Below are 70,235 nucleotides of genomic sequence, written 5' to 3'. Positions count from 1 at the left end.
TAATACTTTAACATATAAAAGAGCAAACTCCCCAATACATCAGCACATCCTTAAAATTTGTACTTTAAAAGCAGTCTGATTTTGCCCTGGGTCTCTTACAATGGTCTCCATGTTAAAGGTCAGAGACGGTGCCGGGTGAGAGGTGTTCTTCAATGCTCCAGTTAAATATGAGGGGCACATTCTATTCATGTTCCCTGCTCTCCCACCCGTTTCATAAATAAGAAAACTAAGGCTCAGAGAGGGACTTGCTCAAGGTCACTGAGCTGCTGAGTCTGTCTTGCTCCAAGGCCCCACACGCATCGCTGGCACGTTGGCAAGTGCATGTGGAGCCCTGAGTGTAAACCTTCTTCTGAATTTTTGTATCATTTTAATATCAGCCAGGCTTCTTGAGATGACACCCACGCCCTTTACACACCTTCTTGTCTCTCAGGTCTCAGAGCCTCAGGGCCACCTGGGCTCCCCCGCCAGAGCGCTCCCTCCTGGACCCCCCTTCTCTGGTCTGCCTTCCCTAAGCTGCCCCACCTGTGCTCCCGCCACCTGTCCTTACGTCCTGGCCCCGGACGCCACCCCCCAGCACAGACCTGCCAGCGTTTTTAAGACAAGGAAGATGGATCTCACCTGAGGTTAATTAGCCATTAAGTATTCAGGTGGGAAACATGCCTAGAAAACTAACAAGGTGAAGGTAGGTTGGCTTTTCTTTTTACACTGAGCTGCCTGAGGTTGCCCTGAGGAGTGAGAGGGTGATGGTGCTGGAGGGGGACACCCACACCTCCCCTGCTCCCACGAAATCCGGGCCACTGAAAAGCGAAGGTGCTCCATGGTGTCCCCTCCACTCCCCGGGGGGTGTCCTACCCCGTCTGCTGGGGGCCCCCTTCTCTGGGATCCCACAGCCCTGTGAGAGCTCTTCTCGAGGACTGAGTGTGAACTGCTGTCTCAGCCACAGCGGCTTCGCGGTCGCAGGCCTGGTGCCTCAGTGTGCATGGGCCTTTCCGGTCAGTGCGTGAACCAGTGAGGCTCATGACCAGCTCTCTGCACGCCTGCCCCTCCCAATCCTGCTCAAGGCCCTGCTCTCAGCGTCGACCTCTCATCACTCTTTCAGTTCTTTCCCCCTTGGCTTTGCATGTGTGCGAATGCATGTATGTACATACAGGTATATGCATGTGTGTACATGTATGTACATGTGTATGTGTGTGTAAGTGTATGTGTTTGGGAGGAAGATGAGTGGTAGGATCATCTCAAGGCAGCTTAGGGAAATAAAAATAGGAAGAATAGCTGCTTTTCTGAAAAGACTGAGCCCTCCGTTTTGGGGAATACATATCCCCCGTGATAGAGCCAACCAAGCAAAGAGTGAATGTCTCAGGTCTGCAGTGACTGCATGGCTTTCCAAGTGACAACCACTTTGGAGGAGTATGTGATCAGGAATCTGCTTTTAATTCTCATTTATCCTACACCCTGTATTTTTGCCAAGGAAGGCAGAGGACTATTGAGCTTGTAGATGAGAAAGGCAGAGTGTTAATTGCCCCAGAACCACAGAAAGTCCACATGTATATGTCGATGGCAGAGATGCTTATGCACCAGTGCCAGAATGGAAACAGAAAGTTAATCAGGTAAAAGGGTGATTCTCAGAAGGTAAAAGAAACATGATGTTTTCCGCTCCTAATCCCATGAGGAAAAACCTGCTTGTAGTCCTGAATAGAGCTTGATGATGATGTAGAGACTAAAACTGTAGAGAAGCTAAGAAATTCATCAGGAGGGAAGTTTGCTTTAGTTAGACATACAAGTAAGAGATTTGGTTGTTACAGTTTAATTAGAAAATAATGTACTCCCACAGGAAGATGAAAGAACATAATTTAAAAGATGAGCTATTAGGAATTCTGAATAGAATCTTTTCTCAAGATTTTTCCCTAAGTGTTCTATTTATGATCCCAAAGCACTTAAGAACCTGAGAAATTAGTAGAAAATGTACTTACTTTCAGCTCTGAAGCAGGAACTTTCTGGCCGAGATGACTGAGAACGAATGAGGTTTGAAAGTAAAGCAAGAGAAGGGCCTTGGGCTGGGACGCACGGAACAAATTCATCACTGGAGAGACAGTTGTTTGTTGCCATAACCTTGGATAAATGTCATTCGAAACGCACTGCATACTTCTGGTAATGCGGAAGTCAGAGAAATGAAAAGAAGGGGTTGGATTAAGACACAATTTCCATGGGCTCAGCTGGGCAAGGCTGCTTCCAATGTTCATGACAATGTTTATGGCAGACGGCAGACCCTGTGACCTTGCTCCTTTTTAACATCATTTTAGAGTTAGTTTTCAACCAAGGAATTCAATAAAATTGGATTTTGAGGAAATGGTTTTGGAAGAATTTGTTTTAAAATTTTCAGCAAACTACTCAAGGCATCTTGCAAACATTTAGCTCATTATTCTCTTTAAGAAGAGGGGAATAAGCCCATCATCCGTGTTTCACAAGACCAAACAGTGAGACAGGGGCTGTGTGCCCAAGGCCCCGCGGAGCATGGGCTGCCACAAGAAGAAAACCTCGTGTGCTGCCGATTCTCCTCTGTCATTAAGCTTCACAATATCCACCATCCAGAGCTCCATCATTCAAAGCAAAATTGTTCAGTTTAAGGGTACAACATTGTTGGCTTTCTGTTTGCCAGTGCCTGCAGGGGAGGACTCCTGTTGGTATCAGGCACATTGATGTGAGTATTTAAATGTGGCCTGGGGCCAAGTCACAGTGGACCTGGGGCTTTGGGGCTGAGTCCAAACCAGTGGCCATTTCTGAAAGTAGCAGCTCCAGACCTGAGCTGAATGACGTCCCCACGTGAGTGGTCTGGAAAGGACTGAGGACAGAGGTCTGAGTCTGATTTCCCAGGTGGGGAAACACATTTTTATAAACTGTCTTTCCTCTGGCCTGTCCCTGAGGTGAAGCATGTTCTCCTGGGTGCTGCCGGCACCAGGGTCATTCTAGGCCTCGGAGCGTTTGTGAACAGTCCTGAGCCCCACAACGGCCCTGGGGCCCACACGAGGCTGTTCTGCGGGCCTCTCTCCCACCAGAGCCACGCAGTTGAACAGTATGTAAAAGCTGGGCAGTGCCCCCAGAAAGCCACCTAGGAAAGAAGAGACACCTGTCCTCAACCCTCAGAACTGCTGCTTCCAGAACCTTTGCCAAAGATCTGATTAGCTAGTTGGGAAAGCTGGTGGCAGGTCAGGGAGCAGGCCCCAGGCAGGTTGGCAGAGGGAGCGGTGTTGGAGAAGGCAAGTCTTGGGGGATCCCCTCCGTGTAGAGGCTTGGGCGGCTCCATGTAGGAGTGAAGAGAGATTTCAGGGAGGGTTTGCTAAGCCCTAGGAAAGAAAGGAGGTTTTGTCATTTTAGTTCTTTCATTTTTTTCTTTTTTGGCTCATCTCCCTCTAATTATGCAGGAAAATATTTGGAGCATGAAAAACCTTGTATGCCATATAAAGGAATTTGATTTTTTATTTAGGGGAGCATATTAAAAGTAGGTAAGAATTTTGACAACATGAGTAGCAAGAATAAAAAGTGCCTTGCATAGCAAATCCTTCATGAATGGCCTTTGTCGTTTCCTGTTCTTTGACTGGTGTGTATGGGTGGGGAGGGGTACCAGTCACACCTGAAGCTGAAGAGTGTTAGAAGGATCACGTTGATTGATTTGGGGAGGGAGATGTAGGGTGGTGGCTACTTTTGCAATTTGTTCCTGAGCCCCTCCAGGTGCAGGGCACTGCCCTCAGGGTGGGGGACTTCACAGAATAGAGTGAAGTGTGAGTAGGTCATAGCTGCAGCGGCATGGGCACTGGGGAATCCAGTTAGAGCCCTCCTTGTTTCCTAGAGGATGAAACTGACCCCAGAGAGGCTGACTTGCCCAAGGCCAAGTGGATGTCAATCTGCATCTCATCTTGCCCCCTGGCTCAGTCTTCAAGGGGCCCAGGCCTGATGATTGTCTCCCCACCTTCTTTTCTGCAAGGAGCCCTCCACTGTCCCACCTCTCACTTCATCCCAGTAACCACTTATTCTCTCCTCTTCTTGAACTTTTCTGGTATTCCCACATCCCTCCCAGATTACGGAGCTTCCGTTAGACAGGGAAACTGTTGTGGTCCTGGAATGGAGGCTCCATCAAATGGGCTATTTGAGAAGAGATGAATGAAAGGACTGTTTACAGAGCATGTAGGGAACCGCGGGGAAGCAAAGGCCCTGGGGACACTCATGCCTGCTTGTGCGTTTGCAGCCCTGGGGACACTCATGCCTGCTTGTGCGTTTGCAGCCCTGGGTCTGAGGGGAGAGAGGAGGATGTGGTGAGTGCCCCCGAGAGTCGAGTCGCCACCCCACGGGAGGAGCTGGGAGGGGGCCCATCCCCCTCCCTCCTCCCTGATCTACTACTGGGTCTCAGGGCCCAGGGATGGGAGGGTGGTGGGGAGGGGTCACACGGAAGCTTTCCTTCACAGACACACAGGTTCAAAAGAAGCCGGCTCGGGAGGAGTCTGCAGAGCGGTCAGGTGCGTGACCCCGGCCATACCGGCCCAGCCTCCCAGCACTGCACCTGCATCTCAGCCCGTGTCCAGGGCTCACTTGTCTTTTCTCGGTGCCCCTTTTCACTCAGCGAAGCTCAGTGTGTCTGTGTCTCGCTTTCATCACACAGCAGCAGGCGGTTCTGTAACAAGAACGCTCTTTGATCCTTTAGCTCAACATCACGGATGGCGCCTGAGTGGTCTGCAGCTGGGACAAGGGCAGTTTCCGCTCTTAGAGGATGTTTGGAGAGTGTTCATGCTTAAATTACACAGCATCCCAGGGTGCTCCTTTTGCCCGTAGCCAAATTGTCTAAAATGTTTCTCTTAGCACTACCTGTCTTCACCAGGGAGAGATTATTCCTATCAGAAAGCACAACCTACCTGTGTTACTTTATATGGAAGAACAATATGGTTCCCCAATTAGTAAGTGCCTGGTTCTGGCTTGGGCATGCTGTCAATCACTTTTGGTTTTGGATCTTCCCCTGAAAAGGAAAAAGTAGGCATTTGGCTTTGCGTCAGAGCAAGTCCACATGCCCAGGGCCAATCACTGTTGCTTTTAATGAAAAACCTCTCACACATCCCAGGCCTCATTGCTGGAAGGGGACCCAGAGGTCCTTTGGTTTAGAAAGTTTGATTTGCAGTTAAGGAAACCAAGGCCCAGGGAGGTGAAATATTCTTCCAGTGTCATTCTGTTAGGCCATGACCTATCTTTCATACCTAAAACGTGTTTGATTGGAGGTCCAAATATAAAATATTAAATAATACTAAAGATACAAATACATTACTTCAGCTACCATTCTGCGGTACTGTCAGAAGTCTGGCTCCTTCCCCAGTTCCTGCTGGGATTCCGTAACCAGTGTTCCCAAGGTTGCTGCCAGCCTCCACTTGATCTGAGCTGCTGCCTCCAGCATCTCACCTTTGCCTCGGCCCGTCTCGAGCCGAACTCTCCGGCACTGCTGGGAGCAGAGGGCAGGCAGCGAGTCCTCACCCCCCAGTGTAAGGCTCCTGTGTGGGACGCAAGGCTTGGGAAGAGCAGAATGGAAGCAGGAAAGCTCAGCTCATCAGCCAGGCTGCACTATTTATTCACTCATTTGTTGAGAGCTTCCTGTGTAACCAGCAACGTTGTGGGTGCCGAGAGTTTGCAATTAACAAACATAGCGGCCACCTTTGTGGAGTTTCTGTTCTAGGGCTGGTCTCCTTTACTCTACTGGAATGTAACATGCACCATGAAATAGATATGGGTAAATCAGACCAGACAGGGCTGTGGGATCCAGGAAATCTTCCTGGAAGTGATGTGGCGCAGGATCTGGAATGAGGAGTAGGAAACTTCCAAGCAGAAAGAAGAGTGCATTGAATAAATGGGGTGGGGGGTGTTGCAGAGGATGGGAAGGGGCACCAGGAAGGGTAAGGAGCATGGACAAGCATGGGGCCTGGATCACAAAGAGAGCCCAGTGGTTCTGAGCTGTACACCTGTGGCTGAAGGTCAAGGCTGGACAGAGCTCGGAAGGCGAGGGTGGTCACTGAAAGACTTTTGGTGAGAAAGTGTTGTGATGCAACCTGCATTTAAGAGTAACGAAAATATAACTAGCACCATTCCTTTCTTGTCACCTCACTTCACTGTAATTTCCTTTGGTAAGATTGCTGTATAATATAAAAACGGGACCACAAAAGCATAAGTTGACCTAAGATCATCATATGAAATTGTTGTCTTGCTTAGTTTATGGCAGTGACAAAATTTCAAGAAGGACAACTTTCTACACACATTTCAGCACATCCAAGAGAGTTTGTGTTTCTCATCTGCTGGTCAAGATGGCTTTTTTCCCCAAGGATCACCTCATTTCAGAAGTGAAAAAACAGAAACAAACTGGTTACTACTGCGAACACTTTTGATATGCAGAAGAGTCCAGAGAACATTTTGAAACTTTGACATAGATCCAGGTCTCTTTGGTTTTAAAAGTGAAGTGTGGTGGTTTTGTAACTGGGCTAAATTGGAACTGTGTTTTTCAGAACCCCCTTTACTGTGTGACTCCAGGTCAGAGTTGGCTAAAGGAGAAAGTTGCATGGGATTGAGAAGTAGGCAGGGGCTGTTCTGAAGGTCGTCCTGGCCTTATCTCTCCCTTGGTGTCAGGCCTTCATCCTGACTGCTGGTCTGGCTCTCCCCCAGTGATCCAGGCACATGGTCAGGCCAGATACAGAGGCCAAGCTTACCATTTACTAGACTCGTTGCCTGTTCCCTTTGGTGACCCACCCGGGCAGCCTTCAGGAGGGCTGCTTGTGACTTCACTCTGGTCTCCGACTCCCCTTCAGATTCCTGCTTCTCCAGCTTTTTCTGCAATTTTGTAGGCTCTTTTACTACAACACATCATAATACTCCTTAATACTCATAACGGCTTTCCAACTCCGATTGAAGACTTTAATAGCTAAACACGGGGTGCTCAAGTAACAGAAACCTAAAAAAGGCGGCTTTCGGTCTGAGTGGTGGGCAGAGGGCTGAAAGTCTCCAAAGAGACTATTAGTGAAGGCTTGAAGGACAGGGAGAAAATTTTTATAAGAAGAATGGGAAAAGGAGACCCACGCGATATGGTGGTGGAACATTTGCTGAAATTGTGGGCCTCAGCAACAAGGAAGTTAGAATAGATACTGAATGAGCTCATGGATCTGACTAAGGAGGAATTTGAAAATGCTGACTGGCTCCTTTCAGCTGTTTGTAATAAAGTACAGGGATAGCTAGATGGGCAGAGGCAACTGTTTACCTTTCAAGCAGAGTTTAGAAGAAATATAAATGAGCCAGGATTTACCATGTTGGAAATAAAACAATTTCTCACGCTCAGCCTCTCCAGATAGCAAGATATTCTGAAAGTAATAAATGGCCTTAAGGAAGAGATAAAATCCAGAGCACCTCCAGCATAACATACCTTCAGAGTAAAGTAGCCTTAGATCAGACACAAGAGACTTAAAGTGGTGCCTTTACACTACACAAAAGTTCTAAGAATATCAAGGGCATGCCTGTACAGCTGTCAGCTAGACAAATGGGCTTCTAAGAATCTCAAGGTCTTTCTTCCATATCAGTCTTACATGGAGCTCAAGGTAGAAAAAGCACCTTTCTCAGAAAAAAAATGTGGCATGGCCTCTGTCTAATGGAGTGTGGTTGTGACTTTTGTCTAATTTTATACATAAGAAATGAACAAATGTTTTGAAGAAATTGTATCATCTTGGACTGAAAGGGAAAATTTATACAGTTTATAATAAAAAGGGGACTCTGGACTCTCAAGCTCGTATCAGCAGGAAGCAGGCTGAGAAATTTCTCAGCTACAGCATGGGCCATTTCTTATGGGAAAGGAAGGATGATACAGAGAATAGAGCCAAGAATGACAGAGAACCACACCTGGGCGGCAGCACTGGGTCCTAATCAAGGAACTGGTGCCGTGAGTCCAGATGGATTTCAGGGTGGCTCTGGACTATGTGCTTCCTCCCTCCCCCTGCCCCCTTTGGAATGGGACACCCTCTGCCTTTCTCACATTGGGAAATTGATAGTTTGTCTCCTTAGCTCTCAGGTCTTCAAATTAAGATAAACTACCCAAGAAGTTGCATCCAAGGAACCACAAAGGAAGAGATTTATCTTGAGATTTGGATCACAAGATCCTGGAATTAGAGTTCACGCCTCATGAGGGCAAGACTTCTGGGATTTGGGAGGGGTTAGTGCATTTTTTGTTTGGAAGGACTTGGATTGTTGTGGCTAGAGGGAGCTAGTGTCCAAAAATAACCTTAAAAAGTCCTTTCTTCCCCATGGGCACACAGTACTTCTCTCATGGGGAGCTTATGTCTCTGTCCTGGATTCTGGGGTGGGTCTGTGACTGCTTTGACCAATAAAAATGTGGAAGAAGGGAGTTTCGGAACTTTGGAGTTAATATTTAAAGAATACCTGCAGCTTCAGCTTCTTGCCTTTTGAGAAAGCCGTTATGCTGGGGGGAGGGAGACTCTGGCGGTTACGTGAAGAGGCCAATGTGAAGGAAAAGTGAGGCCCCTCGCCATGGCTCCGCTGACTCCCCCACAGCCGGCGCTGACCCGCCAGCCACGGGAGTGAGCTGTTTCTGGAGCGGCCGCTACAGGCCCAGTCAAGAGACTCTGACGCCAGCAGAGCAAAGGTGAGTCCCCACCATGCCTGCTCATGTTGCAAGACTATGAGCAAATAAAGGACTCCTTTTGTTTTAACCCCCTAAATTTGGGGATGGTTTGTTACACAGCAATAGATAACCTACACTAGAAGTAAATTTCTCTCTGAGAATTTCACTTATTACTAGAAATTCTCAACAATGATTTAAAAATGGAAAGCACTGATGACTAAGAGATGATTGCAAAGAGAATTAGATTTAAAAACAACTAGGGAATGGAAGCTGGTAGAGGCATATCTGAGTATGATTCTAGAGCAGAATATGTTTTGGAGCTCTTAAATATTGAATATAAAATCGTAAAATCTGAATTTGATAGGTTGAGACTTGTGATTCATTTTAAAGGAAAAATCTTTGAAAAGTATGGGAAATATTATCATTTGAAAGAAAACACATGCAAAATATAAGGTCTTTACTGAGTATAAATCACAAACCCAGAGAATGGAAGAGACTGATAGCGTTGGATCCAGAACTGAGAGTACTTTTCTTATTTCAATGCATATGGTTCTGTATTAGTTCAAACTGTAATCTTAGCAAAGCAAAATCTGTTCATTTTGGTTATGTTCATAGTTGATTCTGAAACTAGGCTGAATCAACCAAGTGTTGAGTTACGGGAAGGACAGGGATCTGTTTTCATTTTATACATTTGGATAAAGTGGAAAGTGAACAATCAACATCCCCACTGCATAGAAACTAAGGTTTATGGGGATGCATTTCAGCACTTCTACACCCAGGCCAGGGCCAAAAGAAGGTGAACATTTTGGCAGAAAACTAACATATTCGTATAATTTAGGATGAGGGTGTTTTAACTCAGTGCCTGGTGCCGCCCACCTCTCCAAGTGCCTTCACAACTTCATTGAGAAACACTTATTCTTGCTTTGTATGAGTGAAGTTCTCCAGATGAAACTCTTGGAATAATGGCAAAATAACTTTTGGAATAACCAATTTCCGTCTTGTCTTATTCTCTCCAAACCCTCTAACTCCCTTCAGACAATGGAAAATAATTTGGCTTCATAATTAGCCCAATTTGGTGTAATTTAGAATCACTGAGAACCATCGTCTTGTGTGGACCTGATCTTTGTCCTTGATTTCACAAACAGATGTCCTGCCAAGTTTGAGAGGGGAGTGTCTGGGGCTGCCCAGCAGCCAGTGTGTGGGAGGACGTGCACTTTCATACAGTAGCAAACTGTCCACCCTCACTCACAGGGGACACCTGCCTTGAGGGTTCTGACTAAAACTTGTCTTCCCTCCTGGACTCTGTACTGAGGATTTAGAATATTCACTTTGGCAGGAACTATACCTATTTATATATTGTGTACCCCAAAGGCTTATAGTTATAAAATTTCCAATGATTTTTTTAATAGTGAAAGAAGGAATGAGGAGTGAATATGGGAATTCAATAAATCTTAATTATCAATGGCAACCAAATGCAGGGACCATCAACCAAAAGTGTGGGGGATGGCTTCCCTGGTGGTGCAGTGGTTAAGAATCTGCCTGCCAATGCAGGGGACATGGGTTTGAGCCCTGGTCCAGGAAGATCCTACATGCCTCAGAGCAACTAAGCCTGTGCGCCACAACTACTGAGCCTGCGCTCTAGAGCCCGCAAGCCACAACTACTGAGCCCGCGTGCCTAGAACCTGTGTTCCACAACAAGAGAAGCCACCGCAATGAGAAGCCCTCGCACCGCAACGAAGAGTAGCCCCTGCTCGCAGCAACTAGAGAAAGGCAGCGTGCAGCAACGGAAGACCCAACGCAGCCAATAAATAAATAAATAAAATCCATTAAAAAAAAAAAAAACTACAAAAGTGTGGGGGAACTCTGGCCTTGGCAGCAGGGTGGTGGCAGTGACAACGGTCAACATTTGGTAAATTCTTTTCGTAAGTGGAAAAGTTCCCAGGCTAGCTGCGGGTCTAGAGGGCCTGAAGATTGGGAATAAGAAGAGTGTTGCCGAAGCTGTAGTTATGCACAGTCTCCCTATTGTCAGGTGAAGAACGTTGTTAAAGAATTATTTATCAAACCAGTGCTCACTGGGATCTATGTACCAGATACTGTGCCTGGTGCCAGGGTGCAATTTTTCTCTGTCCCCAAACGTTCATTGTCAGATGAGTTATAAGTATATCATTTTTTCTAATGTGCTTAAGAATGATGTTTAAATGTATATAAATATTTGATAAAGCAAAGGTCATGAACAAAAAATATGGATCGTTACCTGGGTATTGTTTTTAGAGCTTGAGGACTGGTTATCCCATTGCTCATTAATCATCTTTTCTTACTATATCTCCTTCCAGCCATATAAGAAACAGACTTTCTACTGAAATTTTCCATTTTCCTTGTTTCCTCTACTTACGTTATAAAATAATAGACAAATAATTGCCCAAGGTACAGCCTGCATGTTTATGGGGTGGCTTGAATGGGGGCAGTATGGAGAGAGAGGTGGCACAACGCAGTGGTGAATTTTGGGGTCTAGAGTCATGCTAATTGGTTTAAAAATATATTTGTGCAACTTAGTGGTCTTGAGAACTTGGACAAATTACTTTGTTCTCTAAGCCTCAGTTTCCTCACCTATAACATGGAAACAGTAATGATAGTATTGATCTCCTAGGGTTGTTGTGAGGACGAAAGAAAATAGGTCTTGTGAAGGGTTTGCAATGGTGTCTGTTGTAAGCAACCCATAGATATTCACCCTTTTATTTGTGCAAGAAAAATATAGGAGGCAACAAAGAGAACTTTTGTGAAATTGGGAAGTTTGGTGGAAAATTTAAATACTTTAAAAATACAATTTAGAATAAAGACTTAGAAACTATAGCACATTAAAATAGAAAAAGTCCCTAGAAAAGTTCAACCATTTCATTTTTAAGCTTCAAAGAACTTAGAGTGAAGTGCCCTTGGTCACAGAGCTGGTGGGGGCCGAGCTAGAACTACAGCTCAGCTCAGGTTCTGGATGATTGTCTTTATCTACCACCAAGTCTGTACTGTCCACTTCTAAAGGGATGCAACACAGGACCGTGATATCAGATGTTCCACGGCTGTATATGCGCCTCCATTTTCTGGGGCTGGGTGCTGTGTCTTGTTAGTCTCTGCTTTACTGTGGCTACTTTCTGATGGTGGACCTGGAGGAGGAGAAAGCTCTGGAATGTGAGCTCCATGACTGTAACATGTTACTTAGAAGGCAACTAAAATTTTGACTGACTTTCAGGAAGCATTGTCAGAGTAAGTTGTATCCATTGATGATTCTGTCTTCTGGAGACCCTCTATCCTAGCAATAGGTAAATACTGTGCTTATGTGAGCAGCCCGAACAATCATGTCTCACAGACCTAGAGGTTGGGGAATGTGAAACATTATAACTATAATTATGTATATACACTGGCTAACAGAAAGGCACCATATATTATAACCCTGCGGCAATATTAGGGAATTAGAATTCAACAAAAGATAGACTGTGTATCAGTTAGCTACTGATGCATAACAACCCTCACACACACCCAAACTCAGTGTCTTAAAACAATAAGTATGTGTTGTAGAGGAGTCCTCCTGCTCCACCGTGAGTTTGCAGTCAGTTATGGGTCAGAGATGGACCTCAGGTCTTGCCTGGGCTCTCGGATGTTGTGGTTGGCTGGCTGTAGGCTGGTCTAAGGTGGCTTCAGCTGGCCTCAGCGTGGCCCTCCTCCACACTGTCTCTCATCTTCCAGAGGCTACTTGGGCTTGTTCACAAGGCAATGACACTGTTCTGAGATGGAGCAAAAGTACACAAGGTTTTTTGGCCCTAAGTTGGAAACTGGCACATCATCACTTCTCCCACATTCTATTGACCACAGTAAATCTTAATGACTCAGATTCAAGGGATGGGGGAATAGTCTCTACCTCCTGAAAAGAAGAGCTTCAAAGTCACGTTGCAAAGGGCATAGAAGAATTGCCACTGTTTTTACAATTAATCTAGCCTAGTTTGTATAATGAAGACAACATAGATTTTGGAATCAGATCAATATTTGTTCACTAATTCTCTGCTTTACTAATTTTATCATCTTGGATCAGTTGGCCATAATTAAACCTGTCTTATAAATGGCACATCATAGATATGAATTTCCTTCCCATGTATGCTTTGTATAGAATAGATTATGACTTTCCTTGTATTACGTGTTATGGACTGAGTCATGTCCCCCCAAATTCATATGTTGAAGTGCTAATCCCCAATGTCACTGTATTTGGAGATAGGGTCTTTAGGGAGATAATTAAGGTTAATAAGGTCATAAGAGCCGGACCCTACTCCAATAGGACTCGTGTTCTTATAAGAAGAGTAAGAGACACCAAAGATCTTTCTCCCCATCCACACAGAGGACAGGCCACGTGAGGACACAGCAAGAAGGTAGCCATCTACAAGCCAGGAAAGAGGTCTCACCAGAAACCACACTGATGGCACCTTGATCTTGAACTTGCAGCCTCCGGAACTGAGAGAAAGTAAATTTGTTGTTTGAGCCAGTCTGTGATATTTTGTTATAGTGGCCTGAGCAGACTAATATGTAATGCATATAATGCATTAAAATATAAGGTGTTATGTCTGCCTTTGATAGTCTTAAGATACCATTAATATTTACATCTTATTGTGCCTTAATATCATTGTTATGAGCATTGTTTTTCCTGTGTTGTAAGCATGTGGGTTAGTTAATGAAGAATTTTATTTCACAGAATAACTCACAAAAATGTGTAAATGCATTTGATAATGACAAATGACCAATGTACATATTTAACAGTACATATATGTATATTTACTCTTACATGTGACACACATATATTTAATAACAGTGCCTAAACTCAATGTACTACACACAGTAGCTACTCAAAACATTTGTTGAATGAAAAATGAGTAAATCTTATATACTGAGATGGAAGGGAAGGCAGTTTTCCCGTTCCAAGGGCTGTCAAGGTTGTCCCTCCCAGAGGGGTAGGTGCTGAGGTCTCTGTCCAGCATCTAACAAGCTTCCAGGTCTGCTCTTTCGGTTTTCACAGGTTTCTCCCTCTGTGCTATTTCCTGTGTTCTCTTTGTGGCACCTTGGATGTGCTTAGCTGGAATATCTTGCCTGTCTCCCAGCCTGACCTAATTTTCTACTTCTTCCTTGTGTCTTCCTCTGGAAGAACCACATGGTGAAAATTGGGACTTGCCCTTGTAGCTGCTCTTAGTCTGAGCAGGATGGGGTGGCTCTCTTGGCTAGTGACCAGACAGCAGGACAGCTACAGCCTCATTGGTCTTCTTCAGGACCGGGTCCCAGGGTTCAGGGCCTCCTCTGACAAGCTCTATTGGCAGCAATGGCCTTTAAAACCAACCACAGCATGTGGCGGCATGCTTCTCTCTTACCTGGAAATGTAAGTGCTTTAGGGTTTCAGCGTGTTGTGCCTGAGCCTTGGAGGCAATGCAGGTGAGCCAGTGTCAACCGGGGCGGAAGACATGGCTTACCACGCCGAGCTGGGGGCAGGGAGGGCTCCCCCAACTTCAGTAGGGCTCACATGAGTCCTGATCGGAAGGAAGGGGTTTGCTGATAAGGGCGAGCTTGGGCTGGCTTCCAGGCAGCTGGTGGAGCAGGACTGGTTGCCATAGCCACCTGCAGGGCTGCAGGCAAGGTGGACTGAGTCTGGGTTGATGAACAGAAGTCAGGGTCTGGAAAGGGCAAAGCAGGGTCTGAGACCAACTTGCAATGTGCCTCGATGCTCCATAGAATCTCGCAGCCAACAGGGTGTTTCATTTGCTGCATCTGAACGTCTTCCTGGGGGTGCGAATCTGTGCGAGTCAGTCCTCCTTGGCCTCATGGGGCCAGGCATCCAGGGACATTTTGGCAGCTCACACACCAGGCCGTCTTCTCCATGTCAGGCTGGTCCTCCCATGGGGACAGCTCTGGTTGGCCTTCCCTGCCGGATGGTGGAAGCCGAGCACCCTGGTCATGGGCATCGGTGCCGTCTTCCCACCCCTCCTGCCCTGTCCCCGTCCCTCACTCTGGGGCCTGCAGGCGTCACAGCTCCGGGCCTCGGGAGGGTATGTTTCAGACCTCAGAAGGCAGGAAGGACAGGCTGTGGTTGGCAGGTTAGCAGTGAGGAGAGGAAGGAACATGGTGACAGAGCTGGTTGTCTTGGAGGCAAATGTGGCAGGAGGGGGTCTTCTCCGTTCACGGCTGGGAGCATCCTCAGTGCCTCCTCCATCATGGCCCCTCCTGGCGCCCATCTTCCCACGGTCACAGAACCCGTCGACTCCGACATCGCAAGCGGGAGGATTCAAAGTGGTTAGGGTTAGGGTCAGAAGTTAGAAGTTGTAGAAATGAGACTCAAATCCAGACCTGCCTCATCCTAGAAGCCCTAATCTCAATCTGTGCCTTCATGGGACCCTGGCAGACAGCTCAGCCTCATGATGAAGCTCGGTCAGCTTCCCGGGGGGGCGGCAGCTCTTATTTTCACCTTGAGTTTACCCTAGCCTCGGGCACTTAGGAGATTGGGGCTCTTGTCCCCAAACCGAGTGAAGCAGAGTGATCCCACGCTTCTCCAAAGTTCTTTCCTTGTTGTCAGGGGAACGCTCCTGCCTCCCTCCTGCTTTGCATCCGGGAGCTAGTAAACCTTCCTTCCTGCTGGCTCCATGTGCCCTAGGTGAGTACTTTCTTTTTTGTCAGATACGACCCCTTGGCTTTAATTCCGTTTGCACATCGAGGAAGGGATTACCTAGACGCTGTGATGTGCTTCCTGGTGTTTGACATTTTGTATTGTTTTTACTTAGTAGCATTTTAGAAACTGAAAGGGCCGCTGCTATCCACTTTCAATCCAGTTTGGGCTTCAGAGATATGTTATGGGACTAGGAGCAAATATCTGTGTGCCTCAGTTTGTATATCAGTGTGAAGAAAGGAAAAACACAAGAAAAATAGTCTGTGTTTTGGTTAAAGGCAATGCTTACCTCTGATATGTTAAAGGAGATGTGATTCCCTACCCAGTTGTTTTAACTTTCCTCCCAAAGGCTATTTTTGTGCTGAGTCCCAATAACATTTTCCCAGAGTAATCAAAGCTCAGGACCACATTCTGTGGTGCATGAGAAATGCCAGTTAAGGGATATTCAAAGACTAGCCTCTGTGAGGTATACCTGGGGGGTTAAGCCAAACAATATTGACAGATTACAAAACTGAGAACGTATTGTGTGCAAAGTTTATCCTCTGGAGACAACATTAAGTCCTGGACAAGAAAAGCAGGGGGTCTATGATAATCCTAGAACCACATGGCTTGTGCAGATGAAGGATTCTGCGGAGGGGCAGATCAGCTCAGGGTGGGGTTGTTAGAAGGTTTAGGGAAGGTGGGAAGAGGCATGGGCTTTAAAGGGTGGAAAGGAGGCCCTAGAGCGTTGTAGTTCTGTGGAAAGGCATGGGGGGAATGCAGCGCCGAGTCCCTGGGATGGGACTTCATGCTGGGCCCTGTGGTTCCTGGAAGGCCCTGGAAGGCCTTCGAGGGTTTCATAACCTCCAGAGATTGTGAACTACCCTACATATGTGTGTGTATGTATTTTCCTGTGAGAGGGCCCAGAGCTTTCATCAGATTATCTGGGGATCTGTCTGTGGCTCAAAAATGATAAGAAACATGAATTATCTAGGATCTGGTTCAAGATGCCAGTGTAGGAAATCCTAAACCCACCTCCTCCTGCAGACACGCCGACTCTACAGCTGTACATGGAAAAGTTTATTCTGAAAAAAACCTAAAAACTGGCAGATCGACCCTTTCCCATCGGGCAAATGAGAGGGAAGGCACACTGAAGGGGATAGGAAAGGCAGAGACACGATCTCCTCATTAACCCCACCCGTGGCCCAGCGACCCACAACCGGGAGGGAACTCAAAACCTGGAGCTTCTCCCTGGGGAGCTGAGGGTTCTACCCCACATCGGCAGCCCAACAGTTAAGACCGGCTCCCGAGAGAAGAGCCCCCAGCATCTGGTTTTGAAGACCAGCGGGGCCCAGCCAGCTGAGGAACGGCTCTTACAGGCCCGCGTGCAGACTCCCGCACCCCAGGGCCCAGCGCGGAGGCAGCCCTTTGAACAGTGCCCAGACTTGGGTGTGAAGTAGACTCATTCCCTAGTTAAAAGCGTTGGTCTGAGGGGCAGAGGCCTGGTGGGATTCTCTCCAGGAATGGGAGCTGGCAAGCGCCATGTTTTGGGTTTTGTTTTTCTTTTTTCTTTTCCTTTCCTGTGATGCCATCCCTTTTATTCCTAGTTTGCCCAGGAATGGATGTCAAATTTTGTCACATGCTTTTTTGTGTCAGTTGGGATGATCATATGGTTTTTCTTTTTTAGTCTATTAATATGGTGAATTGCATTGATTGATTTTCAAATGTTGACGCAGCCTTGCCGTCCTGGGATAAACCTGAGTTGGTCATGATGTGTTAACCTTTATATACATTGTTGAATTCAATTTGCTAATACTTTGTTGAGGATTTTTGTGTCTGTGTTTATGAGGGATATTGATTTTTTTTTTTTATAATATTGCTCTCTGGTTTTGGTGTTAAAGTCATGCTGGTATCATAAAATGAGATAGGAAGTGTTTCTTCCTCTTTTATGTTCTGGAAAAGATTTGTAGAATTAATACTATTTCTATTTTAAATGCTTGGCAGAATTCACAGATGGTGTTTTTTTTTTTGTTGTTGTTGTTTGTAGGTTCTCAACTGTGAATTTAAATTCTTTAATAGATATAGGACTATTCAGTTTATCTATTTTCCTTTGAGTTTTTGTTTATATCTTTCAAAGAATTGGTCCACATCATGTAAGTTTTTCAATTTATAAGTATATATTCCTTTATAATCCTTTTAATGTCTGAGAGGACTGTAGTGATGACCTTCTACCTTCCTGACACTGGTAATTTGAGTTTTGAGGGTTTTTTAATATAAATTTATTTGTTTTATTTATTTATTTTTGGCTGTGTTGGGTCTTTGTTGCTGCACGTTGCAGTGGCTTCTCTTGTTGCGGATCATGGGCTCTAGAGCGCAGGCTCAGTAGTTGTGGTGCAAAGGCTTAGTTGCTCCACAGCATGTGGGATCTTCCCCGACCAGGGCTCCAACCTGTGTCCCCTGCATTGGCAGGCGGATTCTTAGCCACTGCGCCACCAGGGAAGTCCCTCTTTTAATTTTCTGAATGAGGTTTTTCACCCAGTAGAAATCTTTAATTTTATAAAGTCCACAGAATCTCTTGTTTTTCTTTCTGGGTTGCTTGTTTGTGTTGTGTGTTAAAACCACAAAGCTCGTGAACTATATGATCAAACCCAAGCTCATGTCAATTTTCTTTTATGTTTTCTTCTATAATTTTGAATAGTTTTGCATTTAAAATTTGTCCATGAATAATTTTGAGTGAATTTGGTGTAAGTTGTAAAGTTTGCGTCTACATTTATTTCATTCCATATTTCATTTAATTGTTCTTTAACTATTTTTAGAAAAGTTATGGGATATTGTCTCCGTTTCAGTTTGAATTTCCACAGTGTAATGGATTCAGCAGTTCTGCCAGCAGGGCGTGCTGTCTCCAGTGACCTGGGAGGGAGGCACGGCCTGCACTTCCCGCACTGACCACATGGTGACGCTGAGCTCGCCTCTCTGACCCACAGCGCATGCGCGTTCTCTGCCGGCTCGGCTGTGAGCACAGCTGAGAGTTGTGTCTCCGCAGGCACTACGGGAGCTTTGGCTGGGGCTCCTGGGTCAGCTTCTCTGCCGACAAGAGCTTAGTCTCCTTAGGACTTGCTGGGGTTTCGGCTTCAGGACAAAGTGGGGCTGCGTCCACGCTGACGTTGGGAGCTGGGTTTCCTGACGACCCAGACGACGCTGGGAGGAAATGGTGAGGAAAATTGAGAAGTGAGGAGAAGCTTCCTGTGGGTGACTGACTGCTGAGGTGGGTGGGTCTGTTTTCAGACGACCCAGAGGGGCTTGATGTGGAAAGCTGGTGTGCAGTGTAGCCGGTATGCAGTGTGCAGTGTAGCCGGTTTGGTGTGCAGTGTAGCCGGTATGAGTTATGGGGTGTCCAGTTTTCCCAGCACTGTTTATTGTGGGGGCTGTCCTTCCCCTTGGTGTGTCCTTGGCCCTGTGTCATAAATTAACGGAACCCGTATGGGTTTAATTCTGGGCTTTCTGACCTGTTCCTCTGGTCCCTGTGCCTGTTTTTGTGCCAATTCTGCACTGTTTTGGTGACTGTAGCTTCTCAATAGACTGTGAAGTTAGGAAGGGAGATGCCTCCAGCCTGTTCTCCTTTCTCAGGGTCGCTTTGGCTATTCGGGGTCCTTTGTGGTTCCACACAAATATTAGGAGGATTTGCTCTATTTCTGTGGAAAATACCATTGGAATTTCAGGAGGGCTTGCATTCACTGTGTACATTGCTTTGGGTCGAATGGGCATTTTAACAACAGTAATTCTTGCATTCCATGACCACGGGCTATCTTTCCATTAATTTGTGTCTTCTTCAATTTCTTCATCAATGTCTTAGAGTTTTCAGTGTGCAGGTCTTTCACATCCTTGGTTAAATTTATTCCTTGGTATTTTGTTCTTTCTGATGCAATTGTAAATAGGGTTTTTTTCTCTCTTTCTGATGGTTCATTATTAGTGTTTAAAAATGCAATTGATTTTTGTGTGTTGATTTTGCATCTTTACATTTATTACTTCTAACAGTTTTTTGGTGGAATGATGTGGAAAATTGGAATTCCAAAATCCTACTGTTTCTACCACATCCAGGTCATCCACAACAGGGAAGAAAGGGAAGTCCTTTATATTGGGAAGTCCTAATATAGTTTCTAAATTACATGTGGACTTTGGGTGAACTGGATCTGGGTAAGGCTTGGCCTCTATATGGAAGTTTGATGTTTTCTCTGCTTTTCTGGCATGGTTTTGACATGGTGTTTTGAAAAGTAATTTACTTTCCAATAATTTCAAACATACAGACAACTTTAGATACATAAAAGCAAGTCTTGTATCTTGATTAAATATATTCCTAAATATTAATGTTGACATTATTTAAAATGGAATTGGTTTCATAAGTTCTCTTCAGATTATTTATTGCTAGTTACATGTATAAGATAACGATTTTTGTGAATTGACATTTTTTTCTATAACTTTGCTGAATTATTGACTAGTCAAATAATTTTTTGTTGTTATAGGAAGTTATAGGAAGTTTTATAATAAGATGGTGTGATCTGTGTTCTGTGAATAGACAGTTTTAATTTTTCCATTCACACATGGATGCCTTTTCTTTCTTTCCTCAAAACTCTGGGTAGAACTTCCAGTACGTTATTAACAGTGGTAAAAGCCAGCTTACTGGGCTTGTTCTTGATTTCAGGAGTAAATCTTTTAGTTTTTAGCATTGAGCATGATGTTTGCTGTGGCTTTGTATACTACTCTTTTTCATATTGAACAAATTTCCTTTTATTCCTACTTTCTTGAGTGTTTGTATCATGAAATAGCACTGGATTTTGATTATAGCTTCTCCTTCAATAATTGATATAACCGTGTGTTTTTACTTCACACCTTTACAGTTGTTCAATACATTGCATAGTTTTGGTTTTTAAATTTTATTTATTTTTGGCTGCGTTGGTCTTTGCTGCTGTGTGCAGGCTTTCTCCAGTTGTGGTGAGCGGGGGTTACTCTTCGTTTTGGTGCACAGGCTTCAGCAGTTGTGGCACACGGGCTCAGTAGTTGTGGCTCGCAGGCTCTAGAGCGCAGGCTCAGTAGTTGTGGCGCACGGGCTTAGTTGCTCCACAGCATGTGGGATCTTCCCGGACCAGGGCTTGAACCCGTGTCCCCTGCATTGGCAGGTGGATTCTTAACCACTGCGCCACCAGGGAAGCCCTTCTTGATCTTTTAACAGGGTTTAGTCCCACTCTGTCCCTGCCATAAAAAGGTCCAATGTCCAGTTATTTACCCTATTTCTGTTGCTGGTTTTTATATCGAGGTGCAGATCTCGAAATATAGACAGGAGTCTAGTCATAAATCTGTAGTCCTGGAGCCCATTTGTCTCTTGCTTCAGGAAATGTAAACAGGGGGCTGGTAATGAATGTCTGGCCTGGAGCCCATCTTCTTCTCACCCCAAGAAGTGTGAACAGGAGGCCAGTTGTAAATGTCTAGCCTGGAGCCCATCTATCTCCTGCCTGATACTCTTTAGGGGTAGCACTGCCAGATCATACGGTAGATCCTTTTTCATCTTTTATAGGCACTTCCATAATGTTCTCTGTAGTGGTTGTAACCATTTACATCTCCCTAGGACCATAAAAGTATTTCCTTTTCTCCATGCTTTCTCTACCATTTATTCATTGTCGATTTTTGATGATGGCCTCTCACACGGGAGCCAGGTGATCCCTCATTTTAGTTGTGATTTGCATGTCTCTGCTAACCTCTATGTTGAGAATGTTCTTATGGGGTGTCTATTCATAATCAGGGTGAGTAGAATTTACCTGTTGAAATTGCCTCCTTGAAAGTGTGCCCTGTTTTCAGTTATTTTCGAACACTTAGGCCTGGACATTGTTTGAGGGCAAGTATCATTTAGAGTACAGCAGGCCTTGTGAAAATTAAGTGCCCCGTACCAATCGCTTTCAGGTTGCTTTTGTGGGAAACGGCCACAAGGTGGCAGAATTTCCTTGGGCCAAACTCTGGTTGCCCCGGCAACCAGAGCCTTAGGGGAAATCCTGTTGGGGGTTGTAAATTAGAGTGGAATATGCCAGAACAAACACCCAAATCTTCTGTCTCATTACCACTTTTTAAATTAGATTAATTTTTATTTTTTATTGCAGTAACATTGATATACAAGGTTGTGTTTGTTGTAGGGCTAGAGAATATTTTTCTGTTAAACATATACATATATCTATGCATGTTCGGCTTCTTTTCCCATAATGGTTATTAGAGAGTGTTGATAGACTTTCTTTGGTATACACAGATCCTTGTTGAATATCTGTTTTATATAAAATAGTTTGTATTTGTTAATCCCATCCTCCTAATTTATCCCTTGCCCTTTTCTGTCCCCTTTCGTAACCATATGTTCGCTTTTTAAGTCCTCGAGTCTGTTTATCTTTTCTAAATTATTTCAATGGTGTGTATTTTTAGATTCCAACTATAAGTGATATCATATAATATTTGTCTTTCTGATTCTGACTTACTTAGTATGATTATCTCTAGTTTTCTCTACGTTTCTGCAAATGGCATTATTTCATTCTTTTACAGGGAGGAGTCATATACCATTGTATACATGTATCACACCTTTTTTATCTGTTCATCTGTCCATGGACATTTTGTATGTCTCCACATCTTGGGTATTGTAAATGGTGCTGCAGTGCACGCTTGGGTGCATGTGTCTTTTTGAATTCTGGTATTCTCCGCATATAGTCTTAGGGGTAGCACTGCCGGATCATATGGTAGATCCTTTTTTACATTTTAAAGGCACTTCCATAATGTTCCCTATAGTGTCTCTTACCATTTACATCCCACAAGCAACATAAAAACATTTCCTTTTCTGAATGCTCTCTCCACCATTTATCATTGTCGATTTTTGATGATGTTTATTCACACCGGTGCCAGGTGATCCCTTGTTGTAGTTTTGATTTGCATGTCTCTGCTTATTGCTATATTGAGCATGTTCTTATGGGCTGTTTTTATTCATAATCAGTGTGAGTAGAATTTACCTTTTGAAATTGCCTTCTTGAAAGTGTGCTGTGTTTTCAGTTATTTTTGAACACTTTGGCCTGGACACTATTTGAGGGCAAATATCATTTAGAGCCCAGCAGTCCTTGTGAATATTAAGTGCCCATAAGCAATCGCTTTCAGGTTGATTTTTGGGAAAGGGCTACCAGGCGGCAGGATTACCTCGGACCCAACTCTGCCCCGGCAACCAGAGGCTGAAGGGAAACCCTGTTTGTGGCTTGTAAATTGGAGAGAAATGTGCCAGAACAAACACCCAAATCTTGTGTCTCATTACCAATTTTTAAATTCGATTAACTTTTTTTATTGGAGTAACATTTATATAGACTGTTGTGTATGTTGCAGGTATACAGAATCATTTTCATTTATACATATACGTATGTCTGTGCATGTTCAGCTTCTTTTCCCATAATGGTTATGAGAGTGTTGTTAGCCCTTCCTTGGTATACATAGATCCTTGTTGAATATCTGTTTTATATGAAATAGGTTGTATTTGTTAATCCCATCCTCCTAATTTATCCCTTGTCCCCTTTGGTCCCCTTTGGTAACCATGTTTGCTTTTTAAGTCCCTGAGTCTATTTATATTTTCTAAATTATTTCAATGGTACATATTTTTCGATTCCAACTATAAGTGATATCATATAATATTTGTCTTTCTGATTCTGACTTACTTCACTTAGTATGATTATCTCTAGTTTTCTCTATGTTCTTGCAAATGGCATTAATTCATTCTTTCACATAGCGGAGTCATATACCATTGTGTACATGTATCACATATTTTTTATCTGTTCATCTGTCCATGGACATTTTGTATGTCTCCACATCTTGGATATTGTAAATGGTGCTGCAATGCACGCTTGGGTACATGTGTCTTTTCGAATTCTGGTTTTCTCCGCATATTCTCTTAGGGGTAGCACTGCCGGATCATATGGTAGATCCTTTTTTACCTTTTAAAGGCACTTCCATAATGTTCTCTATGGTGGCTCTTACCATTTACATCCCACAAGCAACATAAAACCATGTCCTTTCTCCATGTTCTCTTCACCATTTATTCATTGTAAATTTGGGTGATGGTGTTTTAGACCCGTGCAAGCTGATCCTTCATTGTAGTTTTGATTTACATGTGTCTGCTAACTGCTATGTTGAGCATGTTCCTTGTGCTGTTATTCTTCATAAACAGTGTGAGTAGAATTTACCTGTTGAAATTGCCTTCTGGGAAGTGTGTCGTGTTTTCAATTATTTTCAAACATTTAGGCCTGGACATATTTTGAGGGCAAGTCATTTAGAGCCCAGCAGTCCTTGTGAATATTAAATGCCCATAATTTATCGTTTTGAGGTTGCTTTTTTTTTTTTTTTTTTTTTTTCTTTTTGCGGTATGCGGGCCTCTCACTGTTGTGGCCTCTCCCGTTGCGGAGCACAGGCTCCGGATGCGCAGGCCCAGCGGCCATGGCTCACGGGCCCAGCCGCTCCGCGGCATATGGGATCCTCCCAGACCGGGGCACGAACCCGTATCCCCTGCATCGGCAGGCGGACTCTTAACCACTGCGCCACCAGGGAGGCCCTGAGGTTGCTTTTGCGGGAAACAGCCACAAGGCGGCAGAATCTCCTCGGGCCCAACTCTGGTTGCCTCGGCAACCAGAGCCTTCCTGGAAATCCTGTTTGAGGCTTGTAAATTGGAGTGGAATGTGCCAGAACAAACACCCAAATTTTGTGTCTCATTACCACTTTTTTTTTTTTTTTGGATGCATAGAACTGATTAGCTTTTATTCATGTTACAAAGAGTTGTTTTCTTTACAAAAATTATTTTTCTGTCTTCTTTTTTTCTTTAACATCTTTATTGGAGTATAATTGCTTTACAATTGTGTGTTAGTTTCTGCTTTATAACAAAGTGAATCAGCTATACATATTCATTTATCCCCACATCTCTTCCCTCTTATGTCTCCCTCCCTCCCACCCTCCCTATCCCACCCCTCTAGGTGGTCACAAAGCACCGAGCTGATCTCCCTGTGCTATGCAGCTGATTCCCACTAGCTATCTATTTTACATTTGGTAGTGTATATAAGTCCATGCCACTCTCTCACTTCGTCCCAGCTTACCCTTCCCCCTCCCCATGTCCTCAAGTCCATTCTCTAGCAGGTCTGTGTCTTTTTTCCCATTCTGCCCCTAGGTTCTTCATGGCGTTTGTTTTTTTTTTTAGATTCCATATATATGTGTTAGCATACAGTATTTGTTTTTCTCTTTCTGACTTACTTCACTCTGTATGACAGACTCTAGGTCCATCCACCTCACTACAAAAACTCAATTTTGTTTCTTTTTATGGCTGAGTAATATTCCATTGTATATATGTGCCACATCTTCTTTTTTTTTTTTTTTTTTTTTTTTTTTTGCGGTATGCGGGCCTCTCACTGTTGTGGCCTCCCCCGTTGCGGAGCACAGGCTCCGGACGCGCAGGCTCCGGACGCGCAGGCTCAGCGGCCATGGCTCACGGGCCCAGCCGCTCCGCGGCATATGGGATCCTCCCAGACCGGGGCACGAACCCGTATCCCCTGCATCGGCAGGCGGACCCTCAACCACTTGCGCCACCAGGGAGGCCCCATGTGCCACATCTTCTTTATCCATTCCTCTGTCGATGGACATTTAGGTTGCTTCCATGTCCTGGCTATTGTAAATAGAGCTGCAGTGAACATTGTGGTACATGATTCTTTTTGAATTAGGTTTTCTCAGGGTATATGCCCAGTAGTGGGATTGCTGGGTCGTATGGTAGTTCTATTTTTAGTATTTTAAGGAACCTCCATACTGTTCTCCATAGTGGCTGTATCAATTTACATTCCCACCAACAGTGCAAGAGGGTTCCCTTTTCTCCACACCCTCTCCAGCATTTATTGATTGTAGATTTTTTGATGATGGCCATTCTGACTGGTGTGAGATGATATCTCATTGTAGTTTTGATTTGTATTTCTCTAATGATTAGTGATGTTGAGCATTCTTTCATGTGTTTGTTGGCAATCTGTTTATCTTCTTTGGAGAAATGTCTATTTAGGTCTTCTACCAATTTTTGGATTGGGTTGTTTTTTTGATATTTCATTACCACTTTTTAAATTACATTAATTGGGCTTCCCTGGTGGCGCAGTGGTTAAGAATTGCCTGCCAATGCAGGGAACATGGGTTCGAGCCCTGGTCTGGGAAGATCCCACATGCTGTGAAGCAACTAAGCCCATGCGCCACAACTACTAAGCCTGTGCTCTAGAGTCGGTGAGCCACAACTACTGAAGCCTGTGTGCCTAGAGCCCATGCTCCGCAATAAGAGAAGCCCTCGCAATGAGAAGCCCACACACCGCAACGAAGACCCAACTCAGCCAGAAATAAAATAAATTTATTTAAAAAAATAATAAATTACATTAATTTTTATTTTTTATTGGAGTAACACAGATATACAATGTTGTGTTGTTTGTGGGTATAGAGAATCTTTTTCCTTTAAACATTTACATATATCTATGCCCCTTCGGCTTCTTTTCCCATATACGTTATTAGAGTTGATAGCTCTTCCTTGGTATATGTAAGACCTTGCTCCATATCTTTTTTTAAATTTATTTATTTAATTAATTTATTTTTGGCTGCGTTGGGTCTTTGTTGCTGTGCTCAGGCTTTCTCTAGTTGCGGCAAGTGGGGGTGCTCTTCGTTACAGCGTGCGGGCTTCTCATTGCTATGGCTTCTCTTGTTGCGGAGCGTGGGCTCTAGGTGTGTGGGCTTCAGTAGTGGTGGTGTGTGGGCTCAGTAGTTGTGGTTCACAGGCTTTAGAGTGCAAGCTCAGTAGTTGTGGTACACGAGCTTAGTTGCTCTGAAGCATGTGGGATCTTCCCAGACCAGGGCTTGAACCCTTGTTCCCTGCATTGGCAGGCAATTCTTAACCACTGTGCCACCAGGGAAGCCCTCCATATCTTTTTTATATGAAATAATTTGAATTTATTAATCCCATCCTCCTGATTAATCCCTGACCCCTTCTGTCCACTTTGGTAACCATATATTTTCTTTTTAAATCCCTGAGTGTGTTTATGTTTTCTCAATCATTTCAATGGTGTTTATTTTTAGATTCCACTTATAAGTGATATCATGATATTTATCTTTCTGATTCTGACTTACTTTACATAATATGATTACCTCTAGGTTTATCTATGTTCCAGCAAATGGCATTATCTCATTCTTTTACGTGGCGGAATGATACCATTGTGTACATGTATCACATCTTTTTTATCTGTTCATCTGTCTGTGGACATTTTGTATGTCTCCACATGTTCGGTATTGTAAATGGTGCTGCAGTGCATGCTTGGGTGCATGTGTCTTTTTGATTTCCGGTATTCTCTGCATATAGTCTTAGAGGTAGCACTGCCAGATCATATGGTAGCACTATTTTTACTTTTTAAACGCAGTTCCATAATGTTCTCTGTAGTGGCTGTTACCATTTACATCCCACCATCACCATAAAAGGGTTTCCTTTTCTCCATACCCTCTACACCATTGATTCATTGTCAGTTTTTGATAATGGTTATTCACACGAGTGCCAGTGATCCCTCGGTGTAGTTTTGATTTGCATGTCTCTGCTAATTGCTTTGTAGAGCATGTTCTTTTGGGCTGTTTTTATTCATAATCAGTGTTGAGTAGAATTTACCTGTCGAAATTGCCTTCTGGAAAGAGTGCAATGTCTTCAATTATTTTCGAACTTTTAGGCCTGGATCTTTTTTGAGGGCAAGTATCATTTAGAGCCCAGCAGTCGCTGTGAATATTAAGTGCCCATAAGCAGTCATTTTGAGGTTGCTTTTGAGGGAAATGGCCACAAGGCGGCAGAATTTCTGGGGCCCAACTCTGGTTGCCCTTGCAACCAGAGCCTTAGGGGAAACCCTGTTTGTGTCTTGTAAATTGGAGAGGAATGTGCCAGAACAAACACCCAAATCTTGTGTCTCATTACCAATTCTTTAATTTGATTAATTTTTACTTCTTTTTTTTTTTTTTTTTGCGGTACGCGGGCCTCTCATCGCCGTGGCCTCTCCCGCTGCGGAGCACAGGCTCCGAACGCGCAGGCCCAGCGTCCATGGCCCACGGGCCCAGCCGCTCCGCGGCACGTGGGATCCTCCCGGACCGGAGCACGAACCCGCTTCCTCTGCATCAGCAGGCGGTCTCCCAACCACTGCGCCACCAGGGAAGCCCTAATTTTTACTTTTTATTGGAGTAACAATGATATACACTGTTGTGTACGTTGCAGGTTGACAGAATCATTTTCATTCATACATATACGTTTATCAATGTATGTTCGGCTTCTTTTCCCATATAGGTTATTAGAGAATGTTGATAACCCTTACTTGGTATACATAGATCCTTGTAGAATATCTGTTTTATATGTAATAGTTTGTATTTGTTAATCCTGTCCTCCTAATTTATCCCTTGTCCCCTTCTGTCTCCTTTGGTAACCATATGTTTGCTTTTTAAGTCCCTGAGTCTGTTTATGTTTTCTAAATTATTTCAGTGATATGTATTTTTAGATTCTAACTATAAGTGATATCATATAATATTTGTCTTTCTGACTGACTTCACTTAGTATGATTATCTCTAGTTTTCTCTATGTTCCTGCAAAAGGTATTATTTCACTCTTTTACATGGCAGAGTCATATACCATTGTGTACATGTGTCACGTCTTTTTTATCTGTGCATCTGTCCATGGACATTTTGTATGTCTCCACATCTTGGGTATTGTAAATGGTGCTGCAGTGCACGCTTGCGTGCACGTTCTTTTGGAATTCTGGTTCTTTCCGTGTATATTCTTAGGGGTAGCAATACTGGATCATATGGTAGATTTTTTTTTTTACATCTTAAAGGCACTTCTATAATGTTCTCTACAGTGGCTGTTACCGTTTACATCCCACCAGCACCATAAAATGATTTCCTATTCTCCATGCCCTCTCCACCATTTATTCATTGGAAAGTTTGGTGATGGTGTTTTAGACTAGTGGAAGCAGATCTCTCGTTGTAGTTTTGATTTGCATGTGTCTGCTAACTGCTATGTTGAGCATATTTTCATGGGCTTTTTTTCTTCAAAAACAGTGTGAGTAGAATTTACCTGTTGAAATTGCCTTTTTGATAGTCTTCCCTGTTTTCAATCATTTTGAACACTTACCCCTGGACAGTTCTTAGGGAAGGTATCATTTAGAGCCTAGCAGTCCTTGTGAATATCATTACCCATAAGCAATCTTTTTGAGGTTGCTTTTGTGGGAAACGGCCACAAATAGCAGGATTTCCTCAGGCCCAACTGTGGTTTTCCCGGCAACCAGAGCCTTAGGAAAAATCCTCTTTGGCCCTTGTAAGTTAGAGTGGAATGTACCAGAATATACACCCAAATCGTCTCTCTCATTATCATTTTTTTTTTTTTTTTTTTTTTTTTTTGCGGTGCACGGGCCTCTCACCACTGTGGCCTCTCCCATTGCGGAGCACAGGCTCCGGACGTGCAGGCTCAGCGGCCATGGCTCACGGGCCCAGCCGCTCCGCGGCATGTGGGATCTTCCCAGACCGGGGCAGGAACCCGTGTTCCCTGCATCGGCAGGCAGACGCTCAACCACTGCGCCACCAGGGAAGCCCCATCATTTTTAAATTAGATTAATTTTTATTTTATTTGGAGTAACATTGATATACAATGTTGTGTATTTTGTAGGAAAGAGAATCTTCTCCGTTATGCATGTACATATATCTATGCATCTTTTGCTTCTTTTCCCATGTAGGTTATTAGAGAGCATTGATAGCCCTTCCTTTGTGTACATAGATACTTGTTGAATATCTGTTTTATATGAAATAGTTTGTATTTGTTAATCCCATCATCCTAATTTATCCCTTGTCTTCTTTTTTTTTTTTTTTACGGTTTTCTTGGAAAGGTTTTTTACTGTATTTTTATTTAAGGTATAACTCTAAATTACATAATTATAAATTTCACCTATTCTATTGCATGGTTCTACCTATTTTGACAAATGTATATAGTTATGTAAAAACCACAATCAAGATATAGAACAATTGCATTATGCTAGGAAATTCTCCCATACTCACTTGTAGTTGGTCCCTCCCCCACTTCATAGCCACTGATCTATTTTCTGTCCCTATAGTCTTATCTTTACAAGAATATTATATAAGTGGAGTCATACAGTATGCATCCTTTTGAGCCTGGCTTCTTTCACTTAGGATACTATGTTAGAGAACCATTGTGTGCCCTTTGGTAACCATGTTTGGGTTTTTTTGTTTTTTATTTGTTTTTTTAATTCAAGACCCATTTATTCTCTAGTTCTGCCCACATGGAGACACCCTCCTTGAAAAGGTGTTAAATCCTTCCGTTCACTTTAACACCTTGTGCTGAAAACACGTGTTCCAAGTTTTCAACTATGAGATCCACATTCTTAAAGCACTAATTCTTAAACCTCATCTAGATTTCTCCCCTTGGATGGGGGGAGATGACCCAAACACAGCGAAGAACAGCTCAGGACTGTGAGCTCTGCTCGCCCAGAAGACTTTGCAGCTCCCCTGACCACCCTGCTGGAGCCAGGATTAGGGCCTTGAGACGAGGGGCACCTGCTGGGCTGCTGCCACTGCCACCGGCCCCCTAACTCCTGTTCTCTTCACTGGCTTGCTGTCACCTCTAGTTTCCCTGGAGTTTGGGGATTCCAGACGGTCTCTGCTCACACTTCTGCATCACACCTGCTGCCTCAGCACTGCTGATCCACATCACGGGGGAAAAGCACACAGAACTGCTTTTCAACACACCAACGTTCCACACAACAGTTATTTTATAAGCCTGCAGGTGCTTTTTCATCAGAGGACATTCCCAAGGCCATGACTTCCCCCGGCTCCCCACTGCCCTTGCCGGCAGACTGGACATGCGTGGTCACAGTGCTGAGTTGGGCACACCCCCCTGGCTCTACTCAGGCGCACTCTCCTGGAGAACTGAGGGCGGTGCCCTGGGCTCATCAGCAGGATCTGTCCTGAAGCCAGTCCGAGAGTGACAAGAGCCACACCTGCAGGTCATTTCCACTGACCAGCCGCACAGGACCGAGCTGGGCCCACAGACCTTGGTCTGGATTGTGTTGGCTGGTCATTCTTGCCTAGGTTCACAGGCCAACAGCCAGTGTCCTTCCTTTCCTGCTCATCACTGCACCAGCGGCTCACTCCTACCTGCTGCCGTCACACGCCTGGCAACCTCGTGTTCCAGGGCCAGCCAAGAACTGAGACCCCAGCAGGCCCCTAGTTCCCAGCAGGCAAATTCCCCATTAAACTACTGCTGCCTAGCCGTGTTCTTGAGGCTTCAGAGCCAGGAAAGTGCGGAGAGCATAGCAAGCCGCGGCGCCCCCATCCCCGGACCTGCGATGCTCCGCGGAGGCGCCGGAACCTCGTCGCACCGCAACCCCCGCCCCAACACAAGCGACCTCTGCGCCCGCCTGTCCCGGGGACCTGGGCACACCTCCGGCCACCGCGACCCTGGACGGAGGCGCGGGCGCAGGGCTCGGCCGGCGGCGGGCGCTGGGGCGGGCGGGGATCCCGGCTCCGGCCCCGAGGCTTCGCGGACCCGCCAAGCCCACCTCCGTCCCCGCCGCCCGGGAAGTTATATGTAACTTTTTAATACCATTTTCTAGTAAAAGGAACCAGAGCTCTTTGAAGAAATGGCTGACACTAGGACTGAGACAGTAAATATATGAGCCAGGCCAATCTTGAATCTTGTATCAGAAAGGAAGTACCAAGAAAACAAATCCACAAGATGAAATTATGTCAAAAGAAAACAGGAGCCAATGGAAAGAACTCTCAATAGCCAAAGTGGGAATGAACTTAGCATCCAAATCTGGATTGCTGGATAATAACACAAAGTTTAAAAAATAAAAATAAAAACTATCCATAGGTGTCCATGTTGGTAAAAATAAGTAACTGCATAGGGTTTTTTTTTATGAATGGGGTTGAATAGAAATCTCCTATGTAGAAGAATTCCAAATAATTGATGTAGACACTCAGCCATCCACGGAGTGTGGAGGTGAATCTAACTCCCGCCCCCATAGGTGCTGGTTCCCAGTGTGACTTCCTCCTAAGGAAGACACACAGTATGGAAATGGGAAAAAAATTAACTTCATTGTGGGGAAATCTGACAAGCACTACCTCAGGCAGGTGACCAAAGTTAATATTAACAGTGATAAGTTGCCTTGAGAGCCTGTTCCCTTGATATAAAGTGATGAGAAATCACTTTACCTCTGTGATCTGCTTACTCAAAACCCATAACTCAAGCCTAATCATGAGAAAAACACCAAGTAAATCCCAGCAGAGGACAGTCTACAAAATACCTGACCAGACCTCCTCACCAATGTCAGTGTCATAGAAACAAGGAGAGTCTGAGAAACTGTGAAAGCCCAGAAGGGCCTAAACAGACATGACGACTAAATGTCACGTGATACCCTGGATGGCATCCTGGAAGACAAAAAGTTAGAATGAAGGAAACCTAAATGAAATATGGACTGAAGTTAATAATAAGGTATCAATATTTGTTCATTAATTGTGACAGTTCTGTAGAAAACACTCTCTTGCAGTGTGATCTGGTCTCTCACCAATCCTTTGTCCTGCTTTGGGGTGGCCCCATTCACAGGAACAGTCTCTCTCACTGCATCCAGGGCCTCCTGGAGCAACTCCAGGCTGATACCACTCAATGTCCATTTTACCAGAAAGGGTCTCTCCTTCCCATGAAAAGCCATGGTCTAAAATGCCTTTGGCTTGGGTCACATTCTCATTCTTGAACCCATCAGAGCACCAAGAGGATAGAACATAGGATTGGCTAGACGTGGATCAGAAGCCCATCTTCAATGTGGGTGGAATGTGGGGTCTGCCCTCTGGAAATGTTTGGATTGGAAGCAGGTAACAAGCAGTTCCCCCAAGGAAAGCTGAGCTGCTGGACTTGGCCATGAGAACAGATACCCAGTCAGGGAAAGCAGCTGCTTCTGTATCATTGACAGATCACTGCACAGCTGTGGAATCTGAAGCCCAAAGAAGGAAGGGGTTCAGTTAGGGTCAGGGCTGCAGCCACCCATCCACGGCTCTTGCTGTCCTCCCTTGATGGCAAGAAGCTCTTCCACTTGCTAAAATAGCAACTTTGCTGTTGGTGGTAAACTCCAGGCTCTTGCTTTGGGCATCGGGTCCTCACATCAGAGGCTGGCCCTGATTGCCCGTGTGCTGCAAAAGGCACACAGACTTCATTCACATCCCTGGTGGTGGGAGCCCAGGAGTCACACCTGCCCCCTGGCCACATTAATCACCCATTCCTGAAGAACAAAATTGCTTATTTTCCAGTCTCTTCTCTCTCCCTTACAAAGAGCTGAGACCAAATGCTGGGTGGTAAGTAAACTCTTGCTCAGTGAAGCAGTGGGAGCTTCAAGGGTTATTCCATGCCACACAATCCACAGTTGGCAAGCTTTCTGGAGGACACAGGGGCTGAGCCCTAAACTCACATGGCTCACTGAGACCATGTGGCCTCAGTGAGAAACTGCCCATTGGGAGGCCCAGTGGCCCCCATATCTTTGAGTCTTAACGATTATGAGTGTCAAAGTTTATTACAACTGGAAAGCCAAAGAATTTTAGGGTAATAGCTGCTGTTTGGATGTTGTGGCCAGGGCCACACTCCATGTTCAGAGGGTTATTACCTCTCTTGGCCAGCTACGAGGCTGTGAGGGAAGAGACACTTCTCTCAATCACATGGTTGTAGGGAACTGAAACATCCAGGGGGATGTCTACGCTGCCCAGGTAGCTGTTCAGTTGCACAGCTGCATGGTCGGCTCAGTAATTGGCAACAAGAGCTTGACAGGGCCCAGGCTGGCCTGAGCTGGAGAACCACAGATGCCTGCCTGGATGCTCAGAGGTCAAGGGCTATCCTGTCTGAGACTTGATTTTCTACTGATGCCCGCTCAGATGGGACAAAGGATTCATCAAGTCCCAGGAGGGCCTCAGCTGCCCTCAAAAAGGCAGCGCCTGAGGGCCAGCCAGTCACTGCACCCAGTCCTGAATAAATCTGCACATGTCTTCTGAGTGCCCTCGCGTCAGAGCTGTGCTGGAACCTAGGTCTGCCCAGGCAGAGTGGGGCCAGCACCATCCTTTCCAGGCAGGAGGGAAGGCCGACAGAAACTGCTTGATTTCTGATGCCCTCCATAACACTTGACTGAGGTCGAGTTGGATTCGAAACAGAGACAAGTACAGACATTCATTCTTCTCTCAGAGCCCAAGACTGGGGGGCAGAAACACAATGATACAGCTCACCTACCTGACTAATGTGTGACCCTGGGAGAATAATGTCCATCCTGGAAGCCTCAGAGAAGGAGAAGGGGGATGAGGGTGGGTTATGCTTAAACCTAAATCTAATCCTAACACCACAGCCTATAACCCTAACCCCTAACCTATAACCCTAAACCTAACAACCCCTAACCTTGGACTCTAGACCCTCGATCCTGACACCTAAACTCTAATCTCTGACCCTGACCCTTTAACCATCACCCTCTATCCTGATTCTCCAACTCTGACCATAATCCTAACCCTAACCCTGACCCCTAAGCCCTGACACTGACTCTGACCACAGACCTAAACCCTAGCAAAGTGGATACTGAGGGATGTCTCTATAATCTCTCAAATAAACCAAGGGAATAAATCTTTATCATCTTACATTTAGTAATAGTTTCTTAGATCTGACACGAAAGTACAAGCAATGAAAGAAAAAAATAGATACATAGGATTTCCTCAAAGTTAAAAACTTTATCATATCAAAAATGCTATCCAGAAAGTGAAAAGACAGCCCACAGAATGGAAGGAAATGTTTGCACATTTTATATCTAATAAAAGTCTATTTTTAGAATATATCAAGAAACTTACCAGGGACTTCCCTCCTGGCACAGTGGTTAAGAATCCGCCTGCCAATGCAGGGGACACAGGTTCGAACCCTGGTCTGGGAAGATCCCACATACTGCAGAGCAACTAAGCCCGTGCGCCACAACTACTGAAGCCCTCGCGCCTAGAGCCTATGTTCCGCAGTAACAGAAGCCACCAAAATGAGAAGCCCGCACACCGCAACGAAGAGTAGCCCCCGCTCACCACAACTAGAGAGAGCTTGCGTGCAGCAACAAAGACCCACCACAGCCCCCCAAAAATAATTAATTAATTTTTTAAAAAGAAACTTAACAAAAACACAAAGAACTCAATTTTTACAACGCACAAAGGACTTGACCTGACTCTTCTCCAGACAAGATATACAAATGGTCAGCAAGGACATGAAAAGATGTCAAACATCAGTAGTCATGATGGAAATGCAAATGAGTACCACGATGCAATACCCCTTCAAACACACTAGAATTGTTATTGTCAAGAAAAATAAAAAATAATGAATATTGGCAACAAGGTAGAGCAAATGTAATTTTTTTTTTTTCTTTGCGGTACACAGCCCTCTCACTGTTGTGGCCTCTCCCGTTGCGGAGCACAGGCTCCAGACACACAGGCTCAGCGGCCATGGCTCATGGGCCCAGCCGCTCCGTGGCATGTGGGATCTTCCTGGACCAGGGCACGAACCCGTGTCCCCTGCATTGGCAGGCGGACTCTCAACCACTGCGCCACCAGGGAGGCCCTTTTTTCTTTTTTTTGTTTTTTTTGCAAATGGAAATTTTAACCATTGCTTGTGGAAATGTAAAATGGTGCAGCCTATGTGTGTATAATATTTTGATATTTCCTCAAAAAGGTAAATGTACAGTACGATATGGTGCAACAATGTAACTCCTAGTTATAGACACCAAAGTATTGAAAACAGGGTTTCAAACAAAAACTTGCACATCCATGTTAAGGGGAGTGGAATATGACACCCCCATATATGCCTCTTTGGCGTAAGGATTATTTTGAACCAATTAATTTAAAAAAGTAGACACAGGAGAATCTCTGAAATTCGAGTAGAAGTTACCCTTTTAGGGAGGAAAATTTACATTTATAATGGAAATCTACATTTATAAAGGTGTCTCCCTCTCAGTACCAGGAATAGAAGGGTGACTATCTCAAGAAACTCTTATCGGTGGAGAAGGCCCGAACTTAAATCTGCGTAACAACCATACCCTTTTTTTTTTTTACTATGCTTTGCCTGATAACCTCCTTTAACCGGGTTCCCCCCTCCCCTAACACCTTTCTTTTGTTTTTAGCTGAGGATGGCATGTGAGGAGCTGGCTTGGGCCATTTCAGGGACTTACTTAGTTTTCCTGGGTATCTCCCAAATTCACAGGAGGTATGTATGTTATTAAGCTTCTGATTGTTTTTCTTTTGTTAATGTATCTTATAGGAGTGATCTCAACTAAGAACACAGAAGTATAGACAGAAAATTATTTTTCCTCCCATACACATGCAATTTAATACTATTTGGCAATGGAAAGAAATGAACCATCAACTTATGCAAAGACATGGATGAATCTTAGATGTATAATGCTAAGTGTGACAACCAAAAAAAATAAAATACAGGAGACTGCAAACAGGGAAAGGGTTTATTTGGGATCTTAAGAATTGTGTTTGGGAGTGTCCACTGGAAAAAAAAAAAAAAGCACAACGTGAGAGTTGTGAGTTATGTTTTATTTGGGGGCAAGATGAGGACTATAGCCTGGGAGACAGCCTCTGAGATAGCCCTGAGGAACTGCTCTGAAGAGGTTGGGGGGGGGGGGTCAGTATATATGTGATTTTGGTGAAGGGAGCTATGTGCAATCAAGCACACATGTTGGCAGAAGATTGCAGCTGGTCAGCTGGTCATGAGGAGGTTGCTGCTAGTCACGAGGAGCAGATGTCTCAGTTTATGATTTTAGTGCTTTTCTTTTTTAAAAATTAATTAATTAGGCTGCATGGGGTCTTAGTTGCAGCACATGGGATCTTTCATTTGCAGCGTGTGGGCTCTTCGTTGCAGCACACGGGCTTCTCTAGTTGCAGAGTGGGGGCTCAGTAATTGCAGCGCGTGGGCTTAGTTGCCCCGTAGCGTGTGGGATCTTAGTTCCGCGACCAGGGAATCGAACCCGTGTCCCTTGCATTGGAAGGCAGATCATTGACCACTGGACCACCAGGGAAGTCCCGATGCTACTGCTTCTCTCGATATGAGAAAATGCAAGAAATTCGGCTCATAAAATCTCCTGTCTGAAGACCTGTTCTGCCAGTTTTCCCAGAGCAGAGTGCCTCATTCCTGATCTCTACCCTGAACTCCTTTCAGGGTGTGTTTTGAGACTGCAGTGGCTGGTGACCTCATCCTTGCAGAGCCAGATGGCAAGTGACAATTTTTAGTTGGCAGGATACATAGATTCAGGTCACCCTTAAAGAGTGTTCTAGGGAAGAGAAAGGGTCAGGGGCTTATAAAGACAAAAAGACACAAGGTTGTTAAAAGTTGCCTGGCAATAATTGTTATTGACTCTGGTGGGAGTCAGAAAATATTTGTCCTTAAGAAGTCACGAGTTTTGGGGACTTCCCTGGTGGCGCAGTGGTTAAGAATCTGCTTGCCAATGCAGGGGACAAGGGTTCGAGCCCTGGTCCAGGAAGATCCCACATGCTGCGGAGCACCTAAGCCCGTGAGCCACAACTACTGAAGCCTGCGCACCTAGAGCCCGTGCTCCACAACAAGAGAAGCCACCACAATGAGAAGCCCGCGCACTGCAACCAAGAGTAGCCCCTGCTCACTGCAACTAGAGAAAGCCTGCGCACAGCAACGAAGACCCAACACAGCCGAAAATAAAAAATAAATTAAAAATAAATAAATAAATTTATTTAAGAAAAAAGAAATCATGAGGTTTTTTTAGGATAAGGATTGCTGCAGCAAAACTAAAAATGAAGTTTCCCCTCTCCTGAGAACAAGGAAAATAAAGTGAACAGTGAACAGGCTAGAGAAGAAACAACCTGGCCTGAAAGAGTTAATCCTAGTTTTATTTTAACTGTTACTAATCTGTAGTGTCTGTAGTTAGAATTGTCCTTCACAAAGCTAACCTGTCACCCCCAATCCTTTGTAATTTACATTCTGCACCTGGTATTTGCTCCCCCTGTAACCTCTTGTAGCAAATCACCCCTTCTTGTTTGCATTTCAGAAAGGAGATCGCAGACCGATAACCCAGAGACTAACGGACCCAATTACCGGGCTGCTTGATTCCAGCGGTGACTCTTTTGAAATAATGCAAGAAGAATGCATGACCTTCACCATTTTGATCCTTGTCACTCACTTCGGATTGCGAACTCCCCTATAAGAATCCCTGTAATTCCCCAGGGAGGTTGGCGGGGTGGGGCACAGTTCTAGGGGCACTAGCCTACTGTCTTCCCTTTGCCTGGCAAAGAAAATTAAGCCTCGCTACTTCCTATCTTCCAAACCTCTGTCTCCATATTTTTATTTGGCATCGGTGCACAGGGAGCCAAGATTTTTGCAACAGTCTTGGGATTGAATCCTTGTAGAGGTAGATGGCAAGTGCCAATTTTTAGTTGGCGGGTTTACTGTTACCATTTTACTCTAGCCTTTGTGTAAAATTGAAAAGTCTGAAAAGAACCAATGTTTTAGAAGAAGCAGTGCCACTTGTAAACATCCTGCCACCTAACAGGACAGCCTCTTCTTCTCCACCCATGACTTGATAAGACAGGAAGCTCTCAACACACAGGCCTGGAGAAGGTGGATTTCACAAGTCACTGTGAGTTAAAACTGTTCTAATGCAATGGAGCTACTAAATACATATGCTTGTTCTTAAGAAAAATTATAAAACTAACAAATCCTTTTCTCCAGATATAAAAAATAAAATCTATTAATCACTACTGTAATTTGATTCCAGAAAAATAGCCAACTGAAGCAAAAAAAAGCACAGGCTGCCTATAGCACAGTCTACAATGCGGGGCGGGGGCGGGGCCTCGGTCCACGCCCACCGCGCGGGCGGGGGAGAATTCTTAGAAATCTCGCGATTTTGAGGCTGTGGAGTAGCCTCCGAGGTCGCGTGGGCGGGGAGGCAGGGTAAGGGGCGGGGACAATGCGGGACGCTCCCCGGTGGGGCAGAGACAGCCTCCTTGTGGATGACGCAAAGGCGGGTCGCGCTGTGCTCAGAACTGTCGTGAAAGGGGGCGGGGCGCGCCGCGCTGGGGACTGACGTAGGTGGCGCGCGTCGCTTCGGCGGTGGCTGGCGGGGTGCGGGAGCCATGGAGCGGTACTCCGGCGCCTTGGAGGAGGCGGTGGACGGAGCCCGGCAGCAGGAGCGGCACTACCAGTTGCTGTCGGCGCTGCAGGGCCTGGTCAAGGAGCTGCCCAGGTGCGCGGCCTCGGGGCGCGGGGGGTGGGCGGGGCGCGCGGGCAGGCGGCTCTGCCCCGCCCCGCTCACCGCGCCCTCCTCCCGCAGCTCCTTCCAGCAGCGCCTGTCCTACACCACGCTCAGTGACCTGGCCCTGGCGCTCCTCGACGGCACCGTCTTCGAGATCGTGCAGGGGCTGCTGGACATCCAGCACCTCACCGAGAAGAGCCTGTACAACCAGCGCCTGCGGCTGCAGAACGAGCACCGAGGTGCGCGGGGGCGACGGGACGGCCCAGCTCCCCGCGCGGGAGCTCGGCCTGCCCGGGCAGTTCCGGTCTCTGCGGGCGGAGGCCTTCCGCGGATACCGTTCGAAAGAAGCCCTTGAAATTGACCGGATCGAGGGCGCGGGGCCTTTGATGACAAATGGGTCGAGTCGGTTTTACTTTGTCAGTTGCACAGTCATCTTTTCACAGGACATCCAGAAACTCCCTGCTCGCGCTCCCGCGTGCCCTCACTCCCCTTCCAGGCAGGATGGCCCGAGGCCTCTGTGCTTGGTCAGCCCACTGGCAGGTCTGGTGTTGGCGGTTGGCCGCCCGCAGTGATGCCCCGCAGTGTTGACAGCTCTGCAGTGCCCTTCAGTGTCAGTTCGCTCTCCACCGCCCATCAAGTTCCCTTGCACTGAGCCCTGAGGCACCCTCCAGAACCCGAAAACTTTTCCACTTGAGCCACGCGTTTGGCCAAAGCCTTGGGAGCCTTGGCCCCTCCCAGGCATCCCTACTGGGAATGGGAGGGGCCTCCGGAGCCCCTTCCTGCGAGGTATGCTGGGCAGCTCTTCCCGCCCCCTCAGATTTCCCACCTTCCTTATTTTATTTTTCCCCAACTTTTTATTTACTTGAAAAAGGTTAAGTATTTAGAAAAGTTGGAAGTATGATATAATGAATACTTATACGTTCTCCAGCTACACTCCGTAACTGAAGTTTTGACAAAAGTTCTTTGTGTCCGTAAGTATGTGCAACACCACAGGGCTTCACCAGGGGTCCTCAGCATTCCTCTAGACCAGGGTTTTTTGGCATTTGTGGCTGGACAGGTTTTCTTTTTTTCTTATTTATTTATTTATTTTTGGCTGCATTGGGTCTTCGTTGCAGTGCGCGGGCTTCTCATTGTGGTGGCTTCTCTTGTGGAGCGCGGGCTCTAGGCGCACGGGCTTCAGTAGTTGTGGCACGCGGGCTCAGTACTTTGGCTCGCAGGCTCTAGAGCACAGGCTCAGTAGTTGTGCACGGGCTCCGCGGCATGCAGGATCTTCCCGGACCAGGGCTTGAACCCATGTCCCCTGCTTTGGCAGGTGGATTCTTAACCACTGTGCCACCAGGGAAGTCCTTGGACAGGTCTTAATGGTTCTTTCCTGAATGTTTAAAAGCATCCTTGGCTTCTAACTACTAGATGATAGTGGCACCTTCCCCCAATAGTGACAGCCAGAAATGTCTCCAGACATGCCTGGGGGTCAGCCTTGGTCCAGTACTGAGAACCAGCGATCTAGAACAAGAACGCTTTCCTCTGTAACCACAATGGATAGAAATGAATCATTCCAGGGTGTGTTCTGACATTGAGTCCACGGTCACATACCGAAACTTGTCTCAAATTGTCTGTCCCTTTATAAGGATCCAGTGTGTGGTCATGCATTACCATTAGTTACTTTGGTCTCTGCTTCTGAAACAGTTCCCAACATTTATTGTGGCGCTGACTTTTTGAAGAGTCCAGGGTATTCTGCCTCAGAACGTCCCCACTGTGGATCTGTTGGATTGCCTCCTCGTGTTGACATTTTACCTCTTTCTCCACTTTCTGAGTTTCCTGTAAACTGGACAGCATGACGATAAACACGTTAAGTGTTTGTGGCAAAAATTCCTCCTAGTGATGTGAGGTCCCTTTCCTGTGGGGGCAGATGATAGACATCTGCCCCAGGATTAGTGTGTTTCTATCAGGAATGGATGTTGGGATTTGTCAAATCTTTTTTCTGCATCTCTTGAGATGATCAAGTGGCTTTTTGGTTACGGTGGTGAATTACATTGATTTTTTAAATTCCTGGGATAAACCGCATTCCTGGGATAAACCTTATTCAGTCATGATGAACTATTCTTTTTTGTCTATGTTGGTTAGATTTGCTAAAATCTTAAGAATTTTTACTTCTATGCTAGTAATGGACATTGGCCTGTAGTTCTCTTGTAACTTTTTTGTCTGGTTTGAGTATCAGGGAGATACTCGCTTCACAGGATGAGTTGGGAAGTGTTCTCTTTGGTTTTCCAGAAGAATTTGTGTATAATTGGTACTACTTCTTCCCTAAATGTTTGAGTGGTTGTCTTTGTACATGTTGGTTTTTTATAATTATATTTTATTTATTTATTTTTGGCTGCGTTGGGTCTTCATTGCTGGGCATGGGCTTTCTCTAGCTGCGGTGAGCTGGGGCTGCTCTTCGTTGTGGTGCGCAGTCTTCTCATTGTGGTGGCTTCTCTTGTTGTAGAGCACGGGCTCTAGGTGCACGAGTTTCAGTAGTTGTGGCACGAGGGCTCAGTAGTTGTGGCTCGTGGGCTCTAGAGCACAGGCTCAGTAGCTGTGGCACACGAGCTTCATTGCTCCGCGGCATGTGGGATCTTCCCAGACCAGGGATCAAACCTGTATCCCCTGAATTGGCAGGCAGATTCTTAACCACTGCGCCACCAGGGAGGTCCCTGTACACATTGTTATTGAGGAATGAGATGCGTACTCACAAATCCAAAGTACATAGCTGTTGCCTTTTAATGCTCAAATCATGCCACATTTGGCCAGTGGAAGAACAGTGGGCTGGCTCCTGTGTCCTTTTGATGTGTCCCCATCATTCTTGGAGCACTTCTTGCTTTCTGGTACAGGAAGGTGTTCAGGCTCATCTTTTCTTGTTCTTTCCCAGCCTCAGCCCCTCTTCTGACAACCTGCTTCCAGCTTCCCCACACCAGCAACCTTCCATCAGGATGGACCTTTCTCCTTTGCCACCGTAAAACTTTCCCACTCCTCCTGCCTTTGACTGGGTCTGTGCCAAATGCAGGCTGTCAGTAAGTAGTATTTGCTCTCGTTTTGGTGATTTTTGTTTATCTCCAGAGCTTAGTAGCTCAGGGAGCAAATCAAGCACTCAGAATAATTTTTTTAAAGGGGGAGGGGGCAGCAGGGGAACAAGCTGTGTCTCCATGGAGCCCTGGTTCCTTTTAGTGGGGAGTTTTGATAACTCTTCAGACACTTCGCTTCTTGTCCTTTGGAAGGTTTTGTGCTGTCAGCAGCGGGAAAATGCCTGTGACTTTCTGCTTTTCCTTCCTCTGACTTAGCAGGTGGTGGTTGGCTGCCATTGCTTTCCTTGGTCATTGCAAAGGCCACGCCCCCGCCTGGGCAGTGGGTGCAGCTCTCTTTTTGCCTCTGGTTGCTCGCCCCGTGGAATCTGGAAGTTGACCTGAGATTTGTAGCCACGTTGATAAATGGGGTGAAGATGACATTTCCCTGCATTTATCTGTTTCCTTGCATCCTGCCTCCACACGTTGTAAATGTTAACTGGGGAGTGTCTTTCTCATCTCTTTGTTTATGGAAATGTCTTGAGGGTAGCCCTCAGCTTCAGACTCACTTAGTGTGATAAATGCCATAGTCGAGATGTGCACGCACTGCGAAGAAACAGGAGATTGGGGAACCTCAGGGGTCCTCCAGAGAAGGGCTGTAACGTGAGGTCTCTGCCGAGGACCGAGTGGTGGGCTTGTGTCTTATAGCCGGGACCCCTCCTCACAAGGGAGATCTGGCCACTTGACACTTACTAGTCTAGGATTTTGGCTGCATAGTATTGAGTGTTCTGTTTTGTGATTGGTTTCTTTCCATCCCATGTTACCTTTCTCTTCTGTCCAGTCCTGTACAATTAGTGGGGACTGTGGAAGCTTTGCTTGGTGGTCGTGGTGGCCCCTCTTGGAGCAACACAGACTCCCTGGCACATGGCCTCTGCTGGCTCATGCCATCTATTGAAAAATTAATCAATAGTCAATCTAAGAAAGAAATGGAAAATTTTAGTCGATCCAACCTGAGGATTCTAACCTGGAGACAGTCTTTCCGAAAGCTCTGAGGACTGTTCCAAAGACGTGAGGGGGGAGGCCAGTATATATGTGATTTTGGTGAAGGTTACGGCTATTCACAAGGAACAGATAGCTTAGTTAATGGTTTTAGTGCATTTCTAAGTATGAGAAGATGCAACAAACTGTATTCATAAAATTTTCTCCTGAAAATACCCAAGTGTCTGAGGGCCAGTTCTGCCAGTTTTCCCAGAGCACAAAGTGCCTCATCCCAATCTTCGCCCTGAATTCCTTTCAGGTAGGTCAGTAACTGCAGTGGTTAATGACTTGATTCTTGTAGAACTGGGTGGTGGGCAACATTCTCTCTGTTACAGTCCCTTCTCTTTCAGTCTTTTTTTTTTTTTTTAATCAGTGATACTTTATTCTTTTTTTTAATTAATTAATTTATTTTTGGCTATGTTGGGTCTTCGTTTCTGTGTGAGGGCTTTCTCTAGTTGCGGCGAAGGAGTGGGGGCCACTCTTCATCGCGGTGTGAGGCCTCTCACTGTCGCGGCCTCTCTTGTTGCGGAGCACAAGCTCCAGACGCGCAGGCTCAGTAGTTGTGGCTTACGGGCCTAGTTGCTCTGCGGCATGTGGGATCTTCCCAGACCGGAGCTCGAACCCGTGTCCCCTGCATTGGCAGGCAGATTCTCAACCACTGCGCCACCAGGGAAGCCCCTCTTTCAGTCTTAATTTCGACCAAGGTTTGGGAGGCATTTCATGACCAATCTGTCCCACGGTGTTAGGAATGCTCATTCCCAGGTCAGGCGAGGATTTCCTTGATAGGCCACTCAATGTGCTGTTACCAGACTAGGCCCTGTTAACTAACAGTAGCCCAAGGCCTCTGGGCTGCCTGTCCTACTAGTCTGTTATTGCCCTGTTGTTGCTTCTTCCCACATCTAGAGCTATACTATTACAATCCCTGATCTTACAGAACTATATATTTGGTCAGTTGTTTCAGGTCTTCTAATCATCATTATCTTTATTGGAGGCTCAGCCACACATTTGGTCATGAAAGAAACAATAATCTTGTAAAATAGGTAGAAATATAGCTAGTGACATTAATAAGGTCATCAGTAAGTATTTAAGCTGAGAACTCCAGCCCAGTGTCTCCCCAGGTCATCTGACCTGTCTGTTCTGCACCAATCGCTGTCTTTAAGAGAAATGATATAGTGGCCTTGTCCATAAAGTCCACCAAAGATGTCTGCACGTACAAGGCCAGTGGTGGGTCATCATGACCCCTTACAGGACTGAGAAAGGAATGTTACCTCCTAAGGAGTTACATGGCTGGCACCAGGAGAAAAATTGATCTTTGTGGTTGAGCAGGTATTTCTGCCATTGGGGAGTCCGGTTCATGCTTAATGCAGATGCACAATGCACAGTGGAGGGGAGGGAGGAGGCTCAGATAGGCAGAAAAAAATTTTTGTTTAAATGTTGCTTGTCTTACCTTAAAATATGAATTTTATTTAATCACATCCTTGGGCCCCCCAGGGTCTGTGCCCGCCCTACTCCCTCTAGGAGCCGTAGATAGGGTACAGGGTGGCTCTGCACCCCTCATCACCACCAAGGGCAGCACTGAGGGGGAGTGACTGCCACACCCCAGGGCAGAGGCCACTCTCCTCGTCCTCCTTTCCCAGGCCTTTGCCTGGGTGGTCTTTTGGATGTCTCAGTGGATGTCCCTTGGATGATGGCAGGTCACGCCGGACTCCTGGCCTGTAGCCAGCATCTGAGCCTAGAAACCTCCAGACCGCAGTCTCCCCCCTCCCTATCCCCAATTCTCTGAGCTCAGGCTGCAGCCCTGGCTCCACCCCCATACCACACGCTTGGCCTCACCCTTCTCTAGTGCCCTGGAGCCCTGCTGCTGGAGAAGGGCCGTACCCTGGGTGAGGGCCCACCTGAGTGGGCTGGGGGCTGGGTGTCCAGAGCTCCACCCAGCTCCCGGTGCAGGCCTCCCTCACGTCTACGCCTCTGCCCTGCTTCCCTGTGGTGTTGGGACAGCTGGAGCAGGCCCCCTTCTTCTTACCTCTCTGCCACCTGCTGATGCCCCTTTGGTCTTGTCCCCTTCCAGTGCTCAGGCAGGCGCTGCGGCAGAAACACCAGGAAGCCCAGCAGGCCTGCCGGCCCCACAACCTGCCTGTGCTCCAGGCGGCCCAGCAGCGCGAGCTAGAGGTAGGGGTGTGGGCAGGGTGGGCACCACCTGGGCTCTGCTTAGAGGGCCGTAGAGGAGGGGCTCTGGGTGGTTTGGGAGCCGCTGGCCAGCCTGGGCCTCAGCCTGGGGTGGGCCGCGAAGGCTGCATGTGCCCACATGTGGCTCTTCACTGTTGGGGGTTGAGGTGTGCTTGGAGTGGGTGGAGACTGTGTGATCCCCCCACTCCCCTCCACCTGCTCCCCGAGACAGCAGCTCCTAATGGGCTGGGCCTGTACAGGGCAGGTGTGAGTGGGGGCCATTGTGCCCCATGGCCTTGGGGATGAGGGCAGTGGTGGGATGATGGAGCCAGCAAGTCCTGCTCCCAGGTTGCCTGGGAACAACACAGAGGCCCACCCATAACCAAGAAGCCACCAGTGGTGGGGTGCACATGGAGGCATGTGCAGGGTCCCAAGGTAGCCCCAAGCCAGGGCATGCAGGGAGGAGGTGCTGAGCTGGGCTTGGCCACAGCTCCAGTGGGGAGGAAACATATGCAAAGGCCCAGAAATGGTGGCCAGCTTGACAGTCAGCAGAGGTGGAGCCAGCATCTGGCCAGCTCATGGTGGTCCTGAGCTGTCAGGGCTGGACGAGGCCTGGCACAGCAAAGGGAGCACACCTGACAGGAGGTGCTGGAGTAAGGGCATTTGGGACAGGTCACCTGAGCCCCTCTGCAGGGTTCTGTGTGGCTAAGGAGGGACGGACCTGGGTGCAGTACGGGCTTCATCCATAGTCTGGGAGCTGGATCCACTGGGAGGTGGGGAGGGGCCAGAGGAGGTGACAGGCCAGGAATGTGTGTGTGAGGCACTGATGGGCAGGAGGCTGAGCCCCTGAGCTGCCTTCACCGTGGCAGGCGGCGGAGCACCGGATCCGTGAGGAGCAGCGGGCGATGGACCAGAAGATTGTCCTGGAGCTGGACCGGAAGGTGGCGGACCAGCAGAGCACACTGGAGAAGGCAGGGGTCGCCGGCTTCTATGTGACCACCAACCCACAGGTCAGTGGCACAGGCCTGCCCCGGCACAGCCCAGGGGATGTTGGTCCCCAAGGCTAGATTCCACATGGGGTTTTAGCTGGTCGCTGGGGAGCCCAGGCCCAGGGTGTGTGGGGACAGGGGACGTGGTGAGTTAGGGAGGCTCCAGGAAGGGTTTCTGCGTTGTGCTCAGCACGGAGGCCGGTCATACTGCCTCCGCCACGGGAGGGTAAGCCATGTGGCTACAGGGCATTGCCCACCTTCCCCGGGTTCGCTGTGCCCTACAGGGCCTCGTGTGCAGTTCCCCTACATCCCTGCACACACCTCCATTTGTGCCGAGCCAGGGCAACTGCAGGCCCTGCCACAGGTGGAGTCCCAGCACCTGCCCCTTTCTGGCAGGCGGTAGCCAGGCTTCACTGGAAGTCAGCCTCATGGGCCCAAGCCTGGTGCTCTCCTGGTATCTGCCCTGGGTCCTTGGGTAAAGGAGGCTGCTTCCTGGGACCTTTGCCAGGGCTAAAGGGGACCTCACAGTGGCCCCTCTGCATCCCAGGAGCTGACGCTACAGATGAACCTATTGGAACTCATCCGGAAGCTGCAGCAGAGGGGCTGCCAGGTGGGGAAGGCAGCACTATGACCAGGCAGGGTTCCTGCCAGTGACCCGCCGCTGCCCATCTTGGCTGGGAAGACATCCCTGTCCCACGGTCACCAAAGGCAGCAGAAAGCTGAGTGGTGCTCATCTTCCTGAAGTCTGGCCACCACCCTCCCAGCTGCTTGCAGGAGGGGCACCCCATGAGGAGAAGCTAGGTGGACCTGGGCTGCGTCTGCCACCCACCTTCACCTGGGCTTTTTTGTCCAAAGCTAGGGTGGGAAGGTAAAGGGAAGAGTGGGCCCAGCCTTCCGGCTGTCTGCCCCAGGTTTCTGATGTGTTCTGCTCTCGGCCCCTCCCTTGGCAGGTGCAGCCCCCTAGTAGGAAAGGCTCATGAGCTGCATGTGACCCCGAGAAATAAAGACGCCTCAGCATGGCCTGCACGTGGCTTGCAGTGACGGCTCTGTGGTGCCTGTCGTGACCAGGGCCTAGCTAGGGCCCTCGCCTGGGGGCTCCGTGGCCTACAGAGGAATTAGCAGAAGATGCCCCCACCCCCATGTCACAGAGGCCCCTCCCTGGGGCAAGTCCCAGGGCACTAGGGCCGCAGCCAGAGCCTGGTGTGGGTCACTGGGGTGAAGGGCACAGAGCAGCAGGAAGGGTCTGAGGGAGGAAGAGACTGAGGATGTGGAAGCACCAAGCCCACTCTGGGGAGTGTGCTGTCTGCATTGGTCTGAGCCCCAGCTGTGGGGTTGGAGGTGAGGGTATCCAGTGCCCTGCGTGGCCGGGTCTGCAATACGGCTTGAAGGCAGGTGTTGGTGGGTCCACCCTGCCCAAGGTGTGCCGGGGGTGTGTGACACAGGAGAGGCCGAGCGTGAGGCTTCTCGGGCCGTCGGAGCCACTCTCTCTGCCACTGACTGCACGTGAGGGCTCTGCAGGGAAGAGCATCGTGGGCCCGGAGTCAAGGGCTCTTAGCCGCAGAAATAGTGGTTTATTGACAGGCCAGCTTCCCCAGCCAGCCACTGCCCACCTGTGGGGCTCAGGGCCCATGGGTTGGGCCCTGCAGAAGGTGGTTCTTCAGGCCCAAGGTCGTGGCGGTGGGCAGAGATGCAGCCATGCTTGCTCACTGGAGGGCGGTTTCTGACAGTTCCCAGCAGCTCTGGCAGGTAACGGACATAGCCCGCACCTGGGTGCCCACGGGCAGGGGCCAGTGGGGTCTCACAGTTTGGGATGTAAAAGGTGTTGTGTGTGAGGTTGAGGTCAGGCTGTAGCCCTGGGTGGTCACAGCCCAGGTGAGGATGCGTTGGGACACGGCCACAGCACTAGGCCGGGCGGTGGAAGAGGCTGCCCGTGCAGAGCCTCCGCTTGAGCTCCTGCCAAAGCAGCTGCCACTCCCTCTGGGCGCCCTTCATGACTCCGCTGTTCTCCAGGGCTCGGCGGGACAGGTAGGGCAGCACCTCCATCACAGGGCCGTAAGGCACGTACTTGTACACAGGGAAGCCTGCCTGGCCTGCACACAGGGGTGGAGGCGGTGAGTCCCAGCGCCTCCGCCCCTGCCCCCCGCCCCCCACCAGAAGCCCAGCTCACCTAGCGGGAAGCTTATCTGGTCGCACATACCCAGAAGCTGTCCAAAGTACACCTGGCAGTCGGTGGGGTGCAGGCCCAGCTCCTCCATCCTGTGAACAGGCAGGGCGGTGGGTAAGACCCTCCCTCTCCCCCCAGATCCCCCACCCACAGGGTAGGGCGTGGGCATAGGCTCTCCTGCAGAGACCAGGCCTCTTCCCTACTGCTGCTGCCTCAGCCCAAGGCCACCAAGTGCCCCGCTTCCCCAGCCAGCCTCCCTCTTGCTGTGCTTGCTCCCCGATGGCCCCTTCCCTGCTGCCCACTATGACCCAGCAAGGCAGACTCACCCAGTGGCCAGCCCTTGGTGTGCCCTGGGAAGCTCTCAGCCCTCTCACCATCCCCTTCTCAAACCCCTCAGAGTTCCGTTGCCTCTGTGTTCCCAGCCCTGTGACCCCACCTCCAGCTTCTCTTCCTCCCCTTGCTGGCTGCCCTGTCCGTAAGGCAGTCACTAGCTACTGGTGGCAACTGAGCCTCTGGAAGGCGGGTGGTCTGAATTGAGGTACACTGCAAGTGTCAAACACACGTGGGCTTTTGAAGACAGTGTGAAAACTGAATGCAGAGTATGTCACTGTTTTTCTGAAAACGTGTTTAAATGGTACTATTTTGGATATGTGGGGTTAATTAAAATGTATATCAAAATTAACTTCATTTTTTTTAACATGGCTATGAAACATTTGGGGTTAATAGATGTGGCTTGAATTTCCTACTCAGACGTTAAGGTGGGGGCCCCCAACTCTGTCCACACCCTCTCCTATCCTCACACCTCCCCTCATAGGATCTTTAAAAAATTCCCAGGGTTTGAAATGTCTATACATTGATGATTCCCACGTTTTTACCTCTGGCTTCCTGCACGTGCAGATACAGACGGCCTATCAGCACCAGCACTCTGTAGCCCGCCCCCATCCTTCCACCCCACAGGGGCGTGTTCAGCCTGGGTCCTCACACCCACCCAGGCTACAGGCTGGGCCTGTTGGTCCCCATCCCTGTCCCTGGAGTCCCCCTCCCTTCTCCTGTCTCAGGGCCCCACCCCAGGCTCCCAGAGCACTCAGTGCCTCTCACCCTGGGCTTCCACATGAGGGGCTTCCCAGACCGTTTCTCTCCTTCCCCCAGGGCTAGGCTCCAAGGTCGGGGCCCCAGTCTGCACCATGTTGCCCTGGTATCCAGCTTACATGTCTCTGTCCCCCGTGAGAGCAGGGCTGCCACCGTGTTGCTGCCTGACGGTGGTGGGAACACTCATGTGGCATCCTGCAAAAACTGACCCCTCCCCTGCTGCTGCCCCTTCCCTGCCAGTGTCCATGCCTGCTTCCATGTGACTAGCTTTGCCCAGCACAGAAAGAGGCTCTCTCCATCTGGCCGGCAATATCTGAGCTGGGCATGACTTTCTTTAGCCAACAGAACGATAGCAAATGTGACATGGGCAGAGGCTTGCCCCCTCCAGGGCTTCTGGTAGCCTGAGACCACCTGTGGAGAAGCCTAAGCCGGCCTGTAGGACACCCGACATGTGATGCAGTGCCCTTTGCTGTCCCAGCCACAAATGAGGCTGTTTAGGGCCAACCAGACCCCATGTGAATACAGATGCAGGATGGGCCCCAGGCAAGGCCAGCAGAAGCAGCCCGAAGCAGAGCCCAGCCCACACTGCTGGCTCACAGAATATACTGTGTTCAGGCCTCTGTATTTTGGGTTGGTTTGTTAACAGCCAAAGCTAATCTGACTGAGGTCTCTAATGTGTGGCATCAGAGGCCCACACTGCTGCCCCTGGGAAGACCAGCCCAAGGTGTTAAAGGCTCTGTGGACCTTGGCCTGGCGTGGGCTGCGGAGCCTGTGAGATGGGCAAGCACTCAGCTGGCACTCAGCATAGGGGGAGCCGTGTCTAGGGCAGGAGGCCACCACAGCCAAGATGGGGAGGCCATATGTACTCCCAGTGGCAAGATCCAGAAATCAGGTGAAAGGAAGCCCTTCTGAGGGCAGTTTATACCTTTAGACGTTTCCCTGTCCTCGCCTAGTCAGTCTGAGTGGACTAGCCTGTGACCAAAACCTAAAACGGGGCAACCACAGGCTGCTGAGATGGTGATGGAAACCTCAGGAGGTCGGCACTGCCAGGCAGGGGCCAGGGCCTCTCTGCACATCGTCTTGGGGTGAACCCTGGTGCCGGACAGACCACTTTTGATCACGGTTCCATCACAGAATAGTACTTTTAAGCCTAAGTGAAAGCCAGCTTTTAAAATTTTCAACTCAGCCCTGTGTTCCTTCAAAAGTCAAAGAAACCAAAACTGGGGCTTCCCTGGTGATGCAGTGGTTAAGAATCTGCCTGCCAATGCAGGGGACACGGGTTCGAGCCCTGGTCCAGGAAGACCCCACATGCCGCTGAGCAACTAAGCCCGTGCGCCACAACTACTGAGCCTGCGCTCTAGAGCCCGTGAGCCACAACTACTGGGCCCGCACGCCTAGAGCCTGGGCTCCGCAACAAGAGAAGCCACCGCAGTGAGAAGCCCGCACACTGCAACGAAGAATAGCTCCCACTTGCTGCAGCTAGAGAAAGCCCGCACGCAGCAACGAAGACCCAACGCACGCAGCCAAAAATTAAAAACAAAACAAAAAAAACCCAAAACTAATCTTCCCCGAGCACAAAAGGTGTCCCTGGCCATCCCACGTCCAGGGATAGGATGGGGCGTCCAAGGAGGCCCCAGGGATGGAGGGAAGAAAGCGGAACAGTCCACCCGGCTAGGATGCCAGTCAGAGCCAACCACCAGCAAGGAAACAGCCTGACCCCAGCCCAGCAGGACTCCAGAGGGAGCCTCGACACAGTCTGCGCTCCACCTGGCAGCCCCGCTGGCCTCAGCGCTCCTGTTCACAGCCAGGCAGCTGCAAGTGCAGAGCATTAGACATCGTGGCCTTTAGTTGCAGTTTCACACCATGAAAAAGCAGCCCCAGCATGAGAAGGACAAGCACGACATTAATGAATGGTTTAGGACGACCAGAGTCACCCTCCAGGCAGAGCCTGCAAGTGCCTCTGGGTGCACGCCCTGCACCTTCACTACTCGGCCCAAGCCTTGGGCTTGGGGTGCCCACTGGGAGGGGGGCTGCCTTGCTCCTGGGGAAGACAAGGGCCAGCAAGGCCACTGCCGCCACCCAGCTTCCTGTGGCGGGGAGAGGGGGAGCTAGGACCCCTGCTGTGGTCCAGTTTGGGTTAAGATATGAGATAAAAGAACATGGTGATTGGAAATTCCCTGGCAGTCCAGTGATTAGGACTGGCGCTTTCACTGCCTGGGGCCTGGGTTTGATCCCTGGTCAGGGAACTCCCAGAACACGGCCAAAAGAAAAAAATGTATATTTATTTCACCTCATTCCTATATCTGACTTATAAGGATGCTCCATGGGACAGGCGTTTAAAGAGAAAACAGACTATCTTAAATTCTAAACACAGTTTAAAGTGTTGAGAAATTGTTTATAAATAAGGCGATACATCTGAGGGCTCCAACATTTCACACTTAAATTTCACCTAATGAAATATATTTTTTAATTTGAAACTTTAGTGAGTCTTGTATTAATGTTAAAAACCCAAGTAACTGCAAACAGCCTTTTGGCTACTGCAGCACAACGCCTAGCCAGCCTCAGTGGGTCTGGGGGCCCTAAAGCCGCCACTCCAGCTCGTTCCACAGATGTCCCCCCAAAACCCACTGCCTGCCCACGCTTCCTGCCCACCCAGGAGCGCCCAGCGGGAAGGGGGCGGGGCCAACCTGCACAGCGTGAAGCGCACGGTGTCCTCATTGTGCGAGGCCACCATCACTGCGGCCCTGGCGTTGTGCTTCAGCTCCTCCAGGACGTAGTTGAGGCACCTGGGGAGGGTGACGCGTGAGTCAGGCCTGCACAACCCCTGCAGGGGCAGAAGCAGGTGCAAAACAGTGGACGATCCTGGCGTGGAATTAAAAAGCAAATGGGGGCTTCCCTGGTGGCGCAGTGGTTGGGAGTCCGCCTGCCGATGCAGGGGACATGGGTTCATGCCCCGGTCCGGGAGGATCCCACATGCCACGGAGTGGCTAGGCCCGTGAGCCATGGCCGCTGAGCCTGCGTGTCCGGAGCCTGTGCTCCGCAATGGGAGAGGCCTGCGTACAACAACAACAACAAAAAAAAGCAAACAGGCCTCGTGCCATTTGGGGAGGGCTGCCGGGGTACAGCTCTCATCTTTATCAACCCGGGCAGTTCAGTAGACTTTTACATTAAAAAAAAAAAAAAAAAACCTTAATCCCACCCCGCCCCCGGGAAGCTCTGAGGCTCCGGGAGCCAAAGAAGGCAGCACACCTGTGGTACATGGCGTTGGTGGCCTCGTACGTGGGGTTGATAGGGTCCTCATATCCAATCTCCAGGGCGCGGGCACGTTCCTGGGCCATGTATGCGCCACGCACCAGCTTGGCCCCGAAACACCAGCCCTCTCGGCGAGCCAGCTCCACATCCAGGGTGACACTGTCATAGGCGTCCTGTGGGCCAGAGCCGAAAGTTGAGGATGACCAGGGTGGGCCCCCTCCAGCCTGCGTCCCATAGGGCCTCCCTGGGGCCCGGGCACTCCCCAGTGTGTAGTCAGCAGGGGCACCGGGGCCAGCAGCTGTGGTGACTTGGGGGCTGTCAGCATCTGCCTGGACCCTACGCACCCACTTCCCCTTGTCCCCGCAGCCCCTATACCCTATACCCACCCTACCCTGAGTCCTCCAAACACCTGGCTGGTACCCAAGTGGCCGCCAGAGATTGTGCTCAAGGGTCCCTGAGGCACACGCACGAGTCTGGGGAGGGGCCCAGAGCCTTCATCAGACCCTTAGAGGGAACCAAGCTAAAAAGGGCGGGAGTAAACAGTCACTCGAAATCTGGCGATTAAGGCATGTTACGTGGACTCCAAAAGCTCCTTCATCGTCCTCCTGCCCCTTCAGCACCCTGTCGGGGGTCTGAGGCCCAGGGGATGGGTCCACCGGCAGCTGGTCCTGGGGGCCTGTCTCCCTGCAGCAGACGCCGGGCGCACCTTGAGGTAGCACTGGTACGTGTTGAAGATGAGTGGCCTCTCCACGTTGAACCTGCGCTGCATCTCCAGCGTCAGGCGGCTGATGGCCGGCTGGAAGTAGGTCTGCTCGGCGTCCACCATCAGCCGCACGCCCACCTCGCTGGCTTTCTGAGGGGCACAGCGGGGAGAGAGGGTCTGTCTGGGGCCCGGGTGACACGGGTGCCCCCCCACCCCGGCACATCCCAGGGTCCTCGACCTGGGCCAGGACGTCCATCCTCTGCAGCATCCTCGTCATCTGCTGTTCCTCCTCCTCAGTGAACCGCGACAGCAGAGGCTCCAGCTGTCCTGTCTGAGGGGGCAGCGCAGTCAGGCCACGGCAGGGTTCCAGACCTGGGCTCTCGAGGCCAGCACTCCCACCCCTCCCGTGGGCAGCCTCTCGCCCCTGGTGCAGGGCCTACCAATACCCAGTGCCTGGTGCCCGGGACCAGTGGGCCTCATCCCTGCGCCCCCTTCTCCACCCACCACCCTGTTTGTGCATTAAGGTCAGTGTCCTGTCCAGGGTCCCGCCGGCCACACAGCATCCCATAACCGCGCTGCCCGCCAGCACACCCTTCCTCATGGGGCTGGCTGCCCCAGGTCAGGCCTGCACCCAAGGAGTCGGCTCCCACGGCCTCCACAGGATCCTCACGATGGGTCCCCCTCCTGTTCCTGCGCAAAGTTCAGGAAGTGACCCTTGACCCACCCAATCACCTGGAAAGACTCAGCCCCTAGCAGGCAGAGGACATGGAGGAAGAACTGTGCCTACAGGCAGACTTGGCTGGCCACAGCACAGACGGACATGCAACAGGGGGACGGAGGCATCGGCCCCAGATGGTGGCACTCAGGGCACTGGTCAGGTCAGCAGTAGGCACCCACCCTGCAGGCCCGTGAAGCACAGGGGGCCCTCTGCTTGCCCCGCTTGCCCACTAACACTGCCCAGGTCACTCCCAGCGAGGCCTCAATCACACCCCTCCTGGGCCCTCCGTCACCAGGCTGGAGCTTGTGAAAGGCAGCGTCTGTGGGGTGTTTCCCAAGGCACCTCTGCTGCTTCCTCCCATCCCAGCTCAGTGGTGCGCTCAAGCACGGCCACAAATGCCCGGTCACCCTCCCAGGGGCAGGTGGAGTCTCATTTTTCTCCCCCGAACACAGGCCAGTCTAGCGACTCCCCTTTAACAAACAGCACTGGGCAGAAGGGACGGCATGGGTCTCCTGAGGCTTGACTAGAATAGGCGACAGCTTCCGCCTGGCTTGTGGGGACACTCATCCTGGGGACCCAGCGCCACTCTGAGGAAGCCCTGGCGGTGTGAGCGGGGACCCTCTATGACGACCCTGCGAGAACCGTGAGGTGGGAGGCACGGACGCGCACAGCGTCACCTGCATGTTGGGGACCACCAGGTGCTTGGAGAGCTCGGTCCTGCTGTCAATGAGGCTGCCCCAGTCCAGCAGGTCCAGGGTGCTGTGGGAGAAGGCGTGTCAGCATGCGGACACGCGGCCTCACCAAGGCCCCAAACCAGCCCCCTCCCTGCAGGAGCACCCCCAGACCCAACCCCACAGAACCTGCCTCAGTGCTCAGTTTTGAAAGACTGGTAACATGTAAACATGGTCCTCTGTTTAAAAAACAGAAACCAAAACATGAATATTCTTACATCAGGGCCGAGACCACCCAGGCCACATCAGGCTCGGGGAAGAGCTGGACACGGGAGACCAGGCAGGAGGGGACGGCACACTGCCGCCAGCCCCCAGCTCCTCAAAATGAGGCTTGGGACCCTCCGGGATCTCAGCTGCCCTCACCCTTCACCTGCCTGCCAGATAGGTCCTGGGACGGCTGGGTGTGGCACCCTCACTCCACAGCCCAAATAATTCTGTAAGAAGCCCTAGGGTTCGAGGGGGGCCCATGCCCTGGAAGAGGGTGACCAGGATTGGGAGAAGGCATTGGGGCTAAGCCAGAACCTTGGCTGAACCAGGGCGGCCGCTCCCGAAATCTCAGCCCGGGGGCTACTCTTACCCGGACACGCCAAGGGTCTCCACAGTGAACCAGTTCTCAATTTCCATCTGGGACGCGATGCCCATCTTCGCCACGCTTTCCTTCAGAAGCGAGAGGGCATTGGTCCCACTGCTGTCTCCCAGCCCTGCTCACGAACATCTCCTGCCCCTGCCCGCTGGCCTGTGATGCTAAGCTGACTTTATTATGCCAGTACTGAGATTGGCTACACTTCTGCCTTGGGTTTCTGCTCCAGAGAGTGTCTCTCCCTGCTGCCCACCCCCCGACACCTGCCCATCCCTGCGGGTCCACAGAGCTCGGCTACTGGCAGGGCCAGCCCCCCTCCAAGCCTCCCACCCAGCACTTCCTCCACCTCTGCTCAGATTCCCTCCCCACCGACCCAGCAGCTCGGGGCTGGGCAGCAGGCCCTGGGAACCCACCTCGGACACTGCCTGGCCAATTCCTCCTGGGCAGGGCTCCTCCCCGGCCCACCTTCTCACACCCACCACGGAGAGGCGGCCCCACCTGCAGTGCAGCCACCTCCAGCTTCGTGTCCATGGCAGCCAGCCCGGCCTTGCCCTGCTCTGCAGCCATTTGGTGGAAGAACCGTCTCCACTTGGTCAGCACATCTGAGAACTGCAGCTGCAGACGCGGGCCTGAGCTGCCATCCCAGGCGCACACCCAGCCCCCTCCCAGGACCCCCATGTAGCCCAAGCCACCCCATCCCGCCTGTGTGCTTGGCTCCCAGGGCCAAGGCACCAGCACACGAGCTTTCACTTAACGCTCACGGCAGCCCCAAGTTCTTACAAACTCCCTGTGGGTGGAAGGTTTTGACACTTACCAGAAACTGGGGTCTCCCCAGTGCGGTGAGCTTAATGGCTGAGAAGCCATCCTCGCTGGCTCCACCTGTGAGAAGCCACAGAAGAGCCGTCAGTGCTGGGGTGTGGCGGGGGGGACCCTGAGCCTGCACCCGGAATCTGTGCCACTCAAGAGTTAGGACACTTCCTGGGACATCCCTGGTGGCACAGTGATTAAGAATCCGCCTGCCAGTGCGAGGGATGCGGGTTCGAGCCCTGGTCCGGGAAGATCACACATGCCGCGGAGCAACTAAGCCCATGAGCCAAAACTACTGAGCCTGTGATCTAGAGCCCGTGCTCCAGAGCCCGTGCTCCGCAACAATAGAAGCCACTGCAATGAGAAGCCTGTGCACTGCAACAACGAGCAGCCCCCACTCGCTGCAACTAGAGAAAGCCCGCACGCAGTAACGAAGACCCAACGGAGCCAAAAAGAGAAAAAGAAAAAAAAAAGAAAAAAAGAGTTAGGACACTTCTCATCAACATATGACGGACTTCAGGAGGCAGGTGGTGGCTGTTCTTCCTATTAGTTACCTACAACACATGGTACTGGGTCTACCTTGCACCTGGGCCCTGAGACCCCCAGAGCACGAACAATCCAGCCACCCGATGAGACGGTGCAGTGGCACCAGCGCTTCCTTCCTCCCTCGCCCACCAGGCCCGAGCAGGCCCATGGTGGCCATGCTTCCCGGGCAGGCTGCCTGGCCCTCAGAAGCAGCTCTGGTGGCTGCCTGGCAATCTCAGGCCGAGGGGGGTGGCAACAGGAGGGGAGAGCCCACCGAGGACCCAGACGCCTGGGCTGGCTGACCACCCATGGCAGAAGGACAACGACCCTACGCAGCCTGCAAACACCCTGTACTCGGCTGCTCCGGATGCCCCACCATGCAGGTGGGAGCCGGTGACTCAGCAGGGTTTGAGTTTGCCACGTGGGTCCAGGAATGCAGTGGGCAAAGGAGCTGGTGAGACCTGCCCATTCAATCCCTGCCTGTTTCCTCTCCAATGCCCTCGGCACCCGGGGCTGCCCCTGGGGGTTCACCCAACACAGAAACGCCCAGCAGAGCACAAGCTGGAGGCAGAAGGCACTCAGCCACCACCCCCATTCTCTCCTCTGGCTTCTGGAAGCCCACGACACACATCTTTGCTTCTGTGGGGCCCTCCCCGTCTGTCTGCCCCCAGGCAGAGTGGGCAAGGAACCAAGAAGACGCCCCTGGCACTGGACACTGGGCAGCCAGGTGTCTGCCTGACTGCCCGGGGTGCCCAGCGCTGCTCCTAGGAGGCTGCCTCTGGGCGTTGCTCACTCCCACTCCTTAAAGTGTTCAGAAGGTGTGGGACCCACTAACAGGAGGGCTGCTGGGGACCTGATGGACGCTGAGGCCTCTGTGACCTCCCGGCTTAACTCACCTCCCTAGCAGGTGTTCCCACCCAGAGGCCACGCGGGGAAGAATTCTCTGTTAAAGAGGACGTGGCACCAGCTCCTGGAATGGTGTGGCCCTCGGCAGAGCCAGGGGTCATGTGACAAGAGTCAAGCCCCTGCCTGGGACTGGGGGCCACTTGGCCCACTGACAGGCCCACATCTGGACACCTGGTACCTGGGAGGGTGGAGGTGCCCTTCTGTGGGCAGCCAGGCTCCTCAGGAAGGAGCTGGACTCAGGTGTGAGCCCAGGTCATCCTCAGGACCAAGGCCACAGAGATAGGGATGGGGCCCTGAGCAAACACTCCGGGCCCGGCCTTGTGTTCCCACACCAGCATCTCCTAGAGCAGAGGTCAGCCCAGGCTGGGCCTGGTGGATGGCAGGCCAACGACAAGCAGGACCCCACCTGAAGCCTCGATGCAGCGCAGGAACGTCTCCATATGGCTGTCACACTTGGCCTCGTTGGCGTAGAAGTAGGTGCGGGCGCTGACAACACCATTCCTGCGGTCTCCGAATGCCCGGTGGGCCTGGAACTGCTTCTCCCTCTTACTGGTGCCTGGAGAGGTGGGCGTCCGGCCTGAGCCACCTCCCCACCCCCCCAAGCCCCCATCCCGCCACCAGCGCCGCACTCCAGCTCCAGTCCCACCCCGAGCACACGGCCCCCTGCCTGTGCTGCTCCCCAAACCCGCCCGCCCTGGCGCCCACTCTTCCTTCTCCTCGGGTCACCCTAGTCATGTGGCAAACCCAGGGCAGGAAGGCAAAGCCCAGACCCACCGAGGGCCGAGTGCACCGGCCCCCCAGGCGGGCCGTAAGCATGTGTCAGCCACTCAGAACGACGGCCTGGGTGCCCAAGGACACAGGGAGGAGCCAGGGCTGTGTGCGGGTGGGGAGCGGGCTCGTTCCTGAATGGCTGCCTCCCACTCACCATGGCCATCCCTCTCCGATGCTGAGGTACAGGACCTGCAGGAGGGAAGAAGAGGAAGAGGGTTGCGGTCACGCCACCTCAGGTACAAGTGACAAACGCATCCCATTGAGGAGGCACAGGTGGGAGGAAGTAGCGGCTGAGCCCCGACCCTGACCCAGGAGGGCTGAAGAGGAAGGCATGGTCACCTGGCCAGGTAAGAGTGACTCACGCCACCCCACAGGCCCCCGGCCTCCAGGGTCACCTTCTCTGAGCCTGGCAGCCTACAAGCCCTGCTCCGGAGGAACGTGGGTCTCCCCCTGGGTGAGGCCCCCTCCCTACACTGGGTGAGGAGGAAGTAAAGCGATACACAGCCCAGGGCGTGGGTAGGTCCTTGAGGCTGGCTAGCCATGGGGTATTCCTTCCTGTGAGGAAAAGGCGGGGCACGGGCCAGTCAGGGCTGAGGATAGCGGAGAGAGGGAAACCACCAGCTTCCTGATCCCCAGAGCCAAGGAGCGGGGCCCCTTGCTCTGCCCTCTGCCCACAGCCGGCCCCACCTCCACCCGCGCTCCTCAGGATTATTTTCAAACCAGCAACCACAATTTATTTTTTTAATGCAAACCCTCCCCTGGCCTCCCCTGGCCATCATACCTGAATATACCCAGTCCTAATGAGGACAGGACAGAGAGGGCACCTGTAAGGCCAGACCCAGGCCGCCCCACAGCTGTGGCCCACTGAGGTGGAGGCATGACATGGCACCTGCCATCTGCACCAAGGCAGGAGCCTCATCCCGAGGTTGGCAGCTGTGGGAGGCTCAGGCCTGCTATGTCACCACACAGCCCATAACCTGCAGGTATCCACCTTCTAGGCAGACTGCCCTCCACTGAGGGGACACCATTACCCAGAGGCCCCCAGGGGCCCGGGGCCGTATGACGGTCTCAATTAGCATTTCCACAGCTGGGCTTCTACCCTCCAAGCCCCAGCCCAGCTCCAAAGGCACAGGGGAGCCAGCCGGCCACATAGCCACGTGATCAGGGGGCAGTGGCCTATCCCAGAGCAGACAGTACTTAGCATGGGCAGGGCTGCACTCTTGACCAGGCCTGGCGAGTGGATCACGAGGAGACAAAGATGGCAGTTACCAGGCTGGGGGGAAGGGGAGTGTCATGTCACCATGAAGAGAAGAGCATGCTCTGTACACACACACACGTGCAGACACATGTGCACACATGCACACACGTGCAGACACTTGCGTGCACATGTAACTGCACGGGCCAAGATGTGGAGGAGGGAATGGAGTGCCCCCGGGGACAGGGGGTAGGAGAGGACTGCAGGAGCGACCCAGGGGCTTGCAGGAGTGGCAGGAAGACCCCAACCATCCCCTCAGCCACCTCTAAGCTCAGGTCTGCATCAGGTAATTTGTTGGCTGGACACCGTTTAGAAAAAAGTGAAAAGTGAGGGGAGACCACGCCGGCTGCCCTCACACCAGCTCTCCCCTGGTGAAACGCAGGAGGCAGGAGAAGAACACAGAAAAGCCTGTGGGCCCCCAGGCCCTGGCTCCAGGCAGCACCCAAGACACTGTGCACACCAGTCCCAAGGAGCGGCCTCCACCCTGGGGAACAAGGCCAAGGCCTCACCCACAGCCAGCCCTGGGTTTGCACAGCCAGGACACACACACCTGCTGGCCACACTGTCCCCAGCCATCCTCATCACAACCTCATCACAGCCAATCATCGAGAGGAACCCAGCCCTGCGCCCTCTCCCCACGGCCTTCAGCCTGCTGGGGGGACCCTGCGAGGCTCCTCTCCTAGAGTTAGGTTCCTGGCCTCTGCCTTCTAACAAGTGTTCTGGGAAACACCATCCCACCCCCTCCCTGGATGGCTATTCTCCCTTCTGCGCCTCTGGCCTCCTACCTCCTGCTTCCTAACCTGGGGAAGACCCCCAGACCCCCTCCTCCCAGGGCCACGTCCTCAGGGCACATGCTGGGCCTCTTGCATGTTCAGACGCCCCCATCTCTTCTGTGCCTCTTATGGTTATGCCTGGGGCAGGGCCCCACCACCTGCGCTCGCTCCCCGCCCCACCCCACTCTACTCCTGTGACTTTAACTTGGGGCAGTGGCCTCTACATCATTCCCCAGAGCAGCGTCTTCGGGCCTGTGACCCCTCCGTTCCCCACACAGGGGCTCCTGATGGAGAATGCGTGGCATCTCGATGGCGTGGATGTTCGATCAGTGCCTATGAGCCTGGTTCTGCACCCTCAGCCAGGCTCCACCAAGCACACAGGGCTGCCTGGCAGCAGCCCTGCCACTGGCATTGGACGGCGGCCACCACATTAGGACAGGAAGGGACTGCCGTTCACGTCCCAAAGCCCACAAAGCAGGGCTCCTGCAGGACAAGGGGCACCAACAGCAGGGTGGCCCAGGGTCACAGGCTCCAGTGCCCATGGTAGGGCGAAGCCGGCCCTCCTCCCAGTGCTCCCCTGCAGGGCAAGGAGGAAGCCAGGCAGATCGCCCTGGGAAAGAAGTCTTTTCATAACAGAGAGAAAATCCCACTGTGAAACCACCAGCCCTCACCCAGACCCAGCGGGGATACAGCCCATTAGTTATTCAACAGGCAGCCTCAGAGCAGGCTGCAGCCCCAGCCCACAGCCCCCCTAGGAACACCGGGGTGCTGAGCTGGAGAACTCCGCCTTCAAGACAGCAAATCACGAGGCAGGGGCTTGGCTCCCCAGGCCAATCCACCAGCAGCTCGGCCGGCTTGGACATTCCGTTCCCAGGGTAGGAGCCTCATGTGACGCCTTCCCCTCCCCTCGGTGCCCCTCCCCTCTCCTCTCCTCCCCTCCGTGCCCCTCCCCTCTCCTCTCTTCCCCTCCGTGCCCCTCCCCTCTCTTCCCCTCCGTGCCCCTCCCCGCCCCTTCCCTCCCCAGGCCAGAACAAACACCAGAGCTTAAGACAGGGCAGGTTACTCAGCAAGCCTGTCCCAAGCCTCACATGGTCAGGCGTGGCTGCTGTCAGGACTTAGGGGCCCAGATGCCAGTGACGGGTGGAGGGGTGCAGGCACCAGCCCAGGAACTGGGCGTTTTGCAAAGAAAGGGCTGGTTCTGCCTGGATCTCCCATGAGGCTCCTACTTCAGGAAGCAGAGGGTGAAATGGTCCTCGAGTTCTGTCCTATGGCCCAGGAGGGGGGGTCGGGGGATGCCCATGTGTCCCCATACTCACTGCCCAGAGAACGGGCCGGGCAGCCAGTTGGTGACCTCGGCAGGAGCCACTGGTCTCGCCTGCCACACGTGTGCTCCTGGCAGCACATTCCCTTTTCCTCAGACCCCCAGGCAGTCTCCACACCTACCAGGTGGGGCCCACCTGCTAATCAGGAAATCATCTCAGGGGCCAGGCAAGGGTGGGACAGTGGGACCTGCCCAGTAGGTCAGAATCCCCAGAAGAGATGCTGCAGGAGAGCAGGAAGCCAGAGCACCTCCAACACCAGTGTCAGCAATCATATTTTGTAAACCGCCGGGTAGCACCCAGCGGCCACCATTGAGTCACGGCCACTCAATTCTGCCCCTGTAGGGTGAGAGCACTTTGAATTTCATATAATTTTCACGTGTCACAAAACATTACTCTTGCTTTGTTTCAACCATTTAAAAATACAACAATGATTCTTAGCTTGCAGACTGTACAAAAGCAGGCTGATCGGGCTGGGGACCAGAGTTTGCTGATCCCATCCTCGCCCCTCCTCCAGCCTCGGCACACAAGGCCTCCGTGGAAGCCCAGAGCTGTTATCCTCACGGGGCAAGAACACAACCCCAGGCAGACCCAGGAGGGCTGCTGTTAGTCATGTGGACAGGGCTCCCCCAGCCAGGCCCAGCCCAGCCCCAGTGTGCTGGGGTTGCCAGCAGGTGCCACGCGGGCCTTACTCCATCTCCTTGTGTTCGGCCTCCTCGGGGGTCAGGTCCTCCTCCACACCGTAGTCCAGGATAGAGCCCACACCAAAGGCCCTGTTGTGCTGGATCAGGGGCCGGATGGACTCCTGGTCCTCACCAGCCACAAACTGCCCGTAGAAGGTCATCTTCATCAGTCTGTCGAACAACCTTTGCCCCAGAAGTCTCCTGGCAAGACGGAGCAACTGAAAGGTAAAGGGCAGCGGCTATTCTGGGCCACCCGGCCTCCCATGTCCCCAGCAGGACACTCCTGCTTCCCTGCCTGCCCGGCACAAAGCCTTGACGTGCTCTCCCCAGGGTCAAACTCGGCTCATGGCCTTGGTTTTACGGTGACACCACCCGAAGCAGATTGCTTCTCTGCTCAGTGACTGTCCATGCCCCACTCCTCATGCAGGGTGGCCGGTCCCAGGCGCTGCTCTTGCCTCCCTGCCCTGCACGCTCATGGGTGACCCCAGTGGCACATGGCAGTCGCCTGACTACCGCTTGGTGGATAAAGAAGTGAACGGCAGCTCTCTCTGGGAACAGCAGTGGGCGTGTTCATAACATTCTCTGTATCCACACCTCTGCAGGTTATGCTGGAGAAGAGGGGGATTTGGTGTGAGTTTCTAGAAGGTGAGAACCCAGATTTTTCAATGTTTTGTTCACTGCTTATTCCAAGTCCCTAAAACAGTGCCTGGCAAGGGGCCGGCCCTCCAGTGGGTGCTGAACAGATGAACACACAAAACTCTGAGTGAGTATGAGTTCCGCTGGTGAAAGCATAGGCCTGGGAGATGACCATCCACCTGGGACCAGCGGGGACTCAGCACACTCATCCAGGCTGCAGGAGGCCGGCAGCCCGAGAGTACGTGCCCCAGGGGAAGACAGCCTCCCAAACGACTCAGCTTTCTCCTCCAATCATATCTCGCCACACCCCAAATTTCTGCCATCATCATTCAAATGTCCCAAGCAACTGCCTCCTGCCCGACACAGTTCTAGGGTGAAGAAAACAGATGATGGGCTCCCATCCTAGTTGCAGGGAGACCCAGAAGGAGGGAGGGGCAAGATACCTCCATGGAATTCAGAATGGGGGTGAGGGAGTGCCAGCCAGGGCAAGGGCTGTAGGTGTTTGCTAACTTAGATCCAGGGTACGGGGCTTGCCAGGCTAGGAGGTGACGCGGTGCTCCTGCACTGGGGACAGTGGTGGGAAGGAATGAGGTCAAGGAGGGGCAGGGGGATGACCACTGGGAGGACACACCCACCATCTGTCTGGGAATTCCTGTGTGTCTACTACCCCTGGCTCCAGCTCCAAGGCAGGAATAGTCTAAGGTTTCTCAAACCCAGTGAATAACAGAACCCCACTTTTTTGTGGGGAACATCTCTTGGGATCAGGGTCTCAGGGAGCAATCTCTAGTCTAAGCAAAAGCATGAGTCAGTCACACACCTTCATCCACAAACCAGTCCCAAACAGTCCAAGCCTCTCAAAGGCGGACACACCTGAACTGTGGCTGGCACCCGGACGGAGATGCTTAAGGAGCCGTGTGGCAACACGAGGGTGAAGGTTTCCAGGCCATCACCTCTGTCTGTGCCGTGTCTGATTTTATTGCATCTCATTATTTTTATAAAGAAGCAGCCTTTGTGCCGTGTCTGATTTTACTGCATCTCATTATTTTTATAAAGAAGAATAGAAATGGAAAGTGGAAGTGCCAACCCGGGAGATGGGCAGGCCTCCTCCACCTCACAAGAGCCCTAGCCAGAAGTCACGAGTCTGTGGGTCAGAGCACCCTAGCAGGAGGAAAAGCCAGGTCTTGGATATATCAAAGTTCACCCCAGAGGCAGGCCAGGCAGAAACAGGGACCTGAAAACCAGAATTCAGTTCTGGAAAACCCCAGACATCATATACGTCAATTCTGAGGACTGTCAGAAACACAGTGTGTGTGGAAGTGGGCCAACTGTCTACTCTAGGGCCGGCAAACTTTCCCGCCCAGGAACACGTGGTAAATAACTTAGGCTGTGCGGGCCACCCAGTCTCTGTCATAACTACCCAACTAGCATGAAAACAGCTCCAGCCAATGCTCATAGAAGGAGCAGGAGGAAGGCTGATGCTGAGATGTGGTCCAGGGGTCATGGGCTGGTGACCTCCCGCTCCCCTCCTGTTCCCCTGTTGTCAGAGGGAACAACAGTGAAGGCCACTCAGGTAACCTGAGCTGGTCACCGACCCTCTCACCCTGGCAAAGGGGAGGCCAGCCTGTCACAGAGGGCTATGGAAGCACATGGTGCAGGGCTGGCAGTTTTAAGCCAACTCCAGAGCAAAACAGCCCCTTTAAAACCATCCTGGCATCAGGCGTGCCCTGGGGTGGCACTACCTGAGACGAGGGTAGCCCCACCTCTTCCCCAGGTAGGAACGTCCTTGTGGATTTAGAAATTTGCACCAGTAACACAAACACCATAAAAGACTCAAAGACATGTCTGCAGAGCAAGGACGGGTAAAGCCGGTTCTCTCCCCTCCCTGACTGCCCCTTCCCCCACACTCTCCTGCACTGGCTCACACCCAAGCACCGAGGCTTTCATCATGCAAGACCTGAATTTTCTAAACCCTTCTCAAAAAGGCCTGCCTTCGGGCAAGTGCGGGCCCCCACTGGGTCCTGAGCCAATGCCACAGCTCAAACTGGGCTCCTGCAGGCTGACACTCCCCGGGGCATGAGCTGCACAGACCTGCACTGGCTCAGCAGGAAGAATTTTTGCTGCAGGCCAGAGCACAAGAAGGACCAGGTTCTGGTGAGCGGCCCACAACTCTGCAGTCTGGCCTCTGCCCTGTCTCCTCCAGCACCAGGCACCAAGGCCACTGTCATCGGTGGAACCACCAGCAATGACGACAGGGGGAACACGGAAGGCAGGCAGAGCACACCGCACAGTTAGTGGGCTCCTTAAGGATGTCCCCAGGACACAGGTAGAACACGAGGGGAGCATGGGAGAAGCCTCCTTGCTCCTCCAGGCACCCACAGCACAGTCCCAGTGACTGGCGCTTGCCCCAGGCAGGCACCCAAGGGACGGTGGAGCTGACATGTCCCTCCCACTGTTGCCCACAGTACCCGAGGACCCACAGCTCTGCTGGCTTCTCTGCTGGTTTTGAACCTAGCCCCTTCAGAGCCACCCAACTCTAGCTCTGCCCTCATCACCCACCCACCTTGGGTGGCCTCACCTTCACCTATGCCCAAGCTGTGGCTTGGTGCTCCTCCTGGGTCCAGTCTCCCTAGCCTCTGCCCGGAGCTAAGGTGCCCTCAGTACAGTCTCACTGAGAAGTCAACACCACCTGCATGAAGCGCCTTCAGGACCCTCAGCACCAACTGGACCCTTGCTTTTAAACTGTTCCCAGGATCACCTTGACCAAGAGCGGCTAAGACACTTCTGCTTTTTACTTCCCCAAAGCCCTCACACTTTTCAATGTAACTGTGTTAAAGTTTCAAAAGTCGGATATTTGAGCAGCAAGCGTCCCATTCTCCCTCAACATTGTCTGTTCAGAGTGACCATGTCTGGGGATCCCCTGGGTCACAGCGTCCAAGAACTCTAGGGTCCCAGGCTATGAGCCGCTCAGTACGGCCAGGCTTCCCTTTGGGCAACACAGACAACACTCAATTTTAAATTTCGGGTGAACACTGCAAGCAGCATATAGCTTAATATTTAAACTAATCTTTGTTTTTAGCTGCCAGTAACTGACACGTAGTAAAATTCACGGGCCCGAATTCACCCTTCCTTCCTGACTTCCCGGCCACAGGCGATGCTCCAGAGGCCCCGCTTTCCACTTTGAAACTTCGTAACGGCTCCCAGGACCGGCGAAGGCCCGCGGGGCCCTGGCCGCACCCCACCCCCAGCGTTCCCGAGCCCCCGCACACCTGCTCGTGGCGCGCCAGCAGCGCGGGCGAGGCGCAAAGGCGCAGCACCAGCAGGCTACGCGCCAGCTCCCAGCTGCGCCGGCTCCGGTACGCCTCCTGCGTGTTGCCGAAGTCCACGGCGGGCACTGGCGGCCGCGCGGCCTCGGCCGCCCCGCGCCCCCGCACGGCTTCCAGGCCCTCGGCGTGCTGCTCGCGGGTCGCCGGCGCTGTAGACAGCGGGGCTCGGCGGCAGAGGGCGGAGCGTAGCACGGGGAAGGTTCGCCTAAGACTCATGGCTGTTGTGCATGTGCCCCTGGGCTGATTAAGTACGCGCCGCCAGCCCCGCCCCGCGCTCGGCCCCGCCTTTTCCCGAGAGGCCCTGCCCCGCGCTTGGCCCCGCCCTCGGTCGCGCCCCACCACACCCCGAGCTCGAGCCTCGCCCTCTCCCCCGGAGGCTCCGCCCCGTGCGTTCCTGAAAGGTGTGGGTCGCCCGGCAGGCCCCGCCCACCGAGCGGCGCCACGTGCGCCTGAACCCCGCCTTCTCAGCTAGTGGCCGCCCCACCCCGAGGAGACCCCGCCTACTTGGCTGACCACCCTAGCTCCGCCTGCTCCGCTGGAGGCCCCAACCCTCCCCGCCCCCCCCGCACACCTGTACACCTGGGCGCCTCCCTGGGCGATGAGCTGCAGGAACTCACAGCTGAGGCCGGGTCTGCGGAGAATCCGGGAAGGCCGAGCGCGATGCTGCTTCTCTCGGGTAAAGGGGCTTTGGGAAGCCCTCCGTCCTCTCCCCTGGCCTAAGGCTCGAGCGTGGAAAGGAGTCTCCTTAGGGGCTTGCCAACTCCGTTCTCTCCCGTCTTTCTGGTCCCACTGCCCACGCAACGGGCAGGCGTGGACCACCAGGCTCCCCTGGGAAGCCCTGCAGCTCCCATTATTCCAATACGCCCTGCTTCTCCCCTACAGGTTCAGCCTTCTGTACCACCTTTGGGGCTGACAGCAAAGCCCCTGCTTTGCCACCTTCCACCGGCCTCCCTTCACTCCTAAGGGCCTTCAGGGCCTTCCCACCCTCTGTCCCTCTGCCTTGGATTCCCTTCCTTCCAACATCATGCTAGGCCTGCTGTCCCAGCCCCAGATTTCACCTCCTGGGAGGAACCTGTCTTGACCACCCTCCCCATCACTCCCCCTCCCCACACCTGCATCTCCTCAGGATGTTCCTGCACACCCACGGGTGCTGGGTCTGACTGTGTGTGGCAGCCTCACTCCATACCTTGCCCACCTGTTTCACCTGGTTCTCTGGGTGCTCCATGCATCTTGGTGCATTGGACACCCTGGCCTGTTTGGCACTTGGGACTGAATAATTGTGCATTGCAGGATGTTTATCAGCATCCCAGGCTTCTACCTGCCAGATGTCAGTAGCACCCCTCCCCCAGACCTTGCTCATGTCTCCTGGGGGATACCATCACCACGCCCTATATTGAGGGAGGCTTCTTGACATTGTCACGGGCCTCTTGCCCCCCTTCCCCCTATTGGAGTTGAAAAAGGGAGAGACACAGGGGGCAGGTGAGTCAAGGCCCAGGGACAGGAACTTGGGGGTCCCTCCAGCAGCTCAGAAACTTAGCTCCCCAAGAGTAGGCCAGCCCTGACAGCTGGCCATGGCCACCAGACTCTCCCATTTTCCTGTCATGGATAAACTTCCCTCCTCCCAAAAACCCTTCAGGGACTCCCCGCTGCCATCTGGACAAGGCTGCTGGTTCAGCCTGGCTCATCAGGCCCTCAGTGGCCAGGCCCCGCCTACACCCACCTTACTTCTCACCTCTTACCTCCTCTGAGCTCCAGGTCATTCGCACACTGGTCGCTCCCCTTGCACCCCAGCTCCCTCCCTTCTCCTCCTCAGGGTCGGCTTGGTGGGCACGTTCCCAGCTGGGCACCAGCTTGACCACAGCTCCCTCTTCTTGCACTTGACTCCCAGCCACCTGCTGTGTCCCTCCCCAACTGCCTCTTGATGTGTCTTTATTGAATGAAGAAAGGAAGGAGCACATTTGATGTTGGAAGTTTGATGCCAAGCTCTAGGCTGGTGACTGGGTTGGAGAAGTCCTCCAGGCCCCGCCCTGAATCCTGAGTCGCCCTGGACCACACCCAGCCCTTGCCTAGCACCCTGGCTCCTGCTTTACAGGCAGACACCCTGTTGGTGCCATGTCTCTCCTCTGCTGGGCACACAAAGCTGGCCTGGGCTGCATTCCCCCAAGAGCGTCTGCACCTGATGACCAGGATCAGACCCAGGTTCCCAGCCCTCAGCATCATGTGTCAGGACAAAGTGCAGCTGAGCAGTTCTGTGGGCACCTGGTGACGCACACACCAATCGGTGTTGGTACTTAGTCCCAGCTGACACACAGCGCTGGAGCTGACCCTAACCCCAACCCTTCCCACCAGCAGCCAGTACTGCACTTGGCCCATCTTCAGGATAATCTTGTTGATCTCATCTGCCCCTGCCAGTGATCTCCCTCTAATGCACTCATATTAGGGGCCAGGGTGGGGGGTACCACAGCAGCCCCAGCAGTGCCACGGCTCACTGCACTGATAGTGAAGAATGCTGGTAATCATCCACGTCACACACACTTTTGGCAAAATGATTGTGCATGTGAAATGCCAGGTCAGCTCGTGGGCTGACCTTCCCACGCACCTGTCCTCCGACATCTCCATCCCTGCTCTGACTCAGGGAATAGAGGGAGGAGTCTAAGCCAAAACACAGCTGACAAGGTCAAGGCAAGGTCCAGGCAAATCTCACAGACCAGGCAGCACAGTCGTGGTCAGTGCTGGGCCCAGCCTGGTATCGCACCCCAGCCAGGGACAGTCCCCAGGGGCATGTTCAGCCCTGCCTCCTGTGTAGGAGGTCACACTGGTTTCCTTGCCTCACATCAGCACTGGCTTCCTGTCCTCCAGCTCAGGAGACTGAGACAGATCTGAGAAGGCCAGACCTCTGGGGTCTTCGCCATGTGGCAGTCACCTGCTGGTCACACCTGGATGAGGGCCAGTCAGCAAGGGCTCCAAGGAGGAAGCAGCTGGGCGACAGACCCTAGTGGACGGGTCTGTCCCACTCAGTGGACTGACCCATCTCAGGACAGTCACTGACCTGCTTTTGCCACAGTCGTGTGGCCCGGCTCTTCCCAGAGAGGACACCCTCTGAGTTCCCCCTGCGCCTCGTCTCCTACGGATACCCGGTAAAATGTTTGTTTTCACCTCATTGGTGAGCATGACATTGGAACTCTGTCAAAGTTATTATTTTGCCATGGGCCTCTTACCCGTATTTCCTGAAATATTTGTCTGCCTGAATCGTGGCTCCCCGTCAGAACTCATTCTAATTTATTACAGTTTGCTGCTTGCTCTATACCCATTTTCACTGATACATTTGCTCTGTCTGCACACAGAGGAATTCATTCACATTTGTTTAATTTGGGGATTGTCTTCCTGTTATCAGCCTTCACCAAACACAGGCCAGTATTTGACCCCCCGGAGCGTAAATTCCCTCATGGGCACATCATCCCCTTATCCACTCCCTGCCAGTGTTCATAGATTCTGCCCGAGCTCTGTTTAACTCTGTGATTTTAGTCATTGTTTTTCAGAGCTAGTAAAATATGATTGCATTCCCTGACATTAAGATTGTCTGCTCGATCTCAGATCACGCTGCTGTGTTTACGTGGGTGCTGTCACTCTTCACCACACAGGCCGCTCTGTCTGGTGACTTTCAGTACATGTGAGGAAAGGCATTCAGATTTCCCCCCAATTCTTTCTCCGTAAAAATCGAAGTGTCCTCTGTGTGCTGACAAGCGTGGCTGTCACAACCTTCCTCTTCGGGAGCTATGATTGCTGACCCGGTTTATGCAGGAGAAACTGAGGCCCAGAGGAGAGGAACAACCTGCCCAGGGCCCACTACAGGGTTGGAAGCCCGGGTCACTGTCCCCAGAGCCTTCTTCCACCTTTTCTGGTTGTCAGGCGTGCACTAGGTCTGCGGAGCACATGACCCCCGGTGACGCATGTGGCCGGCACCGGGCTGGGGACCTGCAGGCCAAGGAGGCAGGAATGTGGGGACACCGGCCTGGGCTCGGGCCTTGAAAAGGGGCCAAGCCCAAGGGACCCGCAGCCCCTGGTGACAGAAGGGAGGGCATGACAGCAGAG

General features: G+C 50.8%; 2 protein-coding genes and 1 long non-coding RNA gene across 3 annotated transcripts; 2 read left to right on the top strand and 1 right to left on the bottom strand.

The window, feature by feature from the left end:
- The first annotated feature begins 18,313 nt into the window (after positions 1–18,313).
- Positions 18,314–38,175, top strand: LOC132502528 (uncharacterized). Its single transcript, XR_009534489.1, has 3 exons — positions 18,314–18,516; positions 35,570–35,652; positions 37,475–38,175. It is a non-coding gene; the product is annotated as an uncharacterized LOC132502528 (long non-coding RNA).
- Positions 38,176–38,493: 318 nt separating this feature from the next.
- LOC132502526 (protein DGCR6) lies at positions 38,494–48,754 on the top strand. Its single transcript, XM_060118384.1, has 5 exons — positions 38,494–38,668; positions 38,756–38,916; positions 44,822–44,922; positions 45,789–45,929; positions 46,456–48,754. The coding sequence occupies exons 1-5, from the start codon at positions 38,559–38,561 to the stop codon at positions 46,537–46,539; spliced, it is 597 nt and encodes a 198-aa protein (XP_059974367.1). The 5' UTR covers positions 38,494–38,558; the 3' UTR covers positions 46,540–48,754.
- PRODH (proline dehydrogenase 1) lies at positions 47,576–66,359 on the bottom strand. The gene is made up of 14 exons (XM_060118385.1): positions 66,087–66,359; positions 62,194–62,402; positions 58,309–58,343; positions 57,790–57,939; positions 55,960–56,024; positions 55,644–55,760; positions 55,143–55,222; positions 54,512–54,593; positions 53,355–53,447; positions 53,120–53,266; positions 52,411–52,586; positions 51,849–51,947; positions 48,076–48,164; positions 47,576–47,998 (listed from the first exon to the last, which is right to left on the bottom strand). The coding sequence occupies exons 1-14, from the start codon at positions 66,357–66,359 to the stop codon at positions 47,811–47,813; spliced, it is 1,803 nt and encodes a 600-aa protein (XP_059974368.1). The 3' UTR covers positions 47,576–47,810.
- Between the last annotated feature and the right edge of the window lie 3,876 nt (positions 66,360–70,235).

The sequence above is a fragment of the Mesoplodon densirostris genome, chromosome 15, assembly GCF_025265405.1.
Source record: "Mesoplodon densirostris isolate mMesDen1 chromosome 15, mMesDen1 primary haplotype, whole genome shotgun sequence".
Classification (NCBI taxonomy): Eukaryota; Metazoa; Chordata; class Mammalia; order Artiodactyla; family Ziphiidae; genus Mesoplodon; species Mesoplodon densirostris.
Note: the sequence above shows the minus strand (reverse complement) of the source record. Positions and strands in the feature narration are given on the sequence as shown.

Excerpts from the sequence above, each read along its gene's own strand:
- LOC132502526 (XM_060118384.1), top strand. The coding sequence starts at position 38,559 with ATGGAGCGGTACTCCGGCGCCTTGGAGGAGGCGGTGGACGGAGCCCGG. Across the intron at positions 44,923-45,788 it reads CCCAGCAGCGCGAGCTAGAG|GCGGCGGAGCACCGGATCCG; the intron begins GTAGGGGTGTGG and ends TCACCGTGGCAG. Across the intron at positions 45,930-46,455 it reads ATGTGACCACCAACCCACAG|GAGCTGACGCTACAGATGAA; the intron begins GTCAGTGGCACA and ends TCTGCATCCCAG.
- PRODH (XM_060118385.1), bottom strand. The coding sequence starts at position 66,359 with ATGAGTCTTAGGCGAACCTTCCCCGTGCTACGCTCCGCCCTCTGCCGC. Across the intron at positions 55,761-55,959 it reads TGGGGAGACCCCAGTTTCTG|CTGCAGTTCTCAGATGTGCT; the intron begins GTAAGTGTCAAA and ends CCGCGTCTGCAG. Across the intron at positions 53,267-53,354 it reads GGATGGACGTCCTGGCCCAG|AAAGCCAGCGAGGTGGGCGT; the intron begins GTCGAGGACCCT and ends TGTGCCCCTCAG.